Source organism: Eulemur rufifrons, chromosome 24, assembly GCF_041146395.1.
Source record: "Eulemur rufifrons isolate Redbay chromosome 24, OSU_ERuf_1, whole genome shotgun sequence".
NCBI classification, from domain to species: Eukaryota; Metazoa; Chordata; class Mammalia; order Primates; family Lemuridae; genus Eulemur; species Eulemur rufifrons.
This window is the reverse complement of record NC_091006.1, coordinates 24,143,333-24,204,247: the sequence shown is the minus strand read 5'-3', so window position 1 is coordinate 24,204,247 and position 60,915 is coordinate 24,143,333. Positions and strand designations below refer to the sequence as shown.

At 36.2% G+C, this 60,915-nt stretch overlaps 2 protein-coding genes across 2 annotated transcripts; both read right to left on the bottom strand.

Moving 5' to 3' along the window:
- Nucleotides 1-19,944: 19,944 nt before the first annotated feature.
- Nucleotides 19,945-37,699, bottom strand: LOC138374278 (transmembrane protease serine 11B-like protein). Its single transcript, XM_069456987.1, has 11 exons — nucleotides 37,496-37,699; nucleotides 33,310-33,410; nucleotides 29,203-29,321; nucleotides 25,343-25,461; nucleotides 25,176-25,243; nucleotides 23,950-24,110; nucleotides 23,210-23,248; nucleotides 22,556-22,730; nucleotides 21,545-21,804; nucleotides 20,932-21,074; nucleotides 19,945-20,106 (listed from the first exon to the last, which is right to left on the bottom strand). Exons 1-11 carry the CDS (start codon nucleotides 37,697-37,699, stop codon nucleotides 19,945-19,947), a joined length of 1,551 nt encoding a protein of 516 aa, XP_069313088.1.
- Nucleotides 37,700-38,202: 503 nt separating this feature from the next.
- Nucleotides 38,203-60,612, bottom strand: LOC138374277 (transmembrane protease serine 11B-like). Its single transcript, XM_069456986.1, has 15 exons — nucleotides 60,603-60,612; nucleotides 60,215-60,292; nucleotides 59,591-59,668; nucleotides 58,967-59,044; nucleotides 57,981-58,063; nucleotides 57,363-57,415; nucleotides 50,060-50,178; nucleotides 46,019-46,134; nucleotides 45,864-45,931; nucleotides 44,260-44,420; nucleotides 42,450-42,488; nucleotides 41,275-41,452; nucleotides 39,534-39,790; nucleotides 39,039-39,181; nucleotides 38,203-38,364 (listed from the first exon to the last, which is right to left on the bottom strand). The coding sequence occupies exons 1-15, from the start codon at nucleotides 60,610-60,612 to the stop codon at nucleotides 38,203-38,205; spliced, it is 1,623 nt and encodes a 540-aa protein (XP_069313087.1).
- Between the last annotated feature and the right edge of the window lie 303 nt (nucleotides 60,613-60,915).

The window sequence follows — 60,915 nt, the reverse complement described above, 5'->3', positions numbered from 1 at the left end:
CTTCCCCTGCTTCCTCAAGAAGAGACAATACCAGGTGCCTTCTGCTATCAAGAAGAAAGAAAAAAGTCATTTCTGCTATCAATCTGCTACGTGAGAAACAGAAAAAGCCAACACAACAGCTTCACAGCCACTTTTGTTATCAGTCCCCTGAAACAGAGAAGAAAGAAAAGCCATTTCTACCCTTTAAAAGCACCAAATAACTTTCCTCACCGCCTGACATTTCTTTTCTCCCTCTGTGTGTGGTGGCCACACTCTTCCCTCCTTTTTCCCTCCTTCCCTTCTTTTTTCCCTCCTTCCTTTTTTCCCTTCTCAGGAAAATAAACTTTTATATATCCTAATCACTGAGAATTCTTTCTCCTCACCCCACGACCACCCCCCAAAGATGGACTTCACATCCTAACAACTCCCTCCTTAATGAAATCTCTGAGAGTTTAGGATAGCAGTTTAAAGCCTAGTTCCTGAGTAGATGCTGTTTGGACTTGTCATTTTAAATGATTAAAAGATTCAAATCTTTATTCTATCATGAACTTTGTGACCTTGGTTAAATCACCTAATCTTTCTGTGCCTCGATTGCTTCATATGTAAAAGAAAGAAAACAGTAGCACTCGTCTTTTATTAATAGAATAGCAGTGAGTAGCAATTGAAATAATGAATGTAGATGATTTGGAACATTAGCAAAAGTAATTACTTAATAAACATTACATCGTCATCAATAGTTTAGTAGTAGCAGTACATTATTCCGTAAACCTTAGCCTCTCCTCTGGTAGACTCTTCTATCACTTATAACTCATGGCACAAAATTTAGCCTTTTATACTATTCAAGTTTGTGTTATTTTCTATTGTCTTGTATATACTAGTTTTGTCTCTTCAACAACATTTAAAGTCCTAAAGACCAGAAACTGGATCTTTTGTTTCTTAGATATCTTTTAGTGTCTAGCAGGTGGTCAATTAACACTTACTGACAGATTTGTTTTATTCCATTCCAAACTATAATTTTTATATATCCTATTTGTAACTTCTGAAAGTTAGACTGATCTGTTCCCTTTTTTACCTTGATTTTAGAAGTAAAAAATAATTTTCCCTGTATAAAAATTGCATTGTTAGCTCTTTAAAAACACTTCTTCCTCCTTAGCTGCTAAGAAAAAGGAATCTTGTAATAAACTATACTTAAAAGAATATCAGGATGGCCATTTCCTCTAAACGCTTCTCTTGTTTTATTTGTCACTGATTTAGCTTTTTGCAGTGACTTATATAAGGATTCATAATTTGATACAAGACACTGATTCTGGTAGGTAACAACTTGGAACTTCCATTGCTGCTATAAAGCAATGACACACCAAGGTTAGAGTCAGGTGCTATAGAAGCAGTCATTCTGCATGCAGGAAATCAGGGAGTACATTTTATTGAAAGAAATTAAAAACAAAAGGAAAGTGATTAAAGTTGGTGTGGTTAATACTGTCACCTTGCATCAGCTATTCTAAACAACATCATTGATAAAATATTCCTCCCTGACATCCCACTCCTACCCCACCTCCTACATCACTGCTCTAAAGTTATGCTTGTGGGAATTTGATTTTTCCTGGTCAATATTGAGGTTTCTGATACATCTTAGTGCAGCTCTTTTTTTTTTCCCAAAATTTTTACTATGTTCCACAGTAAAAATATATTTTATATCATAGCACAGTACAAATATAAATAAACACACATATGTTTCACAAAAAGAGTCATCTTTACTTTTAAAAAGTCATGACACTAATTTTGAAAACAGTATTGTTCTAATTTGATCCTTAGCCACCCAAATTAGAACTACTAAGAAAGTTTTCTAGAATATATTAGATAGTTTCCTTGCGGTCCTGTAACGAGATGTAATTCAACATTGAAACTAAACTAGACCTCTGATATGAAGGGTGAAAATAGAAATGAAGAAGCTTGTAACGGCAGCTTTTCACTCCAGAGCTCGGTAGTGAAGGAATAAATTACTTGAGAAGCACATAGTGTTTCCAGAGAAGGGGAGAGACCAAAGTCTGAAGGAGAAAATGGCCTTCCCAGCTAAGTTCCTCCCCGTGTTTATTACCAAAGACACCTGCCAAGGGTCAGGATTTGCTAATTTCTTTAACCACATCCATACAGGTCAGCTGTTTTCTGCTGAGCTTTGTACTCAGCAAACAAACAGCTTCAGGCAGGCGTTTTTGCCTGTCCCTTCATTCACCTGCTCATGTTCTTTCCATCCATCCGTCCTTTCTTCTAGGCCCAAGCCCCACAGAAGCTTATTTATTTTCTTTGGCCTCTGATACTAGTAGACATAAACAAGAGATAACAAAACAGCAAAGGCAATACTCAGGCTAAGGGTGTGTACCCAAAGACTTCCCACCTTTGCTTTTCAGAATTTCTATGCCCAAGCATGCCCCTGATCTGAACTCTACATCCCTCAATTTCTCCCCTTCATTTACTCCCCATCTAAAACATAATTATTACTCTCATTGAATTCTGGCCAATTTTGTCTTCAATTCCAAATTCACGTAATGCTGACGTCATCAATCTCCATTCCTTTCTAAATAACGTGGATTGTTTTGTTTCATTCATCTCCAGTGAGTGTAGTAACTCCTTAGTTATCTCTCTCACTATCTGTGCATAATTCAAGTACCTGTCACTGAAGGAGTCACTTTATGCTCATAATTTACGAATGAGACTGGTCATGATGCAATGTTAGCTGGTCAGAATTTCCTTATGAGAGCTATAGTTAGATGCCTAATTAACAAGATAAGAAGTTGATGCTTAATGACACATTTCAAATACTACAAATTATTCTCTCTTATCTACCCTTTGGTTTAGGATAGCGATCAGTTGCAAACGGGGACTTCATTATTATATAATTTTCTAGAAATTTATAGCACACAAGTAAAAATTTATCAAATATCTTAGGTAAAGATTTAAAAGATGATTTATTCTAAGCCATACCTGGATAGCCATACAGTTATTTTATATCAAGTGACAAGATGACCCTAAACCTGTTTCAACAGGGACTATAGGGATTGACTAGAGATTAATATGCATATTTGCTTTCACTAACTAGTGTTAATATAGACTATCATTTCCTCTGAGGCATAGGTGTCTCATTGTTAAAATTAGGGATTTAAACATTATTTAATAGTTAGTTCTCTGTATGCCCATGATAACATAATATGACATGAAATTATACAAAGACATTTAACTATTGAAATCTGGTAGGTAAAAACACTATTTGCAAACAAGGTGATTTTCTACATAGAAATTCCAAGCTAAATAACAGGGAAATGGCAATAAAGTATTTCAAAGTGATTTGCTACAAAACATATGAATAAATATACCAAATTTAATAACTTTACCACTGTTAGCCAACTGTAATAATAAAATCATTTCATCTGCAAGGCGAAAAAGTATACAATATAACTAGTGATAGCCTTTAAAAATGTGCAAAATCCATGTAGAGAAAATCATATGAATTAAAGAGAAACTAAAGTACTGCAAAGATACGCAGAAAAACATTACAAAAGAAAAAACATTTATACAAGACTAAACATGGTTTTTATATGTGAAAACTGGCAATATACAGTTATTTAACAAATGTAACTGTTTTAAATGCAAAAATTCATATTAGGTTTGAGGATGGGAAAGGAGAGGATAGAATAGAGAAGTAGAGGAGTAGAGCAGAGAATAAAAGAAAATCATTGGAAAACAATTTTTAAAAAGAAAGAAAGAAGAGAAACATAGGAAATTCTGGAGATTATAATACTGAACCATTCCTTTAGATATCAACTTCAGAATGTTCTCATATCATGGCTCTTCCAATATTTTTTATCTATAATCTCTCAGAGGCTCCAGGTTAAATGGCAACATTATCTGAATAATCAAAGTAAAATACACACATAAACTCTTTATTTTTTTTTCCCCACAAAACAGGTGTCCTACCAGCAACTAGGGCAGTACAACCTGGAAAATTAAATTAAGGTTCCAAACTTGATTTTCAGCACTGAATTTAATACCTCAAAATATTAACTTAACAAAATTGAACCCTACTTAGAGGGTTCACCTACTCACCTAAAGGAAGTAGGTGAAAGTTCCAAAGATTACTGGTTTAGGTCTGTCCAATTGCTATAACATAGTGATTCAGTATTTTGCACTCAAGGTCAAAGAAATTACACATACCAAAAATTAAAGATCTGTAAAGAATATATAGTAGTATAGTTATAGGAATGTTTGACTAGGAAATCAGATTCCAATTCCAGAATTAGTCACATACTGACCTTGTATGTATTCTATCCTTCTCTGGGCCTCTGTTTCCATCTCTGCCCCAAGAAAATCTGGACTACATCACAGGTGATATCTTTTTCTATTCTAAAATAATTACACTTCCATGATTTTAATCACCTGATCTATGACAAACCTAAGACTATGTTTGTTAGGAGCAAAGTTCTCACCATCAAAAAAGGTGTATACTGTTAGAGATCCTCAGTATGACTGTGGAAATGACTAAAATGTTAAATGCCTGGGGCTAGGAGTTAAGCATTAATTAAAACAAAAAAATACCACCCGGAGGACCAGTATTATACTTTTTAAAGCTTCTAATGTGCATGGTCCTTTAATGTATCATCACTATGTTAAATATGTGATGCAATGAGTTACCGAATGAAAAAGAAACAGATAAAATTTTTTCTAAGCTTACACATTTTTAAGTCTAGCCTTAAGGCTAATAAATTATTGCCCTGTCATTAGACAGTTCTGTTATGGCTGACTTGTGTTTTGTAAAGAATTAAGCCAGAGGTACTCATATGTTTTGGTCTCAGGACCCCTTCATACTCTTAAAAATTATTGGGGACCCAAAGAACTATGATTTATGTGGGGTATACATTGATATTTACCATATTATTTTAAAATTTCTTGTTTTAATTTTTAAACTATTAATTTATTTAAAATAATAAATCATTATATAAATAACATTTTTATTTTTAAAAAACTGCATTCAAAAAAACATGGATCCCATTTTATGTTTATCTGCTTTTGAATTCACTATATTTCAATGTGTTGTTTTGATTGAAGTATTTTAAGAAAATCCTGTCTTAGATGTGTAGTTAGAATGAGGAATATTTGGATATCCTTTTCAAAGAATTATAGATACTCTTTGATTTTACCATAATACTTAAAAAGTATTAATTTCTTAAATGTGAGTTGCAATGTAGAATCTGAAGCCATATCAATGATTTTTTTTTTACTCGGTTATGCTAAAATCCACCAGTTCCACACTTTGAGAAGATCTTTTACCATGTATGATTTTTTAATATCATGTATTAGTTATTTATAAAGTATTGGATCTCAAAAATGTTAACACATTTCATCATACAATACAAAAAAACACATTTTTAACATCATCACCAATCTCATTACAAAAAGTACTTCTTCAAGTACTGGGAAGCCGTCAAATTCATAGAGTATACAAGCTTTTCAACATTCAAATTTTCACTTGACTGTTGGAATTTTATCACTAACAAATCATTAGTTGTTTTCCTTAAAGTAACAGGCTCACTTCATTAGTTTTTAATAAGCTGTCTTACAAAGACCTATATCTAAATAACCATGGTCTATCAGTCTTTCTTCCAAATAAAACCAGTGCTACATGTTAAATACTAGCTATTTCAACTTTCAACTCTAATGCCCAAGAACTTTTCTCAAGACAACGATTGCACTTCAAGATGCAACAGAAGTGTTTATGTAGGTTTTTCATTTTGTTGACCACCATATTAAAAAAGATCTGTACTCAATGGTCAAGATTTAATAAATTAATAATTTGTGCTGCTTCATCAAGAACATTCCTACGTGAACTCAAAATTCTTTTTTTTCTGGAGCGCTTTGAAGTGACAAATATGTCTCCTGGTGCAATTTTGTGTCACTGCCTTGATTCTCACTATAGTACCAGCAGTTTTACTCATCATTGTTTCTGCTACATCAGTACACATGCCAACACAGTGAAAACCACAAGTGATATTTTACTACTATTACGAAAATGATTTGGACTCAACCGCCAATGAGAGTCTCGGGGATCCTCAGGGGGCTGTGGTACACACTTTGAGAAGCACTGAATTAAACCTTTCAAGAAAAACAAATACCGTTATAAACTTCCGGAGATATTTCTAAATTGACTGGAAGTAACATTTCTAAACAATAAATTGAAATGTCCAATCATTAATCTAAGGTTCAAGCAAAGAGAATAAAAATTTGAACAGGATAGAATTTAAATGCAAGCATAAGAAGTGAGCTATGATGACGCCACTGCACTTTATTCGGGGTGACAGAGCGAAAATGTCTCAAAAAAAACAACAAACAAACAAACCCCCCCCATTTTACCAGAAAGGGTGTGTTAATTCCCACCAGCTGTGATAGCACCCATCTCCTCATACCCAGGCCAATGGCGAATTTTACCATTAAGATTTTTTTTTGCTAATTAGTTAGGGAAAAGCTGGTATCTTGCTGTTTTCATTTGCTTTTCTCTTATTACTGGGTGGAATTTTTGTTTACTTTTAAAAATTTAAGTACCTTATATCAAGTCAGAAGTCTGCTTTTCATTAGCATAATTAGACAGCCTTCTTTAAAACTTTGTAAAATTTTCAACTGGCTATAAGAGAAATTATCCTACACCATGACAGGGTCCATTTGGCTATTCTCAGATTATTGCAAAAAAAAAAAAAAGGGTAATGTCTTCAAAACAGGAGTTTCATATAACTTAACCTAATTTTTAAATTATACAATTAAAATTTACAATGAAAATTAAATAAATAAATGTAAGCATAAGAAGTAAAATTAAAAAAAAAATCACATCATAGGAAACTCTAATAGGGCATAAGGAAAGCAATGGATTTTAAAATATGCGTTAATCCCTTTAACAATTGTTTTCTATACCTTGTAGTGGACAGTCTTGAAATTGTTCTGTCTTTAGATAGCATCTACTTCTTTGGCTGGCAGCTTTTGGAGATGGTCCTAAAATGAAAACTTCAGAATCTTTCCAAAATAGATGAAAGACATGCAGAGTCCAGCCCCTTCTCCCAGGACTTACCCTTCCAAGTTGGAGTCAGCCATGAGCCACAGCTTCAAAATGGCTCTTGCCCATCTGAAGCTAATCACATGCCATTTATCCTTAGCCAATCATAGGGCCATGCTCAAAACAACAGCTGGTCAATTGCAGCGTTATCTAACACACCTGTAAGCACCACTATCATTATCCCTGGCTCCCTTCCAAAGCACTCTGAGGACAACACATATCCCATCAGGTCTTACAGTTTCCAAATTATAGAAAGAAAACGTTACCACGCTCACCTTAAACAGGTGTTATAAGTTTGACCAAAGCCTCACAGTAAGTCAGAAGTGAAAACATCGATGAAAGAACTTGGATATGGGATCCTTATTTCAAGAAATATCTTTTTCCTTATTTATATGTCTTTGTGGTGCTGAAGAGACCAAATGGGAAATATTCCCCACAGTAAGAATTTTTAGAGTGTTCTTTGCGAGTACATAAAATGGCTTTGTGATTATTAAATATCTGCTAATGAAACATTACAGCATGAAAATAAAATGTATTCCTACCATTTATTCCTACCAGTTCCTACCATTTCAAGACATGATTTTAGGCACTGAAGATTTGAGGGTTGAGTAGACATTATTATTACTACATAAATTATTTATGGTACCTTTAGTATTTGAGTCAAACATCTAATTCAAAAGGTTGTTAAGCAAATATCCTAAGAAAATAATTTGTAGCTGCATTTTGGCTTTAAATTATTGCTAATTAACAAAGAAGATATGTTCAAACTACCATATACTATCCCATCAGTGCACCTTTGGCACTAGTAGATTGTATCTAATACTTGAAACGTGAATCAACTAAGAGTTATATGACCCTTCAACAACTGCTATCAGTTGTTTAGAGTTGTTCTGAGTCTGTCAGATTCAGAAACTTTTTGCTGAATCCTCTACCTGTTCCTAATTGCTAAATCTCACAAGTTCTCAGGGCTCAGCTGTTATATATGTTCTTTACTAATAATACATCAACTCTCATCCACTTCCTTCACTTCAAATATACTGTATATATGTTTATGATTCCCAAACTTATATTTCCAGTTCTGATCTCTTCTTTGAACTCTAGACTTGAATATGTAAATCTCTACTCAACATATTCACTTGTATTTCAAATAGGCATTTTATAGTTAACATGTCCCAAACATAACTATTAATAATTCTCCCTCATAACTGCTTCTTCTCAGCCTTCTCAATTTCAGTAGTTGCTTATGTATGTATATATTCATTTATCAATTAAATAATAGAATGAAAATGTGGAAATCTCTAGTGCTCACAGCAGCGCTTGACATAAGGTTGTAAATTTTGTTGAAGTAATTAGTCACTCACAAAGACTTTGCACATAAACACTATACATAAAATCTGATCTTTGAGACATTTTTGCTAGGTATACTCAGCCAAGGTTTAAACAATTCTTTGAAAGAATATTCATTGTGTCTTCTAAGGAGTTTTCTTGTGATGAAACTGTATATGACTTATGGCCGCTCTTAGAAATAGCTTTGGACATGCTATTGTTCCTCTCATTCTCTCACAGAACAATTATGTTGGACACATTCAAATCATGAGGAAAGATGAAAGTCACAGATGCAATTCTGTCTTTACTTATGTAAGAAAATATTAACAATTTTAAACCTTGGATTTCCAATTAGGAGAGCATAGCAATCAAGATAAAAACTATTGTGTGTCATATGCCACATTATGTCATCTCTAATCCACACAAGAGCACTGAAAATATTATTATCCTCCTTGGAAATATGAATAAACCAATGCTCAGAAAGGTGAATGAGCAAACTTGAAGTCATATAGCCAGGAAGCAGTAAGGCCAAGATTTTAACTTGCAGAGATTTTATTTTCCCACTACACCATGTCAGCTATTAATCTTGGGAGAGATGTTGATACATGTTGGTCTCTCCTCCGTACTAAAATTTTCTACATACCTCCTTTCAGAATTTAAACAAGGGCTGTGAGATATCAGTGACTGCCAATATCTCTCCCTTCTGTCTCCAATTCCACAAGTGTAAAGATTGTCAAATCCCAGCCAATGAACGTGAGGCCTCTCGGGATCTATGTGGCTGACTTCCTGACACAGTTAACTCATTCTTGGCCTTGCCACCATTTTTTGGAAGGTGATTTTTAAAAATTCAAATGACTCTATTATAAAAAAAGAGGTGATGTCATAGAGACATAGGACTGAGAAAGAGTCAAGGTAGAAACTCAAATGTCAAATATCTCTTAACCAATGTAAAAGGAAATACAACCAAGATAAATAATTTAGACAGCAGGAATAAGATGCAAGACACAATCTCTGATACCCAAATCGGCTGAGCCCTCAGCTGAAAAAGAAACTAATGAAAGTATGAAAGTGGTAAGTAAAGAAGCAAGCATCAAAGGCACGGAGGATTTAACTCTCCAAAAAAAAAAAAAAAATGTCCTTTGTCAGTTTGAGAACTGATACCAGAGCATTTGCCCAAGGACTATCTGTGATTCAACAAAGCAAAGAGAGGACCATGACTCATGAATCACATAGTAATTGGAGAGACCCATCCCAGACATGAGGGGACAAGAAGAACAGGATATGTCACTCTGATTTAAACTATTTTACTTTACTTCCTTAGTGTCATGTTTCAGTTCTGCTTTTTCACTTCCTGCTCTGTTGTCCCCTTTCCCTCAGTCCTTCCTCCCTAGAATTGCATACCCCATAAAGTAAGTGGGGATTTTTGCTCTGTTTTCTAGAAAATCCAGACAGTTTGCCATCCTAAGGTCTGCTACCATTAGCCTCTCCTCCTAGAGTCAAATCATATTCATCTTATTTAAAAGGATTAACAACAGTTTTAAATTGTAGTAAGGGATCTTCTGGGGTTCACTTATAGTTAATTGATTGAGGGACAAAAGAGGAACAGAAGAGAGAACCACATTTACTGGACTCCGAGAAAGTAGAGGAGGTTGTCCCACTTGGAGAACCGTGACAAATTTCCTGACTCCAACTTCTGCACTTTGTACGTAACAGATGGTATGGTGGGTGGAAGTGAGTTGCACATGCAACTATTCAAGCCACTAGCACTGAAAATATACTTCATTTGCAAGAGGTGGAGCTTAGGATTTTTTAGCGATAGACATGTCAGAAATAACTCTGATGTAGCAATAGGAGAATACACAGATAAACAGGTTATTCCATGTGCAATTATTTGTTTGCTTACTACTGGGATTTATATTCATGCATACTATGCATTCTTTATCAGATATCCAGAGCAAATTTGCTAATGTACTATGTTTAGAGAATTACAGCCAGATTTGGGAGAAGAAAAGAACGTAGCATGGCCACTCCTCTCACAGGCAGAAAATAAAGTGAAAACAACCTTATCAAACTTTGGGGAAAGGGAAGTTCAGATGCATAAATTGTTTTAGTGGAGCTATCAACTCTTCCCCTACAATCAGTAGCAATCTAATGGATTTGGGTCTGTATATGTCAGTCAGAGTAAAAGGGCAGGGAACCTAATAAACATAAGGGCTCAAATAACATGACAGTGATAGTAAAAATTCAGATGTCTTCTGATATAATACTATATATTGAGTATTTTGGGTCATATTAATGTTTATCCAATGCTAAATATATCCTTTGATGATCTGATTGATTGACATATTAGAACAGATTTTGTTTCTATTGCACATTTAGGTAATCTCATGGCATATGTTCTTTGTCTTGAGGTTGTTCAAGTTGCAAATGAATTGGTAGTAGATGAGCAGGCATCCAAGTGACAACACACATTACCTAATCTTAAATAATACGCTAGAGGTTTAACTTGTTTGGGGTTAGAGGAAGCTTTGATTAATGTCTTTATCATTTGAGCACTGAAGGGAAGAGATATGTTATGTACTTGTATCTCAAAGCAATGCTCTTTCACGTTTAAGCTGCAGCCTGTTAGGATAAAGCCTTTAATTTTCCTCTTATGTGTCTCATTGCAGCTGGCCCAATTCTTCTGTGACATATCATTTATTAATAAGAAGTCTCATTTCAGGCAAAGAGCCAATGATGACTATAAAGAGGAAGTCAAGACTCTTCTAATGCTATTTTAATTTGAATTATTCACTGAGAAGATGAAAATGGCTGCATCTAACATAATCAATTAATTTGCCTTGAAGTGTGCGTTTGAGACTAGTATTTTGTGACTCTCTTTATCTTTTCAGCAAATATTTCCTGAAGCCCTCCATGTGTAAGCACCGGTCTAATGGCCAGAGTGATGGTAGTGAATACAGCAAGATCCTTGTCTTCATAATAGCTTCTATTCAAAAAGAAGAGACAGGGAGTAACCAAATACATAACAGAACGTCAGGTTGCTTTTCATGCTATGAAGCAAATTGGAACAGAATAAGGGAGAGAGCGTGAAAAAGACATGGGGACTATATTAGGCAGCAGAACCAGAGAAAACCTCTCTGAAGATATAAGATTCCAGTTAAGACCTGAAGAACAGCATCCACTGATAAAAGTTAAAATATCTATTAATTCATTATCTCTTATTTTTAAATAAGTTTGTGTTTCATGAATTGCAGCATGTGTTCATATTCAGAAGTGGAAGGTAATATTAATATATATTCAGTTGAAGGCATTGTTTGGGGCACTGATGGAATTGAGGATTCCTTGTGATAACTCCACATCCCCTGCTTGCCCCAGGGCTCAAAGCTGGGAACTACTTGTTTGGATCCATCCCGTATGCCCTGCCTTATCCCTCCTCCCTTCCATGCGCATTTGCTTCCTAGTACTCCCACCTGTGCCACGCTCATCCCTTTGTTCAAGCCTGGTATACGCCTCATCTGAAATGCCAGCTTTTTCCCAACTCTCTGCCTGTTCAAATTCTCTCTTCCCATCAAGGCCTAGCTTATGTAATAATCACCTTTTTAAAAAAAAATTACTATGTGTTGGCACTATGCTAAATGCTTTGCATTCATTGTGTTTATATACAAGCATCGGTAGTAACTATTAATATTATGATTCCTACTTTGCAGACAAGGACATGGGACTTGTGGCGTTTAAGAAACTTGCTTAAGTTCATACAGCTTGGGAATGTTGGGAACAAACTTCTAATGCAGATCTGTTGACTCCAATGCCCATGCTTTTTCTTTCTGTCTTTTTTTAACGGCAAAAGAATTCTTTTTTTTAATTTCTTCTACCAAAGTGTATATTTGTAGCCATTAAATCAACCTCTCTTTACTTCCCCTCTTCCCAGCCTCTGGTAACCACCAATCTACTCTCTATCTTCACGAGATCCATTCTTTCAGCTCTCACATATAAGTGAGAACATGCAATATTTGTTTTTCTGTGCTTGAAATGCCTACACTTCAAAGCACTATTCTAGTGTGCCTTCCTACATCATCCCAGGCCAGCTATTTCATCTTGATTTGATCTCACCTTAGAATAATTACAGAAAGCACACTTCCCAAATTTTTCCTGCTTTGCTTTGTCCACTAGTGTTTTCGTATTTCATTTTGTTTTGTTTTTTTTTTTTTTGAGACAGAGTCTGACTCTTGCCCGGGCTAGAGTGCCGTGGCATCAGCTTGGCTCACAGCAACCTCAAACTCCTGGGCTCAAGCAATCCTACTGCCTCAGCCTCCCACGTAGCTGGGACTACAGGCATGCGCCACCATGTCTGGCTAATTTTTTCTATATATATTTTTAATTGTCCAGCTAATTTCTTTCTATTTTTAGTAGAGACGGGGTCTTGCTCTTGCTCAGGCTGGTCTCAAACTCCTGACCTCAAGCGATCCTCCCGCCTCAGCCTCCCAGAATGCTAGGATTACAGGCATGAGCCACTGCGCCTGGCCTTGTATTTTTTTGATTTTTTATTTCAGAGTATTACGAGGGCACAAACGGGTTGGTTCCATAAATTGCCTTTACACTGCCCGACAAGCGTACCCATGCATCCATTAGGTGCAGATTTACCCATCCTCTCCACCCCCCTTACCTGCCTGACACTCTACAAATGTTACTTCCCATATAAGCACTGTTGCTGCATATTTGAATTAAAAATGGCAGTCTTAAGTAAAAGCACTTAAGAAATTTTATGATTTGCAAGCTGAGCTTATCATTTTTGCCATGGAACATTTTATTTGAAAAGAACAACTAACAAATTATGGTTGTTTAGAATCAGTACTTGGCAGATATTTTCTTGAAAATGAATAAAGTAAATCTGTCACAAGGAAAACAACTAACAGAACTTATTGCTAACAATAAAATTCAAGATTTATTATGAAAATTAGAATTATAGTAAACTTCTATGTGCCCCTGTGAATATGACAGCCCCGATACTTAAAATACTTTTATGATGTGATCAGTCTTAATATTAATGAATGTGATTTTTATATAATGAAAGGTATCAACATTTGGAATGCTTAACTCAGTGAATCAACATTTTCAAAATGACAGATAAATGCTGTTACGAAATCATGCATGGATAAAAGATCAATTCAAAATGTAAGATATACTAATGGATTTTAATATAACAGAGCACATGAAATTTGTTGCTATGGTTAAATTCCACATTGAAAGAAACTACCACGTGTTGCATTCTGGTGTATTTTCAAAGGAGAAAGTCTACAAATATCTGAAAATGCCATTAGCATGCTCTTCCCTTTTCAATTATTAACCTGTGTAAAACCATATTTTCTTCAATATTAATACTTTAACAAAACAACAGATTAAATGAATAAGCAGATATGAGAATCCAGCCATCTTCTAGTAAGCCAGACACTAAAGACATTAACAAAACTGTAAAACAATGCCATTTTTTTTATTTTGGAAAAATAGTTATTTTTAAATAGAAATTCTATTTATGTTAACAAGTAATGAGTTTATTATTATTTTAAATTCATTAACTACTGTAAATATTTTTTAGTTTTAATTTTTAGTATGGTACTATAACAGATATAACCTATCTAAACAAAAATTCTTTGGAGTTCTCAATAATTTTGAACAGTACAAAGAGATACTAAAAACACAAGTGAGAACAACTGCTATAGAAAATCTAGGATTGAGGATCTGAACTTGGCAAAGCTAGCATAGCAGGCTGGCTGCATGAGTGCGGAGAAAGAGTTTATTGCAGTGATGAGCACCCTCAAATCCACAGACCTCATGGAACTCATTTGTAATAAATCCCTCAATCTCATTTGAGGATAACAGCTGCCTCCAGAGAAAGTAGCAAAGCTCTTACTATTCCAGATTCCCAGGTGCAGGAGAGGTCCCTCAATAGCCTGATTGAACTCCCTACACCTACTCTCCTATGCTAGAGCTCTGGTGCCCTTTACTTCCAGGCTGCCACCCATACCAGAAACTATTAAAAGTGATGGGACAACCCTCCCAACCTGTTTTATCAATAGAGTATTAATAGCAAAGCATTTAGATTTTTAGCTGTAGGAAAATACTAAGAGGCTACTTACTGCTATAAAAAAATCAACTATCCCTTTGAAACTGTGAGGCTTACAATCTGAACAGGCTCATTTATAACAAAAATTACATAGTTTCATGAAATAGCTACTACCCATATAAGAGTGTTGGGGAAAGAAAAACAAGGACAAAAAATAGAATCAATGCCCAGCAGAACATGGGTAAGAATGGAGGGACCCAGCTTCAGCCTTCACAAATACTTTCTTCAGAGGATGCTGAGGGTCCAAGTCCCCTTCTTTGCCAGAAGAGTAGCTTTTCCTAAGAGGAACACATGTCACAAATTCAGATTTTATATTTTTGTTTCCTTTTGTTTTTGTTTTTGACAGGACCCAACACTCTTTGAGAAAATGAGCGAGCCAAAAAGTTCATATATTATTCAAAACAAAGCTTCAGACAGGTGTGGTGGCTCACTTTGGGAGGTTGAGGTGGGAGGATTGCTTGAGTCCAGGTGATCAAGCTGCAGTGAGCTATGATTATGCCACTGCATTCCAGCCTGGGCGACAGAATGAGAACCTGTCTCAAAAAAAAAAAAAAAAAAAATTAAAAAAAAAAAAATCTTCAAAAGATGTCACAGGATCATAAAAGAACAAACCAACAAATCCAGCAAACATTACCAATACAAAGACACATGTAGAAAGTCCTGTGCTGAGAATGAATGAATAAAAGAAAATAAGCAGCTAAAAACCGAAAAGACAAAACTAAAAAAATAAAAACATTCCACTAGGAAAGGAACTGGGAAATGCTCAAGGATATTGGTCTGGGCAATGATTACTTGAATAATACCCCAAAAGTACAAGCAACCAAAACAAGATTAAATAAATGGGATCACATCAAGCTAAAAAGGTTCTGTACTGCAAAGGAAACAACAACTAAGTGAAGAGACAACCCACAGAATGGGAGAAAATATTTGCAAACTACCCACCTGACAAGGGATTAAGAACTAGAATATATCAGGGGCTCAAACAACTCAATAGGAAAATAATCCAATTTAAAAATAGGCAAAAGATCTGAATAGACATTTCTCAAAAGAAGACATTCAAATGGCCAACAGGTATATGAAAAAATGCTCAACATCATTAGGCATCAGAGAAATTCAAATCAAAACTACAATGAGATACCATCTCATTCTAATTAAAATGGCTTTTATCAAAAAGATAGGCAATAATCCTCAGCAAAAAGAACAATACTGGAGGAATCACCTTACCTGACTTCAAATTATACTATAGAGCTATAGTAACTCAAATAGCATGGTACTGGCATAAAAACAGACACATAGACCAATGGAACAGAATAGAGAATCCAGAAATAAATCCACATACCTATAATGAACTTATCTTCAACAAAGGTACCAAGAACATACAGTGGGGAAAGTACAGTCTCTTCAATGAATGGTGCTGGAAAAACTGGATATCCATATGCAGAAGAATAAAACTAGACTCTTATCTCTCCCCATATATAAAATTAAATCAAAATGGATTAAAGACTTAAATCTAAGTCTTGAAGCTATGAAACTACTAAAAGAAAACATTGGGAAGATGCTCCAGGACATTGGTCTCATCAATGACTTTCTGAGTCATACTCGCAAAGCACAGGCAACCAAAACAAAATTGGACAAATGGGATCACATCAAGCTAAAAAACTTCTGCACAGCAAAAAAAGCAATCAACAAAGTGAGGAGACAAGTAACAGAATGGGAGAAAATACTTGCAAACTACTCATCTGACAAGGGATTAGGAACTAGAATATATAAGGAGCCCCAAATACTCAATAGGAAAAAAATCAAATAATCCAATTAAAAAATGGGCAAAGGATCTGAACAGACATTTCTCAAAAGAAGACATACAAATGGCTAACAGGTATATAAAAAAATACTCAACTTCGTTAATCATCAGAGAAATGTAAATCAAAATGACAATGAGGTATTTTCTCACCCCCGTTAAAATGGCTTTTATCAAAAAAACAGGCAATAATGAATGCTGGCGAGGATGTGGAGAAAGAGGAACTCTCGTTCTCTGTTGGTGGAAATGTAAAAACTAAAAATAGAACTACCATATGGCCCAGCAGTCCACTGCTGGGTATGTATTCAAAAGGAGGGGAATATACTCAGCGGGAAGTGGGGGGAGATAAAGTGAGGTTGGTTAATGGGTGCAAAAATAGTTACATAGCTAATAGAATGAACATTATTTGATAGGACAACAAAGTGACTAAAGCCAATAATGAGTTAGAGCATGCTTTAAAATAATTAAAAGAGTGGAATTGGAATTTCCTAACACACAGAAATGATAAATTTTTGAGGTGCTGAATAACCCAATTACCCTGATTTGATTAATTCAACCTCTATGTCTATATCAAAACATCACAAGTACCCTTTAAAGATATATAACTATTATTTAAAAAAAAAAAAAAAAAGACAGGTAATAACAAATGCTGGTGAGGATGTGGAGAAAGGAGAACCCTCATACACTGCTATTGGGAATGTAAATTAATGCAACCACTATGGAGAACAGTATGGAGGTTCCCCAAAAACCTAAAATTAGAAATACCATATGACCCAGTAAATCCACTGGGTAGGTGTATATCCAAAAGAAAGGAAATCAGTATATCAAAAAGATATCTTCACATTCATGTTAATTGCAGTACTATTCACAAGAGCCATGATTTGGAATCAACCCAAATGTCTATCAATAGATGAATGAGAAAAGAAATTATGGTACATATACACAATGAAATATTATTTCACTATAACAAAAACAAAATCCTGTCATTTGCAACAACATGGATGGAAATGGGGGACATTATGTTAAGTGAAATAAGTGCAGAAAGACAAGTCTTTCATGTTCTTACTCATATGTGGGAGCTAAATATTAAAACAATTAATCTTGTGGAGACTGAGAGTAGAATGATGGTTACTGGAGGCTGGGAAGGGTAGTGGGAGAAAGAAGAGGATCAAGTGGGGATGGTTAGTGGGTGTGAAAATACAGTTAGATAGACAGAATGAACAATATTTGATAGCACAACAAGGTGACTATAGTCAACAATAAGTTATGGTATACTTTAAAATAACTAAAAGAGAGGAATTGGAATGTTCCTACCACAATGAGATGGTAAAGATATCAGCAGTGACTAGTCCCTGACAGGCTCAGAGACCAATGAGAAGGCTAGGTGGAGTGGTTACTTTCTCCCTCCATTACATCTCAGACTGTTAGTGGGCTCCCAAGCTTCTGGAGAGAACTTCTGCCCACATGAGCCCAGAGACTGCTACCACTGGTGAGCTGGGAGCTTTTTGCAGACAGAGCATCATGCTCCCAGCCTCCCCTACCCCCAGGACACCTCCCACCCTACAGACCCGAGCCAGATAGCAGGTGCCATATTGCTTCTCTACCCACCCCAGGTGGATACCCATGCGTGCATTTGTCTATGCCAGGGCACTTCAACTCCTCAGGTTATATCTTGCTTGTCCCCGCACAGACATATCACAACTCCAGCCCAGACTGCAGGAGCCACAGGGGTCCAGTGGGTCCTGGGTGATCGGCATGACTCCAGAACCCAGTCATTCTGGGTGGACTACCTCCTGGACAGAGGGTTGGAGATGACCAAAGTGCGGACTTTCCTCCACCCAGACTCTTTTTCTCCCCTTCCTCTCCCCCACCCGCAGCTGCAGAGAGGACAATTGAGCCACCAAACAGAGGCTTCCACAGGGAGCGGGGCTCAGGCCTCTTATTTTGGAGTCCTGCAGCAGACTGAGGGGAGCTCAGACTGTGAGCTCCCTGCCCTCAAGCCCTCCCTGGTGCTGCTTGTTTGGTGGCCCCATCAGAGCAAAGCACGCCCCAAGGCAGAAAGACATTGAACCAGCTTGGGCACCCCATGGGTGACTCAGGGCCTGCATGCTTCTCTCTGGCATGGTCAGGGATTGATGTCCAGGGCCCTGGGAATGGGCCATGGGCCAGAACCCATACCCCCAGGTCTCGATAGTGTTGTCCCAGGACACAGAGGAGATATTTGTGAATTAGTCTTGGGAGGTGCCCTTCGCTGGCACCTTTGGCAAGAGGTGAGAAGCAGACCTTTGATCCTGCATATAATTGCCAGCATTTGTGTAGCTGTAGGACAGGCTAACCCAACACAGGCCTGCCCAGCCTCACTCCCGCACCAGTCTCTTCTGTGGTGGATAATAAGGACTCACCTGGCAGTTCCAGGGCCCCACCCACCACCAGGGCATTAGAGTGCTTCTCCTGAGGAACTAGAGCTGGTCACAGGACCCAAAAACAACATTGCTACTTGTTCCTTCCAAAAAGCGCCACCTACTGACAGGGAAGTCAATTTGCACACCCATTACTGCAATTACTGACTCAATCATACAGGGTGTGGTTGATTCTCACCCACAAGCACCACCTATTGACTCAGAGATTAAACTGGGTGTGTCATTATCTAAATAAAAGAAAATCCAAAAGTAAGAGTCAACAGCTGCTCCAGATGAGAAGGAAGCAGAGAAAGAATTCTGGAAGTAAGAAGATCACAGTGAAAGGACAACTCCAAAATAGAATACCAACTCTTTAGCAAGGGATGCCGACCAAAATCAGAATAGTGAAATGATAGATGAAAAAGTTCCAACTACTAACTCTTATGAAAAAAAAAAAAGAGAAAAATAATTTGTCATTGAACAAAGATAGTCTGCTTTTAAATTTGTTTTAATTAAAATACATTACACATTTTCATGGTTCATAACTACTTTTTCAAAATATGTTACAGATAAGGAATTTCCACAGAAACCTGTGTCAACACTGAAGAATTACTGTACCTGGTGCTGTAAGTCTAAAATGGGTTGTTTTTGCCTAGTTTTGCTGATGGTAAAGGTTTTTCACTGTGATTGCAGCAATTGATCAAGACCCCAGTACAAATAAGAGATTGTAACATTCTGACCAGATTTAGGTCACAACCACATCCCCTTCCACAAAAGCTGAGGCATGAAGGTAGATAGAATGTGTTCCAACCTAACCCTCCTAAGGTGTGTTGCTTCCAATCTCCCACAGTGCTGTCTGCTGATTTGCCATAAGCAAGGATATACTTTTATAATTCTAGAAAGTCTGAATGACAAAAACCCAGAGTTCATGCTGTAGTGAGTAACTCATATCATTAAGCCATGATGTGAGTTAGTGAAATAGAAGACAAAAAGTATCATAATACTGTATTTCTGATGGGAACACTTTTTATTAGGCTTTTCTGGACCCAAAACGAGATTTCTTGTTTTGTCTGCTTGAGTTGGCTTACAATAAAAGTTTGCGAATATTCCCTCAGAACCACATTTCTTTCAAAATAGCCATTGTACATACTATTTTCAAATGCACATTAAATAAGGTTTAGGGATAATGGGCAAAAATGACCTACAATAGTTGCTGCAAGATGCTTTTCTCTTAGATCCCAGTCTTGGAGGCAATCCAGTTGCGGTAGGCAGTCACTCGCACATAGACCCCCGGCTTATTGATTTTACCACACTCATGTCCCCAGCTCACTACTCCAACAAGATACCAGATATTTCGAGAATTGGGATGAACTAGTGGTCCTCCAGAATCACCCTAAATAAAACAAAGCATATTTGTCTTTATGAGAATTTCTTCTTAGATACTTTACTTACACTAAATGATAAGCCCGGCTGAAGTCTGTAAGTGATTAGTGCTTCACAGAGACCACGGGAAGGTGTTACGGTGTAAATCCTTTTCTCACCCTTAACCTCAACTGTGACTGACCAGAACACATTCCCTGAGACTCTGTGGGTTTACCTGAAGTGTGAAGGCGTGATCCCAAAGCTACAAGCTCTAGTTTTATGAAAAAGCTTTGGGAGACATATGATATGAATATACTTGGAGTTCAGAGCTTCATATCTAAGAAAAGTAGCCAGAACTCTGGCCATGAAGAGGTAAGAAGGTGAGAGAAATTCAGAATGGGCTAAAAGTAATTGAAAATTTTCTGAGACTGGTCGTTTATTGAAATACAGTTAAGAGTCCAGCCTGGATTTGTATGGCAATTCTGCCAGTTCCTAGGTGTGTGATGTGCCAGTTACTTTCGTCTGCCTCGATTTCCTCATCTATGAAATGAGAACAATGATAGTACCAAAATCACGAGGTTGTAATGAGGATTAAATGAATTAATATTTGTAGAGGACTTAGAACAGTGCTTGACTCAGAGTAAGTCCAATGTAAGTGTTTTGTTAAATGCTTAAAAACACATATTGCATGTAAGGAAAAATTACTTTAGTGCCAAAGTGGAGAGAGACTTTGAATGGATTGTCAAAGAGCAAATTAATTGAAGCATGGAATTGTCTTCATATTGATGATTTTCATAAAATATAATAATGGCAGTTAATTGTATACTACGTGATCAGTATAAATGTCTAGAATTACCTGGCAGGCATCAATATTTCCTTCCATGTACCCGGCACATAGCATTGTGTCCTGCACCATACCATAATAGGCTTCTTGAGCATTACAAGTATTTGTATCAATAATCTTCACAGGTGCTTTCTGAAGCAACACTGGGTATTCACCTAAAGGAAGTAAACATTTTCAGCAAAAGAGCTGAAACAGAGAAGGATGGAAACTTTGCTTTCTCTGCACATTAGACCTGTATTTGACTGTTGACTGTTTTTAGCATGAAAAAGCTTCCTCAATTCCCTTACTTGAACAGATGAAAAAGAAATGTTCAAAGTTATAATTTGAAATATCTTTCTAATCTTACCTTTCTGTCCTTATCTCTCTTCTTATATCTTTGGATCAGAGATTTCTCAATTAGGTTTTCCAGGTTAGGGAGGTTCTACAACCAAACCCATCTCCTTGGAATGTTTGAAACCAAGGCAATTTGCAAAGTCATAACTCCATATGCACCATTCCCTGACAGATTTCCTGGGAGTCCTGGGCATCTGGAGGTCAATGATGCCTTTGACTCTGTACCTAGATGGCTAAGTTTTCTTGTTGCTTTTGTACTTTACAAGGTATGTTAAATTTTCACTGGACTTACCATCATACGAAAGTGCTCCCCATCCTGTAACAACTACTCCTTCACCTGGTGGAAAAATCTGTGTGGCTTCAGGAAGACAGACTCGGTGTACGTCTTTCTTAAATGAAACTTTTTCAGTGAGCAGTATAATTGCAATATCATCATGTTTTTCACCCTGGATGTAGTCTTCATGAATAATAATTTGTTGAACATAATGTTGCATATAGGGGGGTGTTACTTTAGTGCCAAAGCTGACAGTATAGTTTTTTGGATCTTTTGTCCTACAGAAACATAAATCATGTATTTTGCATTTATTTCAAGATAACAGAAATACATTCTGCATCTACTGTACTCTTTTTATGACATGAATATTTCTGTGCTATATAATCCATTAGCAATGATACAATCTGATATTTTAATTCATTTTAAAATTCTTTTTTGATTCTCTATGACATACCCTACGTAAGGCAATGGGGATATAGAAATGAAAATAAATAGGCCACACTTTCAAGAAGCTTAAATCTAATGAAAGACGAGTATAAACACAGGCAGTTATAATAATCAGTTAAATGGTGGTGTATATAGTTAGTGGGAACATGAAACAGGGGGACTTAAATCTATATGCCTAAGAGAATGAAAGGTTTCTTAGGGAAAGTAGCATTTAGGGCTGAGTCATTTTGCCTCCAAGATGAGGAGAGAGGGACAGACGTGTGCAGAGAGGAAAGGAGGTATGAAACAAGATGATATATTTCAACAACTACAAATAGTTTAGGACTCCTGGAGTATGAATTGAGGAGAGATAAGCATCATGTAAGGAAAAAACTGTAGTGTCAGGAATGAAAGACTCCTCCCATTTTTACTAGTAAGGTAGGAATGTCTTAGACAGGCTTAACATATAATTTATCTTCTAAACCAGCATACTTTTGAGAATGAAAGGAGGGCTACTAATAATTAAACAGGGATAACAGGTGCAAACTGGAAGCACCCCAGGGTCTTTGGTCTCCCTAACCTTGGGCAACATGATGAACTTACTTTTGAAAGCAGTGAGCTGCAGTCACCAGGTATCTTTCGCTGATCAGGGACGCCCCACAGTAGTGTTTCCCATTCTTTTTGAGGCTCGCTTGCCATGGCCATTCTCCTTCCTGAGCAGTAGAGCCTCCCCTGATTCTATCATATGTAGCTGACATCCTTGCTCGTCTCCCACAGCCTGTTAGAAAGGGTCAGTTTTGCTCCATGGAAAGTAGCAAGCTGATGCTTATATTATTACACAGCAGAGAGTAGACTGAGTTGTCCTTGTATGGTTATATCTAACAATATCTTGCACTGATAAGTACAAAATGGAACCTGTAGCCTCCCCTGTATCTCCCGCACACCCAGCATAGTATCTCCAAGACACTTCAGCACTTGGAGAATGTGGAGACAAAGTCATAGTTAAGTCCATGGACTCTGTAACCAGACGCCCTGAGTTTGAATTTGGGGCAATTATTTCACTTCTTTGTGCTTCAGTTTCCCCATCTCTAAAATAGGATCATAATGTGTGATACCTATGTCTAGAATTGTTATTAGGATTAAATGAATTATTGTATGTAAATCACTTACAACTGTGCCTTGCTAATCATTAATAAATCATGACTGTTTATGCTTTAGATCATCTCACACATTTAATTTAAAAGTATCTGAACTTACGGCTGTTGATAATCTTTTCAGCATCGACCTTACTGATCTCTGAAATAGAACAAAAAAATCCATAGTAAATTTAAAACCTAGCACTACTGACCTAGGGTAATGGAGTAAGATGCTAGGTTGAGCAGGGCAGAAGTGTCCATAAATAATTTGGAATTTCAAGATAAAGTGTCAATGGGAAGGAGAGAAATATCGGTTTATTGAAGTTGTTCTTTTATCACATGTGAATATATGATATAGAAGTACTATCTTCATATTAATGGTTCCATGTGAAAGACTTCTTTTTTATTTAATTGGAATTGTATTCTATATTACATAAAGTGAAAAATTGAGAGTCTCTTTCTTTAGAAGAAGAAGTAGTCCCCACAAGTGAACCTAATTTTTGTCAGTATACAAAAATAACTTTTAAAGGGTGATCTGTCTTATACTGATGGCTCCAGTGCTGTTTTTTGAAATTTATAGGCGATCATGAAAAGAATAGCAAGATACATCATTATTTATAAAGACTGTTTATAGTATCGATATCTGCTTTTGGAATGAGCAACAGCTCCCTCCTCCCAGAAACAACTATAAGATGTGTTATCATTGGGATTTGAATGTGTTTTTAATGAGGAAAACAAATAATTGCTCTGATGTAAAACAATGACTTATTCATTTTTAAAAATACTGACAATCAGTTTTGTGCCTGGTGTTAGGGATAAAATAATGAAAGCAACAGTGCTCTCATATAATACATAGCTTACCCACAAGTCTCAGAGAATTAGGATCTGTCGTCAAGGACCCTGAGTGGTTCCCCAGCATCTGACGTAAAATGCTTTCAATTCTTCTTCTTGTATTCTCCTTCGTTGATCTGGGAGCCTTGAATACCAGCCATATCTGTGCTGTCACACTGTTGTTCTCAGGACTGGAAACGACATGAAGTTTTCATATGTTGCTAAAAATAGCATTTCCTTCCTCATTCCCTTATTTTTTTATATCTTAGCTTCTTCTGGTCTTTTACAGGTTTGTGCAGTACCTTCGCTTTAGGTTAAGCATAGAGTCATCCATCTGCCTACTTTTACTTGGTGATAGCATGCATGCAGCTATATTATTCAATTTAGAGGACAAGCAGTTCTACAAATATGAAAAAAACGGGAAGCCTGAGGCACAGGGTAAAGGTATCAACTAAGAACTGGGATCTTTCATTTCATGCATTCCTCAATCATTTGTTGGGCAACTGCTATAGACAAGCAACTGGGCCAGGTGATGCAAGGGTGAGTAAGACACAGTGCCTATCTTCAAGGAATTTCCAGACTTTTAAGAGAGATAAGACACGTATACAAATGATTATAATAAACAAAGCAGAAGCAATAAGATATTTATACTATCTGGAGATATTCATAGGAAGGATGAGTCATTTGTCTAATTCTTATTCTAGGTCTCCCTCTGCCATTCCATGCTACTCCAAACCCACATGCAGGGAACACAACACATCTCTCTTACTTCTTGTTATGGTGACTAGAAGGTTTTCCTTGGTCTCAAATCCTGGATTTACTTGGTGATATGCTCTCTTCTACCCTATATCTAATAAGAATTCCAGGGGCAGTTCCACAACTGCTGATTTGAAAGCAGAAAGACAGGGAAAAACAGGGTCTATATTTATGCTACTGCTAAATAAAAATGTTAGAACGTAAAACCATCTAATGTTTTCTGGACCTAAATAATACTTAGAAAACCAGAAGGATGAGTCATCTGCAATTTGAAGATTAATGCATTCTCAATACATAATGAACTCAACTAGATAGAATCAATCTTTCCTTTGGTTTTATATGGAACAATTATTCTGACACTATGATAATGCTGGATATTAGTAGATTATTGGCTAATGACTGTAACATATGAATAAACACTTTTTACATAGAAACTTGAAGTATAATGGTTATGTATGATGGGTTGATCTCTTTTCTAATAGTTCATTTTAGTTACTTACACCAGTGTGATGACTTGAGAATTGATATATTGTCTGTAAATGCTAGAACTTTGAAATGCATCATCCATCTGTTAAAAGAGAACATAGATTAAAACATCCAATTCCAATAATATTTTTATATTTTAGAGAATTAACAATGAAACAAATAGAGAAAAATACTAACTTACCCTAGTCTCAAGTATTTTGCTAAGGTAGTTATTTTCTGGTGATGTTTCCCTTTCATAATTTCTATTATATGGGATGTCCAGCACGTTAAAGCTACCTTGGTAGTAGTAGGTCCTGTTTTCTTTGAGATAGAAAAAAGATCCAAGAATTATTTACATTTAATAAAATCTTCAAATACAAATATAGATTACATAGAAATACCAACTAGTATTTATTGTGCTTGTATTAGATATTGATAAACCCTTGTGAATTTTTATGATACAGTTGATTAGATAATCTAGGCATTGTAGATATTGTTTATAGGATCAATAATTGAATATATATACACATATTATCAGAGTGAATAGACAATCTTCAGAATGGGAGAAAATATTTGCAAACTATTCATCTGACAGGGGATTAATATATGGAATATACAAGGAATTCAATTCAACAGAAAAAAAACTCCAAATAATTCCATGTAAAAATAGGCAATTGATCTGAATAGACATCTTTCAAAAGAGAACATACAAATGGCCAATAAGTATATGAAGAAATGCTCAACACCACTAATTATCAAGAAAATGCATATCAAAATCACAGTGAAATATCATCTCACCCCAGTTAGAATAGCAATTATCAAAAAGACAAAAATAACAAATTCTGGCAAATATGTGGAGAATAGACACTGTTCATGGGGAATGTAAAGTAATATAGTCACTATGGAAAACATTATGGAAGTTCCTCAAAAAGTTGGAAATAAAACTACCATAGAGTCCAGCAATCCCACTACCGTGTGTGTGGGTGTGTGTGTGTGTGTGTGTATCTCCGAAGAATAAGAAATTAGCATGTCAAAGAAAAATCTCCACTCCCACGTTTATTGAAGCATTATTCACAATAGTCGAGATATGGCATCAACCTAAGTGTCCATCAGTAGATGAATGGATAAAGAAAATATGGCATATATGCACAATGGGATACTATTCTGTCATTTAAAAAATTGAAATCCTGTCATTTTCAGCAACATGGATAAGCCTCAAGAACATTATGTTAGGTAAAATAAGCCAGACACAGAAAGATAAATACCACATGTTCTCACTCATATGTGTAAGCTAAAATAGCTGATTATATCAATGTAGAGAGTAAAATAGTGGCTACTAGAGGCTGAAAATTATAGCTGGGTGGGTGGATAGGAAAAGTCTTGCTAACAGACACAAAATTATAGCTAGATAGGAGGAATAAGTTCTTGTGTTTTTAGCACTGTAGGGTTAGTGTAGTTAAAAATAATTTATTGTGTATTTTCAAATAGCTTGAAGAGAATATTTTGAATGTTCCCAATACACACAACACAAAAAAATGATGAATGTTTGAGGTGTTGGATATGCTAATTACCCTGATTTGATCATTACACATTATATAAATGTATCTAAATATCACAGTTGACCTTACAAATATGTACAATTAGTATGTGTCATGTAAAAAAAAAAATCTCCCTCAGCCTGTAGCCCACTCCCAGGCCCACTTCTTACAGTATGCTTTAGAAAACATTTGGCTCCAATCACAAAGAGTAAATAATAATTACAAAAGATGCAGCAGGGAACTTATATATAGATCTTGGAGGGAAAAAGCCAAAAAAAAAAAAAAAAAAAAAAAAGGAAAGAATATAAACAAAAACCAGAAAAGGAATTAGAAGATAATAGAGGAAGAATTTTAACAGCTAGTTCCCACAGTCTCAAAGATGTGGCAGGAATAAGAGCCCAACAGTTCACTCAAGAAGAAAAGAAAGCTGCAGAATTCAGGAAAAAAATGGAAGAGGAAAATAAGACCATCAAAGCTGAAAGCCACATTGGAAACAACAGATACAGATTAAAAATCTTGTGACATGGAGGACAGGCTTCAGCAAAATAAGTAAAAATAAAATACAAAATAAAAAATTATTGAGGCCGGGCGCGGTGGCTCACGCCTGTAATCCTAGCACTCTGGGAGGCTGAGGTGGGCAGATTGTTTGAGCTCAGGAGTTCAAGACCAGCCTGAGCAAGAGCGAGACCCCATCTCTACTAAAAATAGAAAGAAATTATATGGACAGCTAAAAATATATAGAGAAAAAATTAGCCGGGCATGGTGGTGCATGCCTGTAGTCCCAGCTACTCGGGAGGCTGAGACAGGAGGATCGCTTGAGCTCAGGAGTTTGAGGTTGCTGTGAGCTAGGCTGACGCCATGGCACTCACTCTAGCCTGGGCAACAGAGTGAGACTCTGTCTCAAAAAAAAAAAAAAAAAAAATTATTGAGAGAATGAACAACATGAGAGGCAAAGGGGGTTAACAAATGCATAACTGGTGCTTCTAAAAAAATGAACTAAACAAATAAATTTGAATCTGTAGCTTAAAAGGGCCCATCGTGTTCTAAGAAAAACTGAAGGATAAACACAATACTAAGAAAGACAAGTCTTGCTGAATCCAAAGGATAAAATATCTAATGACTATTTAGGCAAAAAAAAAAAAATAGTTCACATTTATATTTACAAATGGGAAATGGTCAGTATCTTTTCTTTGACAACACTAAATGGACAAAAGACAGGGGAGAAAGCTTACAAATTTCTGAGGAAAAGATAATGTAAACAAGTAAATTTTTTTGCTTATACATTTTTATGCATATTAAATCTTAGGAATTGCAGCATCTAAAAACCTTAAAAGAATGACTTCAAGAAGATATATAGCCAACCTGGAGATTAGTCATAATAAGGAACTCAGGAGTCAAGAATGTTCAGTTAAAGAAGATGAATTTAGTAAATGCATCTAGATACATTTCTTCCCCAAATCCCTGTAAAATGACAAGGAAAGTGTTTGGTTTGGGGTTTCAAAGAAGTTAACCCACAAAGGCAATGATAATGGGGGAGGAGACAACAACAATATTATGGAAGCCGAAGGTAAATCCCAAAATGCCTCCTACATAGCCAGGGTATGAATGCGTACGAAGTCTTCATTCTTCCACAGCAGAAAGTGAATAGATAATGCCAATAACTCAAGAATTATGATACAGTGATATTAAGAATCAACTTAAAGAGGTGAAAGTGGTTGCTCTGAGAAATGAGAAATAGGGGTAGTGAAGGAAGGGCTGCATTTTTCATCAAAAGTTCCGAATAACTGTGAGCCTATCTAGCTTTGGAGGAAAAAAAAGCAACACTCAGGCATAGCAATGCCATAGAGGAAGGATTGATGACAACCAGATCCCCCGTCTAAATATATATTCAAAACTAAACAACGGTAGTCATTTTTATTGCAAATCAAAATAAAATGTTATAAACATTGACAATGTAGTAATAATATCACTAAAAAACTGCTGGGAAGGGTGAGAGGAAAATGAGAAGTATAAATATGTTAATTTTCTTATCTTTCACAGTAGAGTATAAATGATATAGTCTAAAATTAAAATATATAGTTTTAAAAAATGACTCCAACTTTCCTTGTTTTTTCAAAGTCTTTAAAAATCTATGTTAAAGGGATTTTTCTATGTTAGGGTCTTTGCTATAAAGAAACAACTAGTCAAAATTTAATAGTCATTGGTTTCTCTTTACAAGTAGAATAATTATAATATTTTATAACACATGTAGATCATCTTGGTAGAATAACTTTTTCTGCCTATCAATTGTCTATGCATTCCTGTCTCTGCATGGATATCCATTCTTTTACCTGTATATATTCAAAAAGATGTCTGCAATACAACGTTTGGCACATGCTAACAATGCTTATTCCTGCAATCTGTGATGAGTGATGCCATTTTAAAAGGAGATAATTCATTGCTTGCAATTGCTTCTTTATCTTTTGTAGAAATGTAAATAAAGATTACAACACAATAAAATAAATAAAATATATTCTTTACCAACCTACTGCTAGAAAGTGAACCAGGAGACCAATAGCTATTCCAAGGATCGCCAACACGCCAAACACAATAAGGGCGACCATCCACAATGGCACAGATGTGCGGGGGGAGGCTACGACCGGCCTGCAAGTAAAGGATGTGAATATGAAGGATATGTCAGAAAAACCACAGTCATTTTAAAGCTGTATTTCTTTTCTCTTGTTAACCCCTAGAAGCTCCACAATTCAGGCATAGTAGTAGCAAAAGACATTTGAAGGAAGGAAGGAAGGAAGGGAGAGAGGGAAGGAGAGAAGGAGGGACGGAGAGAGGGAGGGAAGGAGAAAAAGACCCAAACCATGTGCTTCCCTTTAAGCTGTTGATTTAACCTCTCTGGATCTGTGTTATGAAATTATTTTTAGGAGTATGACGGTTGGTGACAAGTTATCTATACTTGCATCTAGCTCCCTCCCATGATCAATGGATAGAAATAGAGTAAGTATCAAAAAGGGAAGATCCTTTCAGGTCAGGGGGAGACATAGGGAAGGGAAATGTCTCAGAAGTTCTTCATGCCTAAGCCCATAGTAATTTTTTACACTATGATCATGATCCTATGTTATTTATTATGTCATTATATGCAAAGAACACAAACAAATATGAAGTGCTATATAGGGTTAGAGCAGTGTCCATCTATCTTACTGTTATAGTTTGCTCATTACTGTGGTTCAAAGAAATCTTTGTAGAAAAGCATACTGTAATGAATCTGCAATAAGTCAGGTATTTTCACTGTGTCTTGTTTAGGCAACAGATGCGTATAGAGAGCCTCAACGTAAATTGAGAAAAGGATTCATAGCAGTTTCCCAGACAAAGAAGCATGAGAAGACAGACTGGGTAGAGGGACCAATGTGCAGTGCTCAAAGAACTGCACAACATTCGTGAGCATGTTGTGGTCTGGGACCATATTATTAGTTGCTTTTTAAACCCAGGACACAACATAGTGCCTGGCATTATAGATAACATTTGTTGAATAAGTGAATGAGTAAAAACAAGGAGGATCAAGGATAGCTACATCTGGGAGGGTACACAGAGCAGAGGAATCCAAATTGTGTAAAGCCTTTAGGGGTAGTCAAAAGAGTTCTGATTTTGTCCTGTGGAAATTACTAGCATGAGGACTTGTACTGCTTAGGAAGATATATCTTCTTGCAGTGTGCATGATGCTAGCTGAAAGGAGGGAGAACAAAAGCGGGGAGGACAAATTAGGAAAGAGGCTAATATATTCCGTGGCAATGGAGTGATGGGATTCTGGTGATGGTAGCAAGAATGGAAAGAAAGTGAAGAATTTAAGAAAATTTACAAGGGTAGAATATTTGTCATAATTTGGTAATCAACTAACTATATTGATAAAGGACTGGAATATGTGAAAGATAACACAAGATTTTACCTCAAGAAAGGGAGAGTAACATAAAGTCTAGAATAAATCATTTGAAGAGAAAAAAATGGTAAATTTTTTATACCTTGAATTTGAGGGGTATTTAAATTTCTAGGACACAATTTTAAATGTCAGGCTCTTGGTTAACTGAGGAACCACAGTTGGAGATGTAAACTTAGGAGTTATCTAAAAACAAAGGTTAATCAAGGTTGTGAAACTGGATCAGTGTATCAGAGTGTTTATTTTATTATATGAAATACGGCACAAAATTAGTATTTGTCTTTCCAAGGCAAACATTTGTTCCCATTCTAATGACAACTAATTTATCTCAATTTTTCCATATCCTTTCTGCATTTTACAGTCTTATTGCTTGATGTCTCTCAAAAGCCTTTAAATGATGAGCATTTGTTTCTTAGCTGTCAAATTTAAAATATTGTTGATTTTTTAGTGACAAATTGGCACTTACCTCAACCCACAAGCATTCAACTCTGCCAAAACCACCTTGCTCACCGCTTGGTCTCTGATCTTTACTCCCCAACCTTTCTTTACTTTTCTGTATCCCATGAACTCTTACTAATGACTTTTTCCCCAATCAACTCTTAATTAGGGATACATTTGTTCATTTCTTGCTTTGACTAGGTTTATTTTTAAAGCTTTAACTCAGAGCAGGTGTTTGTACAAAATTGAGGCAATTTTTGTTTTATCTCTACACTTTGTTTGCAGAACTTGTATTCTTAGAAGAACAAAACAAAATCTAAATCTATTAAAGTTTGATCAAATAAAATGTCTTAGAATTAATCCTGACACTATGGTTTGAAAGCAAAAGACTAATGACTTCCTAATTTCCTATTTTATTTCATTAAAATTTCTATAGAATTTACTATTTTCATTCCCTGTTCCCTTTTTCTATTTTGATTATTTCTTGTCACAGCTCAGATGTTTCTCTGGGTTGTAGATATCTTTAACTCATAACATAAAGATCTTACAAATCATGATGTAAGATTAAATAGCTGCTTTAAAATGATCGAGGGACTTTTCAAGCAGAAAAATCACTCAGCTATTAACCAATTTCTGGTAGCCCATACTAGACATTCTTCTAGAAAATCATATAAGGAATTACTACTATGAGAGGATACAGAATTTAAATAATATCTTGCCATAAAAACCTCCTGAACAGGAACTTCACAATGCTCCTTTGGTAAGGATCTAAAACATAGCTTTCTTCTGAATTATTTTCCATTTCATCCTATAGGATTCATTCTAAGAAAAGATTTGAAATTCATAAAATGTAAATTTAAATGATAAATTTTTTTCTTCTACTTCTACTGTTTCCTTTTTCCTCTTAGCCATTAAAAATTCAGGCACCCACAGGCAAGCACAAAGTTCACTAAGGTCTTCTCAAATATGCCTGCAAAATCAACCATGTTTCCAAATCCCTCCAAGCTCTGCTGTATAATCAGAGTAATGCCTCACTCTGAGAAATTAATCCTGGAATTAGGGCCTGAACCTTTCCTAGGTAACAAGGACTTCTTAGAAACAATGGCTTAATCCTTTGAAATCTTTCATGTTAGGACTTCACAAAAGTGTCAAAATGATGAAGGAAAGGGAGGAGGTGCCCCATAAATAAAAAATAACATCCATCCAGCATAAAGGTGATGACTATGTCACAGGCAAAACAAAACAAAGCAATCATGCTGTTTCTTTTCCTCTTTTAAATATGTGTGACCACTTTTTATTGATAGATCAGAGATTTGGCTAATAAAATATCAGCGTTTTGAATAAAATAACATTTTTAATAAAAAAGAAATCACACAACAATAAATGCTTTAGTTCAAATAAATGACCTTAGTATATTCAATCACAGTGAGTATGACCTATCTAATCACATTTTATGTGAATATCTGTACATATATGGCTTAAAGGACTCAACTATTGATTTAAGATATACATTTTAGAGAAATATTTGTGTAAAGTATACAGTTATATTTCACAGTTATCTTAACATTGAATATTCCATATTAGATTCAGTTAATTTTGATATATTTCATATATTTTGATAAAACCTCCTTGCAAGCTGAAAGTATGTCCTTAAAATTTTGCCATTAATGATGACTGTTCATTTAATATGATAATTACCTAGTTAGATACTTTATAAATAGATAGCACATGTCTATACGTAATTATACTATGATGGTTCATGAACATTTAACAGATAAAAATACATGGATTTATATATGGCTCTACAGAAAACATCTATGAAGCAGTGGTATTGTGACATTCAATATAATATTCATGAAAGAGCTATAGAAAGCAAGAGATGTTAAACAAATACAAGAAAGTCATAATCATCACTGCCACCACCAATTTAATATTTGATATATAAGAAAAGAAAACGTTTTCTCTGCTACCTCTTCTCTACTTTACAACAGTCATACTTTCATATTATTTTTCAATCTCAGGGTGTTAAGCTGCATATCACCTTTCTGAAGCACTCCTCAAATCACAACATAAAACTATAGATTCCAGACACAAGTACATGTTCCTGACAAAGTTGTCTCCACACAGAAAATCTAAAATACTGTAGAAAACTACACACTTTCCCCTAAACTCAATTGTTCCACTGCAATCCTTGGGTGGGAGTCCTACTGGGGAGACAGTGCTCATTTTATTTATGTCAGAATTTTAGGCAAACAAATCTCCACTTACCTATACATACTGTGCTGATAACAATGACTGTTGATGTTAATAACGATAAAGGAAACTTCTGCACTCCTTTTGTCCTGATCAGTGGTTCTCAGGTAAATGTGCTAACCACAAGGATAGTTGGGATTTTAAGGGCTGGGTGCAATAGCAGAAAGCAATTAAAAGGAAACTTGTTTAACAAGTGTGTTAAGAGCTATGGGTCTGTGGTTTTAAAGAAGACATGAAAATTTTCTTTGAGTTGGATACTTAGAACAAAAAACAATAGATATTACTTGGATTGGTCATCTGAGAGGTCCACCCAAGAAATACCACCACACACTGGTGAATCAGTGTTCTGACTCAGGTCCTACCCATCCCTTCATGGCATAAAGCTCCTCCCCACTGAAACCAGCTGTCTCTACTGGAGCAATATTTAAGTTGTCTTTTTGGATAAAATTATTCTGCTATAGCATTACTCATCTGAAACATACTTCATCTAAAAATTCTCACTGGGACTCTGTCCACACTTTTGTAGGAATGGATTTATAGCTGGAGGTAGGTTTTGGAGTAAGAAATAGTTCTAGCATGCTAACTCTAACTCATTCATTCATTTAATACATATTTATCATCTGCATCTACACATTATTCCCAGTGGTGGGAACATGACAGTGGATATAATAAAGTCCCTGCCATCATGGACCTTACACTCTAATGGGAAAGACAGACAAACCCTAACAAAATAGTAAATACATAGTTTAACGTAAGTTATTTATACATGCTATGAAGACAATAAAGCAGTGTGATTGGGTAGAAAGCGGTGGGTCGGGTAGGGCTGGCTAGCTATAGGTGATGAGGAATGTCCTTTCTGAGGAAGGGGCTTCCAGCAGAGATCTGAATAATGATATTGATTTGTGTGATTCATCCTCCTAAAACACATATTCATGACATTTCTCTATTTAAAAATCTTTAAAACTCTCACCTGCTTTCAGGATAAAATATATATTTGTTTGGTTGCTTTTCTATGCTCTTCAAAATGCCATCTGTCTTTAACCATGTTGTTCCAGAGCAGTATGGTGCAACAGAAAGGGCATGACCACTCTTCCAATGCCAGGTCCACTGATAAGTAGCTTTTGGACATGAATTTCTCTGAGCTTCAGCTTTCTCTAACAGGACGATACTTGTAAACTTATTGTATCAACTGAGACCCATGTATACCATGGGCTTGGCACGATGCCCAGGAGTGCTCTGTCTTAATAATGACTTTACCAAAAGCTTGATTTTACTTCAGCCATTTCTCACAATCTGCTTTCTTGAATGGCAAGTGCTTTCCTACCTCCATGACCTTATTCATATTGTCTAGTACTGACAAGATTGCCATTTCTATCCATCTTCCACTTCATGCTTCATGGTTGAACCTAATTGCCACTTCTTTCACCAAGCCTTCCCTGTAAAGCATTATCCTCTTCGCTCTCTTTTTTTCTGGTCTCTGATCATTTACTATTATCAATATTCATTTTGGATTTAGTCATCTGCTGTTGGATTGATTTTTATTTGAATCTATACTGTGGGTGGTCTTATCACCCCAAGTATAAGCTGCTTAAACTTGTAGGCAAGGACTATATTTTATATTTCTCCGTTTTTTATATGATCATCACAGTGTTGAGTATCCAGTAGATAGTCAGTAAATAAGTTATATGTTTCAAATATGTCATTAACATCTAAAATACATGTAGATCTCTTAGAAGTGAATAAAATATTTTTAAAACTCATTATTAAGTACATACAGGGTTTTAACAGAGTATTTATAAAAGACAGCCGTTAGTATACAAGGAGGTACTTAATCTCATCCATCAGTATTCATAGAAATATAAATTAAAACAATAATGTGGTGCTACTAAATTAAAAATACTATTTCAAGATTTGGTAAGAGTGTGGGAAAATGGGCTCTCATACGTTGATGATAGAAGTTAGAATTGAGGTAACAACCTCAGAGAGCTGCTTGGTAGCATCTTCTTAATTTTAAGACTGTATCCCCTGTAACCAAGAAGTTTCACTTCTAGGTGTCTATCCCAACTCAAACAGGAATATATGATGATGTTTATTACACAATTAACAATTTCAAAAAAATGAAAACAAATTATTAATCAGTAGGAGAATGGTTAAAGGAACCATGGTATATCAATTTATGGAATGTTATGCAGGTGTTAAAAGGAATGAGGTTATAGTAGATATGGTGGGTTGACTCATTTATCAAGTCAGAGGCCTTCTAAGGCAGAAGTGAGGCTGCTTTTGGATTCTCTAGTAAAATGTCATGGAGACGTGATGTTTTTTTGCAGCAGATTTGAACCCCCATAATAGACTGAAATTAAAAAAGATAAGGATTACTCCAGAGAAAGAAAGAGTCCAGAATTAGAAATGATTAAAGAAACTTTAGCCTGATCTATAATGGATTCATTTTCTTCACAAGGATAATGTGTTCATACTTTTTTTAATGCAATTAAAAAAATTTAAATACACTGTTGAATTGAAATAAAAGCTTATCCTCTATGTGGATCGGAGTAGAGAAGAAAAGGGAGATTTGGCAATAAAATATAGGTTCTTGGGGAGTTAGGGCCAAATCAATATTCACCAAAAATGAACTGTATTTGTTGGCTTTGTAGAACTTTTCAGGATGAGATGGTGTCTTGATGACAATAAGCACAAAATCTTTAAAAATACACTGGATAAAAAAATCTCACAAAAGTATGACCTAATTTTTAAAGCATGGTAGGAGTTTATCAGGAAAAAAAAAATGTCAGAGAAGAGTATTTCAGACAAGGAGTATACCAGTTGGAAAAGTCCAGAATAGCATGTTTTAGAAATCTTGAGTAGTAAAGTGGTTGGAACATAGGTTATATGCAAGGGCATGATGGGACATAATACAGATACATATGTAGCGCCAGATTATGATAGTGCATTTCATTTTTATTCAGTTGGACACAATGACTACCTCCATCGATCCAGCCACAAGTCCAGGAACACAGAGATGAAAGAGAGCCCTCGTGAAGCTCGCAGTCTATTAGAAGACCCAGATGTATAAACAGATAATTTTTATATCTGTGGAAAATGCAGCAACAGGTGCAGACCTGTGGCAATCTAGAGCACCAGTCTGGAGATGTCAGGAAAGGCGACCTGGTAGGAGGTGACTTGTGAACTGTGTCTTGAATAATGAGTAGGAAGAGTGAGTCAAGCTTTTTGTGAATTTGGAAGTCATAATAAGGATTTTAGGTTTAATTCTCCAAGACTGTCAAGATGGGGAGTGAGGGGTGGAGTAGGATTTTACACAGGAGAGAGAGGTGCTCCCAGACTAATTCTCCGTGATTACCGAGATGCTAATCCTCTGAATGATGTCATTATAGTACATTAGGGACAGGTAGAAGGATCAACAATTCAGGTGACAAGCAGCATTTTCTTTAAAAGAAAGCCAGGTTAACTTAGAATATCTTTCTGGCTCTTAAGTTTCCTGCTCTGATCATAGTTTGGTTTTATTTTTCTTAATCCTTTTTCTTTCATCAAAAGACTAGAAAAGATAATGTGGGGATGATCTCTCATTACCTTGGTTAGTGATTTCTGTCTCGTTGTCTTTGGTAGATGTGATAATCTGACTTAAAAAGCACAAACCAAGGTTTATAAAACCCGAGATAGTTATTTAATGGAATTCTTGTATATGTTCCTATTAATATATTTAGTGAAAATAAAGTTTTGTTTATTCAACCATGAGTGCCTACTGTGATAAATTTTAAATGAAGGTAATTAATTTTAAGGCAATAACATAAGAAAGTACGATGGAATTATTTTGTTGTCATAAACAAGCATAATAATTATGCAGAAAAACAACATGTTCTAATAACATATAATTGTTTTTTCTAGAATCCGTTTCCGTCATTTCATACTCTGCTTCCATATGTATATATTGTTTAGCTACCACTGATAAATGAGAACATGTAGTATTTGTCTTTCTGTGTCTGAGTTGTTTCATTAAGATAATCACTCCTAGTTATATCCATGTTGCTGCGAAAGACATGATTTCATTCTTTTTATGGCTGTATAGTATTCCATTATATATATATGAGGTCTGTTCGAAAGTATCCAGCCATGTAATATAAAAAATGGAGACATTTATTGAAGAAGATACAAAATACAAGAAACATTGTATATAGGACAATGATACCTCAGTCCCTTTCAAAGTAGGCACCCTGGGACCTTTGTTGATTGCAGCCCATATACATTCAACATTCTCAGGTGTTCTGCTTGTTGCAAGCCTCCCAGAATGTGGATCACTTTCAACAGATTCTCGACCATCTTTGAAGCGTTCGTGCCACAGTTTTATTTGTGCTGCGCTCATTGCATCATCGCCAAAAGCCTTCTGAATCATCCAAATAGTTTGCGTGGAGGTACGTTCAAGATTAACACAAAATTTGATGCAGATTCGTTGCTCTATTCATTCAGTCCTTATGAGTACAACTGGCACACAGCACACATGCTCACTCAATGGCATCTAGCACCCCCTGACTAGTATAGTGAAATCATCATGCATATATGTTCTTATACTAACAAAATGTGTGTTTTATTTTCTTTCAATTCTGAAAAACAAATTAAGGTCAATTCTAAATATAATGGTAAAATAAACCATAACTGGGCTATTAATAAAAATTATATGTTGGCCTTTTTTATTTCTTTTTTTCCTATCTCCTATATTGGTTAAAAAAAAATGAATGGAGAGTGTCTTAGGTAAAATAAAATATGGATAAAGACATTTATGTTTTTGTATGTAAGAAAATAGTTTGTTTACCAACAATCAAAAGAAAAAGATCCTGAATCAACAGATAAGAATACCCCTCAATTGTCTTTACGTTTTATCCTATAATTACTTTGCTTTCAGAGTCCAGTCTTGGAAGTAATCCAATCGCGGTAAGAAGTCACTCGCGTATAGACACCTGGCTTATTCTTTTTACCGCATCCGTCACCCCAGCTTACTATTCCAACAAGGTGCCAGATATTTCTGGAATCAGGATAAGCCAGTGGTCCACCAGAATCATTCTAAAAGTCGAAGGAAAAAACATGTTTCTTGTCAAAGAATTTCCTTTTACCTCTCCTCTGGAGTTATCAATACCTCCTGGGCGCTGAAATCAATCTGCCATCTTTTGACTTAGAACTCTAACACTCTTGGGTTTTTTCAAAGCCCAGGGCAGTTACGGTCTGAAATACATTGCCTACAGCTGCCAATGTTGGATTGGGAAGATGAGCATTTGCCTTTATAAAGAGTCCAGCCTTGAATATGGAGAAGGTGATTTGGCAGCTGAGGACACTGCACCGAGCTTAAGTGTCCCTGAGGAAGCCTCTGAGGAATGAGTCACAGCAGGACACGCTCAGCCTCTTTCTGCATCTCTGGTTAAGGGGGAGGCAACATTCTAGGTCTGTAGGTTGCCCAGAAAATAGGACCAATACTATCTTGCAAATTTCTAAGTATTATTTCCTGCATGGATTCCCAGCCTGATAACTTCCTGAGGGCAGAATTATGTTAACCATTGCATCCCTAGTATGTAGGCTGATGTCTGGTACATAAATGGGATGAATCAATTTTTAGTGGATTTAAATGAGAAGCTACTAGGTGAAAAATCATTAACAACAACAACAACAAAAATATGTTGATAACAACTTCTGTTTGGTTGGGTCTTTGGGAGAAAATGATTTGGTAATGTAGCTAGACATACCTGACATGCATCAGCTTCTCCTGACATAAATCCAGCACACAGCATTTCATCATTCACCGCACCAGACAATGCATGCGGGGCGTTGCAATTTTTGTTGTCAATAATCTTTAAAAAGGCTTCTTGGAGTATCACTGGAAGGGGACCTAAAGGCAATAAATGCTGCCTATTATGGGGATCTTAGCTTTGTTTGTAGGGTCAAGAATATGCATAAAACAGATTCCTTTAGTCACGAACAGCTAGGCCAGTCCCAGCTAGTTAATCTACTCCAGATATTTGTTACAGTTTACTGCCTAACAAGTAATTCCAATTTTTTCAATTTCTATTCCCAGAGATGGGTTAGAAAGTGGCAACAATGTGGTGCCATGCTTTTTGTCCCTCCACTTAGTTTTCTTTTCAGTATATTTGTGGATTGATTAATCGTGTGAGAGGATGATTGATTGATCAATTAAATAATTATTCCCATGAAGCTATAATGCTTTTATAAAAAAATCTTACCATTCATATAAAGTGTTCCCCATCCTGTAACTACAACACTGTCATTTTCTGAAAGCTCCATTTTGGCTTCAGGAAGACAAATCCTACGAACGTACTTCGTAAAAGAAACTTCTTCAGCAAGCTGCACAAGGGCGATATCGTTATAAGCAAGACTGCTATAATTTTCATGAAAAATAATGTTTTGGACTTTCCGTGTCATATACGGTTTATTTAATATAGTTCCAAAGTTGACAGTCCAATCTTCTGAATTATTTTTCCTAGAGGATGCAACGTAATTAAAACACACTCAGTTTCTGGGTCACAGCAGTGTTACTAGTGGTCTTTACTCATAACTACAAGGCATGAGGTTCCCGGCCAACACTATAAACCGCTTAAACTCTATTTTTAAAAATATCTTTCACCTGGAGATGTTATAAATGTTGCAGTCACATAAAAACAGTGCTAAGAACTCTTAGACCTGTCGACTTTCAGAAGAACCTTTCAAGTAGGGTCACTGATATTTTCTCCTGGTAATTCAGTTCCATCCAGTTTCCTAGCAATGGATTTTGGCAGGAATTATATGACCACCCTCAGTCTCATAAGTGGATTGGGTCCAGAATTAGCCTTATTGCCATATACTCTGGATTCCTAGAGCCTGCGGCAGGCTCTGGGCACCCGTCTATAAGGTATTGCAGTTTGATCTCACCCACTCACCCTATTATGTTGAACTAGTCTACGCATCTTGTCTTCTTATTTAGATTTTCTAACCAGTATCTCCAGTTCCCCACTGAGACTTTTTCTCAGTTTAGGACCTAACATCCTGTTTAAGTATTCTCACCCTTCTTTCAAAATTCCAGATGTTATTTTTTTTTTTTAAGGTTTGAAGACCTGCATGTAACCGTGACACTCTCCTATCCATCGACCATTCTGAAATCTTCAGTGATTCCACAAGATCAACAGCAGCGCTGCTTAAACTTCATTCTCTTAGAATCAACTCAGGCTCTGCCTCCAGAGATGTATATTTAAAAGGCCTAGTGTGATGCTTAAGGATCTACACTTTTAACAAGTCCCGCAGGCTGTGTTGTTCCTTTTCCACACATTTGAAGAAGTGTGGAAACTCATCACATATTATTCTGTCCCATCCACCTGCCCCTATCAATCAAATCTTCCATCTTTTGGGTCTAGATTAAATTATACATCTGATGGATATGCTCTCTTTCTTCTTTAAATTTTCATAGATTTTCATCATGTGATGTTTACTATACTATACTATACTACTTTGTGCTTCTAATATATGACGTTAAAATTTTTTCAACTAGATTGTAAATCTCTGGACGGCAAGACAAGTAAGCACTGGAGTCAGACATACTGGAGTTCACATTCAATTTCTTTTTTCTAAGAGCTGTATGATCTTGGACAAGTTATATCACCTCTCTTAAGCCTTAGTTTCCTCATCTTTAAATATTTTAAATTATACCTTCCATATAGAATTATTGTTGTGATTAAATGAAATAAGTAAAGCACTTAAGGTCACCCAAGGTAGCTATTTGGGAAATGTTAATTACTTCCATTCAATTTTCCTTCCTTTTCCTAATTTAAATGCTTTGCTTGCCCTGCAATTATGCAGTTTATTATAAATTTCCTGTATGATTGTAAATTTCATATGGCATTGATGAACCTTCACACATTTAGGTTAACCCCTACAGGCCGTCCAGAATAGACCTGCACCCAACCTCCTTCATTTAGTCGCTTTCAAACTTACTTAGCAAAGCAGTGAGCTGCAGACAGGAGCCACCTGCTGCTGACCAGCGAGGCCCCGCAGTAGTGCCTCCCTTTCCACTGCATGCTGGCCTGCCACGGCCACGCCCCTGCCAGGGCATTTTTTCCATTTACGATTTTGTTGCCAGCTATGATACTGTTGACCAGTCGTCTTCCACAACCTAGGAAAAGGTTTTATGTACACAAGAGCAGGTATCTTTGATTATGCTGTATTAGAAATATGTCTTAAAATATTACTTAAAACCCTCCGGTGATCGGCATCCCTCAATCAAAGCTATCTCTTTCTTGCAATGTATTCTCACATTGGTCCCCCCACTCCATCTTGGTGTGAGTGACTCTTATGCTCTTTTCCAGTCTCAACCACTGGCTTTTATTGTATCTATTTGTTATCATTCTTGTCTCCGCAGCTAGATTGCAAAATTCTTGAAGGTGGAGATATTGCCACATTAATATTTGCATCTTGCTTAGTACATGTAGTGCTGGCTACAAGGCACCATGTGGACAAGAGATATTCCATAAATATCCATTGAGTGCATGAATGCATGGATGTATATTGTGGCCAACATGATACTCTCGAGAGAATTTATTTAAAAGATGTAGCTAGATGCAGTGGTGTGTTCCTGTAGTCCCAGCTACTTGGGAGGCTGAGGAAAGAGGATAGCTTGAGCCTCGGCGTTCTGGTCTGTAACGTGCTATGATTGCACCTGTGAATAGCCACTGCACTCTAACCTGGGCAACATCGTAAGACCACATCTCTAAAAAATAAAAGTAAACATAAGAATTTTTAAAAAGATGACCTATTTTATCATATAATAAATGTATTTCATATAGCCTAGTTTTATAGTTTGTTCTTATTCTATGTTGTCCTTTTTTCCTGCAGTCTCTTATTTTAACTTGTTTAGATATGATAGTCTTCCCTTGTATTTCATTATTTGAAATAAATTCTCATTTCACCTTTTTGCATAATTCCTTACAAATGTTAAAATTCATAGACCAGTGTTGTTTTTCAAGAGGAAATTCCAAGTAGATATCCAGTATGTCCAGTAATTTTAAAAGAGTACTGTGGATTTCCATATGGTGTGCTTCAAAGATCCTTTTTATAAAAATGATGAAATACTTGTGAATGTATCAAATGTATAATAAATGTTCTTAACTTACAGTTGTTGGTAAGCATTTCGTAATTAGCCTTGCTGATTTCTGAAAGTAAAAAAATAAAATAAAATAAAATAAAATACATAAAATATCACCAACTTTCCTAGCCCAATTACACCCAACATTTAACTATTCAGACCAGTTCATCTATTGATTATAAGCCCCTTGAACTTCTATGTGTTATATTCTGACCATCTCTCCACATCTCAACCAGGTAGTATAGGAAAAGTGAAAGGAAAATAAATAACAAAGATTTCAATTTTATGATAATTGTAGTAAAATATTCAGTAAAATACGAAGCTGACACTCTTATAAATATTTGGATGTCTTTCCCTATGGTAATTATCTGTATTCTGAAATACTGAAAATTATCTGTATTTTTTAAAATCCCAATTAAAACTACATTTCATTCAGCCCATCTTGCTCTTTAATCTCCCTACTAAGACTGAATTATGAAATTGTAGGAACTTAAATTTAAATCTCGTTCCTACTGGAAAGAGACTTTAGAGAGAAAGAGAAGAGGAGGGAACCGAAGGCAGAAACACTAGAACATGCTACGTCCCTGGGCCGTGGAGGGACAGTGATGTAGCACAGCCCTCTCTCCCAGCAACTACCAACAGAGCAGTTTCTTTTTTTTTTTTTTTTTTTGTTTCTTTTTCTTTTTTTTTTTTTTTATTTTTATTTAATTTTACAGAATCAAAGAGTCTAACAGTATATCTTGTTAGATACAGTATGTCCTCATAATGTATACATTATTTCTTGTACAATGATATGAAATAATATGGGAAATGTTCATGATAAATTATTAAGTGAACAGTGCAAGTTAAAAACAATAGTTTCATATTTTTTTCCCCACCCCCCCTTTCCCGAGTCAGCACCAACAGAGCAATTTCATTGCCTCCCTGAGAAGCTCCACCTCACACGCACTTCCTGTGAGTGGCCCATTGGTGACAGAGTCTGTATTCAGAGGCGAAGAAGCTGTCCCTGGTAGCTGGCAGCCTTTCAAACCTTCAAAGACACTAGGATAAACTGTCATCCTGGAAGAACCACAACACTGGGCTCTGGAACCACACAATTAGCACCTCGTAGGCCTTTTAACAATCCAAGTGAGAGTTTCGAGACCTTTTCAGGACCTTCAAGATCTTTACAAACTTCATTTTCTCTATGGGGGCAAAATCCTATCATTTCCTTCCTTTGTCTTCTAGGGAATTATTCCAGGCAACTTTTTTCTTTAAGAGTAGGACAACTCCAATTCTTCCACAAGAATCAATGAGAACTCCCATCCCCAACTTGGTTCTTACTCCTGCAATCTCCCTACTAATGACTGTGAAGACCCTAAATTTGCTCCCTGTCATGAGAGCCTGACAAAAGTAGGGAAGGAATAAGAAGAAAAGCTGCTTCCTTAGGACCCTTCACCCCCTTTCCCAAGCGTAACGGCCGGCCCTTCCAAACTCACATGCATTTCTGCAGTTGAACCCTCATTCCTAGCACTCTTCGGACAATGATTCCATGGGACTGCCGCTTCCATTACCAAGTCGCTGCTAGGAATGATGGAGTTTGGTAAGCATATTTTTTCGCAAATTCCTGAAACACTTAGCTTATATATCCTTAGTTTCAGGATATACAAATATAACACATAGAAGTTCAAGGGGCTGATAGTCAATGCATGAACTGGTCTGAGGTCTGAATAGTTAAATGTTGGGTGTCATTGGACTAGGAAAGTTAGCATTTATGTTCTTATTCATTTCTTTAGTTCTTTTTTCTAATAGTAACCAGAAACCTAAGTGATAGAAAATAACGGAAATAAGTCACATACCTGTAAGTTTAATGGAATCAGGAACTGCATTCCAGGATGCCATGTTCTCTTCCAACATCTTATGTAAGAGATCCTTGATTTTAGTCCTCATGTGATCTCTCTTTGCTGGAGGAAACTTGAATGTCAGCTGTAACTGTACACTGGAACCGTTGGCATAAGGCCTAGAAAAAATGGAGATGTTTTATTGTGCTGCTTCTTGATGTTTTAGATATTTTGTGTACATATTGAATTGCCCACATTTTAATTATCATATTTCCTTTACGTGTATCCGTGAAAAAATATGCAGATACGGTCCCAGTGTGTACAAAGTGCAAGAGTCCCTAAAAGTCTTCTAACTAGTTCAGAGTTGCTGTTTATGGAAGAAGATATGGACCACAAACTATTATAGAAATCAGAATATTTTAAACACATGTGAGAAACCGAGTATCAGCCAACAAATGACTGGCCTAAGATTTTATTATGATACAGTAAAAAGAACCAGTGCTTTCATGCAGAACTTTTTTAATAATTTAATTTTAGAGAGAGAGAGTTAAATATAAAGGCAGAGCAGGGAAGGATTCAAAAGACAACTTCTAGCATACACTGGGAGCCAGCGCTCAGCTTCTTACTGTTGTTTCTTACACATAACCAGTCTGCCCCAATAGATACACACAGTCGGAAAGCTCAGAGACAGCACCCTAGGGCAGGAAGAGCATCTTGATTATATGTTTAGTACATTCTTTTTACTAATCAGAAAAAGAGATTAATTCATTTTGTAAGGCTTTCAAACCAAAAGCCATATTAATCACAATTTGTAAAAAAAATGAATCCACAATTCTATACTCAAATAATTATGATCAGTTGAAGGGTCTTTGAAGGTCTCTAAGTGAGTAGATTGGTTGGTTGGTCAGCTGGATTTTTTGTTTATTTTGTTTTGTGAGTTCAGAATTCTCCAGAATAGATGCCGGCAGTAACCAAATTACAAGTGCACTCTACCTTTATCCCTCTTCCCCCATATACCATACCTTCCTCCTGCACCCATTCCTACTACCACTGCCCTCGGGCACCCTTCAAAGGCATATTTGGACAAATCAAATCTTAAAATATTAACTTTGTTTCACAGCTCTTACAGGAATTCTAATAACTAAAGAAGCCAAAAGAGGATTGTTTTAGGGAAGGCATGGCCAGATAGGTATGAATGGGAGAAGAGGTGCCTAGTATATGGGTAGAAAAACAATCAGGTTGGATTACTTCTTTTCCATAGAGTTACAATTCTCTTGCATCATAGGACTCAGTTAGCACAGAACACCAACAACCTTATAATTCCCCTGCAGGTATAGAGGAGACTACAGGTTTGCATATAATAGTTCTTGCCCTGAACCGAAATTTGCTAAATACAGTGACACTATATATTATGGAGAGCTTGTTCTTTCTTCCTTTCCTTTTCTTTTCTTTTCCTTTCTTTCTCTTTCTTTCTGTCTTTTCTTCCTTCCTTTCTTTCTTTCTTTCTTCTTTCTTTCTACCTCTGTCTTTATGTTTGTTTTATATTATTGTTATCTAAAATCAGGGCTGTGTGATACATTACCTATTCTCCTTCCAAAGATCTTGAATGAATTTGTACTTACAAAAGTTTGATGACCTCAGAGTTGACATATTCTTTATATATACTAGAATTTTGAAATGTATATGACATCTGTCAAGAGAAAAAAAAAGAGCCACCATTATATGTATATTTCAATCAAATTTATAATAAAATTAATAAAAGAAATCTTTGATTTACCTTAGTCTCAATATCTTTGCTTAGATCTGTGCTGTTTTGTGAAGCTGCGTTTGTACAACTTTCATTGTATATGACTCCAGAAATATGAAAATCACCTTGATAATAGTAAATCTTTCCTGTAAAATAAAGAAATACTCAAAGAATTTTAAAACAAGAAGTGGGTTCAAGTCCATTTATATCTCCATTTCAAAACTAATATTCAAGCCAGTGTTAGAAATAACCTAAGGGGGGAAGAAGGGAAGGGGAAGAGAATGGAGGAAAATGGATATCCATTCATTTTACAAATGGCAACTGCCCAGCTTCCATTGAATGACCTGTCTTCTTTCCTTCATGTGATAATAGATATCACTGTCCTGCTAAGTCCAGATATACCCTTAGCATCTTCCTCAAAACAGCAATGTCAGCAGTCACTAACAATCCACCTGAGTATGCACTTAAGATGAAACCTATTTCTCATGTATAATCTAAACTCTTAGCCTAGTGATTACGCAATTGATCTTTCTAAGCAGCTCTGACACAGGAAACATTACCATCATCACCCTTCACTTTCTGGATGAATTTACTTACACTCTCTTGCACCTTTCGTATGTCCGTTGCCTCTCGGCCTGCTTCCCATGCCTGGATGTCATTCCCGAGGACTCTGTGTTGCCCTTCCACCTCCCTAGAGCATGTGGCGGATGGTGGCTGGTGTGCTGCACAGGGACATATAGTGCCCTCTTTTCCTCTCCCCAAATATAAACTGCTTGGCCTGACACCTTAGGCCACCATAATTTAAAATAGGATAAGCCTAGAGGTCATTCCTCCAGGTTATAACTGTACTTCTAAAAATAGGAACTAATACAAAACAGTTACCCTGCTTTGGTTAAGTAATTAGCCATTCCTATATTTTGAGAGCAATTATGTTTTTGATCCACCTTAAAAATACATCACATAGTTTCGAAGAGCCTGAAAAGTATGATTTCCTGTGCTGAAATAATTCATTGTCCTATAAGTCAGAAATAATTTTAGTCTAAAATAAAAACTCATTTCCTATATTTCTATAGATTCCTATATTTTTCCTTATGGTAACCAGTGCATATGAAAGTCAAATGCCAGGTTCTAAGAAGTTACCTGAGGTCATCGGAAAAGAATAATGCACACGAAGTTACAGGAGCTAGTTTCAGCCCTGCCACAGATTGGCTGCCCCGTCTTGGCATATCACTTTAGCCCTCAGGATTTTCTTTATTAATCACAAAGTCTAAATTACAATAGATAAACTCCAAGACCCTCTTCTTCCTAGTGTTTTACGATTTTAATCTGTGAAACATGGCACCAAATGAGCTAGTGTAAATAGCTAAAATCTACTAACTTTGTGTTACATGCAAAATGCTGAACCTGGGTATATATCACGCCCAGCTTAGAGAAACCATGATTTTTAGATTTATGACTTTAGTTATAATTTTACTGGAAAACCATATTGGTTCAAGGTGATATTTTAAAATTAATTTTCCCTTGATTATTGTTGCAGCTGAATTTTGTCCCCTCCCCCCCCAAATTCATATGTTGAAACTCGAAACACCAATGTGACAGTATTTGGAGATGGGACCTTTAAAAAGGGAATTAAAGTTAAATGAGATCATAAGGATGAGGCCCTAATCCAATAGGACTGGTGCCTTCTAAGAGTACCAGATCTCTCTCTCTTTTTATCTCTCTCACTCTACCCCACCGAATAACACACACACAGACACAGAGGACAGGCCATATGACACATACTGAAAAGGTAGCCATTTGCAAACCAGGAGGAGAGGCCTCCCCAGAAACTAAACCCCACTAGCACTTTGGTCTTAGATTTCTAGTCTCCAGAACTGTAAGAAAATAAATGTCTGTTGGTTAAGCCAACCAGTCTGTGGCATTTGGTTATGACAGCTTCAGCTACTACAATTATTTCAATAAATTGATGGGAATATATTCTATACCCTATAATGTGGCCAGTGATTTTCAGTTTTACAGACATAGCAACAGTCTTACCTGGTAGCCTGCCTTGGATCCCAAAGTTTATGATAAAGTCTTTTATCTTAAGATAGACACATATGTTATTACCTCTCTAAAACACTGTCACAGACAAGTAGATTACAACCCTATCTATACAGCACAATCACCACAAAGCTTCCAAAAGGCATACATGGGCCCCAGTCCTATTGAATCAGGTAACCCATGGGTAGGGCCCAGAATGAACACTTCTTTAAAAGAGCTGCACAGGTGATGCTGAGGGGATGCCAGGACTCAGAACTATCACATAAACCATCTGAAGGATTTTGGAATTGCTTATACATGTGTATATAAACTTTTAGAAATAGAGTTAAGTAAACAGTTAAGAAAGAGCTGAACCAAAGTAATTTCTAGAATAATGATTCTTATGAAATATTGATCTCTGAGTTAATTCAGGAGGTGGAAACTCAAGAATGAAAAAATGGCTTGAGGAACAAGAGCTTTAAGGGAAACTAATTTCATACCACTTAAATGAGGGACTACAGTATTTGTCATCCAACTTAAGTTGTTCTCAGTGTTGACAAAGATTGTGCTGGTTCCTAAGCTAGAATCCTAGAGCAAACCCATCTTGCAAACTTCAAACAACCTTTACAACAGAGTTTGAATGTCTATTTTTCTTCCCCAGTTCAACTTATTTAACTTCAAGTAATACAACCAGCTCTAGCCTTGTATCTGAAATATTATGTGGTTGACCATGTAAGGACATTCAAGGGTGAATTCTGGTCCGCGCACTTGCTGCTCAAGCCAGGGTACCGTGGTTCCCCCTCACATCATGCCTTTCCACTGAGGCATTGTTTCCTGAGGAAAAGGGACCTGTTAAGATACAAAGTGTATTTTGGAAGGGTAACTATTAATAATTAAACTGCTGGGCTCCACTAACATATTGATAGAATTTACTCACAGGGGGGTTGATTTTGATGACTTAGAGGATCGTCCTTAAGGACGTTGTGTGAAGAATGTTATTTTTTAATGAGTAGAGTTAAAGAGAGGACAGAAAGATCCATACAATGAAGATTTCATGGATAGATATGGCAGGCAAGAGACTGCAAGCAACAACTACCCTTCTGAAAGACAAGTCCCAAGAATGTTGAGGAGAAACAAAGGAGAAGCCATGTTGAAAGAAAATGTGGAATTATCACTGAATCAGCCAAAACTTCTCTGCACTACATTATTGTATAGGTTAATATATTTCAGAGAAATACAACTCAGAAAAATCATGATAAAGTAGAATAATATACTTAAAATATTAAGTATATTAATAGTAAGCGTTTAAGTGAGCTATACCATTTAAAACCTTGTTATATCAAGCAAGTTACTTGGGTTTTCTGAGCCTCAGTGTACTGCATGTGAAAATAGGGATAACAGTAAAACCTGCCCTCCCTAGCTCAAAAGATTATTGAGGATAAAATGGAATCACGATTGTCAAATTTTTTTAATAATATTAAACAATTGCACAATTTAAAGGCTTCTTTTTCTGAGAGGTAAAAATAGATTGGAAAACCAAGATTTGTGAGTGTACTGTTAATAAAGGTTTTAAAAATAAAATCAAGTTTGTACCAATATTTAGCCATTCAACCATGTTTGACCATTTACTATTAAAAGAGTCATTTGTGGATTATCCATTGCTGCTTACTCATCATGTCTTAATTACCAGTAGCAGAGCTGAGCCAAGAAGAGTAAGGATCTCTACAGTTTAAGATATATTTACTATAGGATATAACAACACAGCACAAGCCCACTACATAAGCTTCTTTGATAACAATGAATGTTGAGCATTTGAGTCTCACCCATTCCGCCATAGCTGGTGATCTAATTTATAAGGAGGCATCTGATTCAAAAAAAGTTATAAACTTTTGTGTCAAAAAATGGAAAATTATAGTGTTGAACTAAAATAATAAATAAATGAGAAAACTTTCAAGAAGAAACTTAATATTCATGTTATTTCTTATCCGTGTTTAAAACTAAAAGGAGATTTAGTAGTAAGGGTGAAAATTGAAAACAGCCAATACTGACCAACTGCCAGAAAATGAACAAGGAGACCAATAGTTACTCCCAAGATTGCTGCCACTCCAAGAAAAATAAGGACCATCTTCCACAGTGGCCAAGATTGTCTTCCAGAAGATGTGCCGTACCTATAAAAGAGGAAAAAATGGCTCAAATCAGATGACAGACATTCTAAATCTACCTGGCTCTCCTTTAACTCATGCTACATGATTTATGATTTGTGTATTAGTTCCTTATGTTTAAACATAGAAACCTCAGACACCTCAAAGAGACTCCAATGCTCATTCACTTAAATCATATTTGAGCACCATGTTAGCTTCTGGGGATACAGCAGTTAGCAAAATAGACATGGTTTCTGTCCTCATGTTGCTGAGGAGAAATTGACTTGGGTTTTTGGGTTTTTTTGTTTTTTTAATCTAAAGCAGGTTCCAAAACATTAGGTTTATTTGTAAACCATAGCCATATCATAAACATGGACATATAAAAGATTTATAGACACAATTAAATATATAATATAACAGCTTTTAATTATAGGTCTAATAAATTTGGAAGGAAACACCATGGTGTCAACTGCAGTAATCCCAGTGTTATGAGATTATGCATGGATTTTTTTTCTTTACTTTTTCCTTAACTATATTTTCTAATTTTTCTACAACAAATGTGGATTATTTATGTATTATAAATTAATAGCTACATTAGTTGTTTTATTGTCAAAACCCATCAATTATATAAAAGAGAATCAGAAAATATGGTGGCTTGGCGTCACACACACAGAACGGTTTAGGGTCACAGTCAGGTTTTATGGCCACACTAAACCTAATCTATATAAGGCTGGGACGCCAGTTATTTTTTGTATCTTAAAAGACATACTACCATGTGATTGCCCATTGGAGAAAGGACTGTAACATGAAAATTTCTCATTTCAAATTTCACAAGAGTGTCAGCTGTTTCTTCGATCTCTGTATTCTGCATCATCCCAAGTAAACCTTGCCAAACAGAAGAGTTTATAACCAGGGGATATGTTTGGTGAATTAGATATTCCCTATAAATATGAAAATATTTTTATTCTCATCCCTTCCAGGACCAATGGACTTTTAGCTACATAAGTTGTTCTTTTTTTTTTCCAAATATGACCTTATCCCACAGCTGTGCAACTCCACCCAGTTTTATTTCCTCTTTACTCTGCTCTCCCTTCTTAATCCTACCACTTTGTCTCTTTTGGTGACTTGCTAATCGGCGTTTCCCAGAACCAACATTATTTATCAAAGCTCTTCAAAGAAACTCCTTATTTCAGACAAGTTCCATACCTGAATGCTGTTGTTTAATCTCAGCCTCAGAGGAAAACAAAGGCTATGCAGGCATAATGTTTTTTACACAATATTTACAAATCTATTAATATTTGATAACATGTGTCTTCTAATGACTATAAAAAGAGCACTGTGAGGTCTCAAATTTGTTTTAGATTAGCCAGTTATAACTTAGTCTGTTAGCTTAGTCTTTTTGAGATATGCATATTAGTCTGAAGGACTCAAACATTATGTAGCCTAAATAATGATTCTAAGTGGTAAGATGATTTCTATACAAATAATCACTACTTTACAGCTTATAAGAGGCTTTTCTCTGAAAATTCCCTTTGGATGCTCTGGAAGTTTCTACAATATGCACATTGTTTACCATAGCTCTGATAAGACTTTTCTCCCCTCACATGGCTTTATGGCAAAAACAACTGCAGAGATTCTTTTATATTTAAAAGATTATAGTAATTTACGATTAATTCAACCCTTCCTCTAGTAAATGTGATATACAGACTCTAGGAATTGATGGAATTATTATTTCTGAATAATATCTGAACTTGTTAAAATAATATTCTAAGTATTTTTAAAAAGATCCATTCATGAAACAATTTACTTTCATTTGCCAAATTAATTTTTGTCCACAGTTTTTTTCAAATGGAGAAATTTGTGTTCCAGGATGAATCCCTCATTTTAGCAAAGAGAATAAGTTAAAAATTAATCTTCAATTAATTTAACCAACTCCATATAATTATCTAAATTATAATTGCCTCATTTTTAGACTGAATCATACTTTAAGACCTCTTTGCTATTGTGACATAATCAACCCTTTGTCTTAATCAACTTACAATAATGATGTTAATAAAAAATGATGCTAATTACATTATTCACAATTTTAAAATATCAGTCTCACTATAATTCTCTCCTCACAGTCCATGCTAGGTATTATTTCTTAGGTTAGATTTCCTTATAACCACATTCTGGCATTGCTCTAGCAGTTAAACAGCAAAGCATTAAAAAAAAATGTAGTTTTCATTTATTAGAACTTCATTTACAAACCATTTGAATTAGATGCACCTGAATTCTGTTACATAATGAAAAGTGTTAGATCAAATTTAGTATAAAATTTTCTGTATTTTTTCCAAGGCTACTTTACATTTAAAAAAATTCTCTGAATTTCATAAAAATAAACCTTTTTTATTTCCATAGAGTTTTAAATCACACTTTTCTCTAGAGAAATGGGCCTGAGGAGTAGGAAAACATAATGATCAAATGGGTTGAATGCCCTCCATCTCTACTGTCTTCTGGAGCTTTGAAAAGAAGAGTCTACAGAAGGGAACCCATGTGAAAATGCAGGAAGTTTTGAGGAACACCTGCAGTTTGTCAACTGCTAATTTAGGGTCTATATTGTAAAGTACCTTATTCCAAAAATCTAGAATGGCATTCAGATTTTTTTTTTCCCACTTCTCCATGGGTTGGATGCATTCAGATTTTTTAATCATTTCTAAGAAAAACTTTTAACACTAGAAAATTTGATTTCAATTACATTACTAGAGAACAAAAATGGTAGCGTTCTTATGGGTGGTTATAAAAGGAATGCTATGCCCCGTTTCCTTAACATTTTAGGTCAATTATATACTTATATTCTTTTTCTTTCCCAGTAAGCAAAATTTTGCTGAATTCTGATTCTTATTTTTAACCCTGAAACTTTCCCAGAGACTTCAAAAGACCTTTAGACCTCAGACAATAGCATGTGTCTTGACAACGTCCAGAAATAAAAACCGAATTATAGAAAGAAATCAATTAACAAGAAACTAGTAGATACTCTATAGCAACTTGTGAAGTTTTACAGACAATCTCCCAAATAAAATCCTATTTACCTGTGCATAATGTTCTGATTGCTGTGGCTGTGTCAGAGATAATGGTGGTGGTGGTGACGATGAAGATGATGATGGTAGTGATGATAGAAATAAGAACCTTCTGGAATAGCTTTTGACTTATGTGCTATGTCCAGTGTTGGCTGGTTGTTTTTTATAGGCTGGGTAAGATGTAAAGAACAAATTAAGATGAAACTTGTCTGACTAGTGTTCATGACAGTCACATTTCTATGGTTTCAAGATAAGAGTCATCCAGAGAATGACAAATGTCCTTGACTTGGTTATTTAGAAAAAAATAATAGCCCAGTTTGAATCAGTTGCCTAAGAGGTACACCCAAGAAATAGCTTTGCGGTAAACAGGGATAATCTCCCAACTCTGTATTTGACAATTCCATTACACTGACTCGTTCTTCCTCAACTGAAACTGGCTACAACCTAGCTACAAACAAGTAGAAGTTTTTGACAAATGTCTTTTCACAGGGAATCAATTTGAATGTAACTAATATTGCCACGATTCTGATACAAATACAATTCTATTAAATTGTGGTTTACATTTGCATTTCCTTAATTATTTATGAGAATGATCATCATTTCACATATTCTGAGGGAATTTGGGTTTCTTCTTCTGAGAATTCTGTTCATAAATTTAGCTTTTCTTTTTTTCTATTAGGTTGTTAATCTTTTTTTCTTATGGATATATATGAGTTCCCCATATATTCTGGATATTAACACATCATTATACTGGATATTAATCAGTTATGTTCACCTATTAATTAATCACCCATTCCCAGGATGCAGCTTGACAATTCGTTACGTAATGGGATCTTTTCATCCGCATGGGTATTTTTAAATTTCTAATGATCTAATTGATCATACTTTTCCTTTATATTTTATGCTATGTACTACACAATCGTAAGAAATCTTTCTCATCTTGATTTCTTCAAAGTATTTTCATCTAAATTTTAAAGTTTTACTTTTTATATTCAGGTCCTCAAAAACGTCAAAAATTAATTTTTGTGACAGTATGAATCAATAATTTTATAGTTTCTTAAATTTTTTTATCATTTTTTCTTATTAATAGTCTGTTTTTCCCAGATATTTTTATTGCAGAGTTCGTCTTTTCTCCACTGATGTGTGATATCTCCAATGTTATATACAAAGGAGCCTCCACGATTCTTAGCAATCTATTCTATTCCATCAGTCTATTTATATTTCCTTCTGTCAATACTGAATAATCTCTTTTTTTTTTTTTTTTCCTGAGACAGAGTCTCGCTCTTTTGCCCTGGCTAGAGTGCTGTGGCATCAGCCTAGCTCACAGCAACCTCAAACTCCTGGGCTCAAGCAATCCTCCTGCCTCAGCCTCCCGAGTAGCTGGGACTACAGGCATGTGCCACCATGCCCGGCTAATTTTTTCTATATATATTTTTAGTTGTCCAGCTAATTTCTTTCCTTTTTTAGTAGAGACGGGGTCTCGTTCTTGCTCAGGCTGGTCTCAAACTCCTGACCTGGAGAGATCCTCCCGCCTCGGCCTTCCAGAGTGCTAGGATTACAGGCGTGAGCCACCGTGCCCGACTGAATAATCTCAATTAATGTAGATCAGGAGTCAGCAAACATTTTATGCAAAGAGCCAGCTAGTAAATGTTTCAGGCTTTGCAGGCCATATGATCTCCATTGCAACTACTCAATTTTGCTGTTGCAGCACAAAAGCAGCCATAAACAATAAGGAAAAAAGAAGAAAGAAAGAAAAAGAAAGAAAGAAAGAAAGAAAGAAAGAAAGAAAGAAAGAAAGAAAGAAAGAAAGATGGGCATGACTGTTTTCCAATAAGTATTTACTTGTTAAAGCAAGGGGTGAGCCGGATTTGGCATATCGGTTGTGGTTTGCCAACCCCTGCTTTAGATACCAAGTCATGGTTTCTGAGAGCATCTGTTTCTCAATCTTATTTTTCTTCAAATTTATATCATTAATTCTTAACCTTCTATTCTGCCATATGTTTTTGAGGATCAGATTACCATTTTAATTCCCAAGAAGATATTTGGAGATTTTGATTGAAATTCTATTTATCTCACAGAATAGTTTGGAAAGATTTAGTCTCTTTATCCTGTTAATTGTTTATCAGCATGGTATATCTTTTCATTTATTCATGCCCTCTGTTAGATCCTTTAATTTCATTTTGTAATTTTACTCATAATGCAATATAAGGCAAATATATTAATTTCTGAGATCAAATTGCACATACCACATCATAACTGTTATATATTATTCTATTTGTGCCATACTTGTTTCCCCAAGTAGATCATAAGCCCCCACTGTGTAGGGTTTATTTTATGTTTCATACCAATTTCCCATACATTCCAGGTTCTCCATAAGCACTCATAGATTTATTGTTTGATTCTTACAACACGGAACAGGAAGAAAAACTCCTGCTTATTTCTACATAGTATTTGGTTCTTATTATCATAGTACTATTTTCTTTTCATTTACAATAACATTTTGAGTTAGCTCAACTGGCAAGCTAACAGAGGTCTTTTTTGCCATCTTTTACTTATTTGTGTAATTTTTAATTTATTTATTATTTTAATAGAGTTTATTTTGTAGAGCAGTTTTAGGCTCATAGCAAAATTAAGCAGAAGGTACAAAGATTTCCCATACATGTCCCCTGCCCTTTCACATGCTTAGCCTCATCCCCTTATCAACATCCCCCACCTGAGTGGTACATTTGTTACAACTGATGAACCTATACTGACACATCATTATGCCCTAGAGTCCATAATTCACATTAAGGTTCGCTCTTGGTGTTGTACAGTCTATGGGTTTGGACAAATTTATAAAGGCATGTATCCACCATTATAGTATCATACAGAGTAATTTCACTGCCTTAAGAATCAACCAAGGCCTTTTTTAAATTACACCATTCCTTGATACACTTCTCTCAACAGAACCTAGTTCTCAAAAATAGCAAAATCAGCAGCTCAGATTTATCAGTACTGTCCATCAGAGCCCAGCTCTAGGGAATTGTTTCATATTTATCAGACTCATGAGATAAATCTCTCTGACCAAGATGCCATTTAGTTATCTTAAAATGGAAACTACCAGATTTCCTGTGTGTAGAATGCATGAGTCCTTAATGAGAAAACTCTCAAGGAACCTGGGTAATCTTGTCAATAGGCCTTCTATTTAATAAGTGATGCATCTGTATCAAATCCAAATATTCTGAAACTTGATTGACCACTTCCTATAAATTTCCTAGGTTAAAACACTATACCCTATGCATTGGTAATTTTTGTCACTGAAAATACAGTTTGATAATATCATCTGTTCCTGCTAAGAAAATTGAGGGAAGATTGATATGCCATGGCAATGAATGTAAACCGAATGAACATTAATAAAAATAACATTAGTAAGAGGACTGTAAGAGACGAAACTGCTGTTCGTGAGTTTGTCTCTCTGTAAAATGAAGACAGACTATTAGTTCATCTCAAGGTACTAACAAACGGGCCCAGCGCGGTGGCTCACGCCTGTAATCCTAGCACTCTGGGAGGCCGAGGTGGGCGGATCGTTTGAGCTCAGGAGTTCGAGACCAGCCTGAGCAAGAGCGAGACCCCATCTCTACTAAAAATAGAAAGAAATTATATGGACAGCTAAAAATATATATAGAAAAAATTAGCCGGGCATGGTGGTGCATGCCTGTAGTCCCAGCTACTCGGGAGGCTGAGACAGGAGGATCACTTGAGCCCAGGAGTTTGAGGTTGCTGTGAGCTAGGCTGACGCCACGGCACTCACTCTAGCCCGGGCAACAGAGTGAGACTCTGTCTCAAAAAAAAAAAAAAAAAAAAAAGGTACTAACAAACGAAATTGCTGAAGTGTTATCCCTAATGTTAATGGAATTTTGATGAATGAGAGGAATACGAGAGTGGAGACAAATAGTTTATGTTTTTTAACCAGTAAAAGTTGGTGCTGAAAATCATTTGGCACTGAGTCTGATACCAATTTGGAGGAAAAAAAATCCTGAACAAATTACTAAAAGTATGACTGGGCAAATCTGAACATTGGAAGCAATTATTACTTTAAGCCTATATTGGTTACTTAAAAAAATAATTATTTTAAAAACAGATATGCTAATTGTGCTCTCAGAATTAACTCACCAGGCAAATTTTCTTTCCTGGCCGAAGCTCGAATTCCAGAGTAGTGCCGCCATCTAGTGGCCGATTTGCATATTGCTCTATGGAAAAAGGTCAAGTTTTAATGGCACATTGAATGGAATGTATACAGTACTGCCTGGATATTTATTTTTAAATACGGGACTACTTTGTATAGGCGATATCATTAATTTAAAAGAATAAAATAAAACAAAACTATTAAACGCATAGGGTATATATGAGCATTAATAATTGCAAAAGAAATCATTCTTTCCCCCATAGTTCTGGTAAGGGTTTGACTGAGATTACCTGGATATTTCCTCCTTGTGTTCCTGTATCCCACCTTCCTTCCTCCCAACCTCCTACTCTCACAGATCCCCCACCACAAATTGCCTTGTGCCATCGGGGCCTATCCCATCCTGCCTTTTTTTCCCTGTCCCCATCACTCACTTTAGGACCCCTAAACTCCCATCTCATAGTTGTCTCATCCTTTAATACGAGTCACTAAATGTATGACTCGGCAAATCTGAACATTGGAAGCAATTATTACTTTAAGCCTATATTGGTTACTTAAAAAAATAATTATTTTAAAAACAGATATGCTAATTGTGCTCTCAGAATTACCTCACCAGGCAAATTTTCTTTCCTGGCCGAAGCTCGGATTTCCAGAGTAGTGTCGCCATCTGGTGGCCGATCTGCATATTGCTCTATGGAAAAAGGTCAAGTTTTAATGGCACATTGAATGGAATGTATACAGTACTGCCTGGATATTTATTTTTAAATATGGGACTACTTTGTATAAGCGATGTCATTAATTTAAAAGAATAAAATAAAACAAAACTATTAAACACATAGGGTATATATGAGCATTAATAATTGCAAAAGAAATCATTCTTTCCCCCATAGTTCTGGTAAGGGTTTGACTGAGATTACCTGGATATTTCCTCCTTGGGTTCCTGTATCCCACCTTCCTTCCTCCCAACCTCCTACTCTCACAGATCCCCCACCACAAATTGCCTTGTGCCATCGGGGCCTATCCCATCCTGCCTTTTTTTCCCTGTCCCCGTCACTCACTTTAGGACCCTTAAACTCCCATCTCATAGTTGTCTCATCCTTTAATACGAGTCACTAAAAGTATGACTGGGCAAGTCTGAACATTGGAAGCAATTATTACTTTAAGCCTATATTGGTTACTTAAAAAAATAATTATTTTAAGGCCGGGCGCGGTGGCTCACGCCTGTAATCCTAGCACTCTGGGAGGCCGAGGCGGGTGGATTGCTCAAGGTCAGGAGTTCGAGACCAGCCTGAGCGAGACCCCGTCTCTACTAAAAAAATAGAACGACATTATATGGACAACTAAAAATCTATATAGAAAAAAATTAGCCGGGCATAGTGGCGCATGCCTGTAGTCCCAGCTACTCGGGAGGCTGAGGCAGTAGGATCGCTTAAGCCGAGGAGTCTGAGGTTGCTGTGAGCTAAGCTGACGCCACGGCACTCACTCTAGCCTGGGCAACAAAGTGAGACTCTGTCTCAACAAAAAAAAAAAAAAAAAAAAAAAAAAACCAAAAAAAAAACCAGATATGCTAATTGTGCTCTCAGAATTAACTCACCAGGCAAATTTTCTTTCCTGGCCGAAGCTCGGATTTCCAGAGTAGTGTCGCCATCTGGTGGCCGATCTGCATATTGCTCTATGGAAAAAGGTCAAGTTTTAATGGCACATTGAATGGAATTTATACAGTACTGCCTGGATATTTATTTTTAAATACGGGACTACTTTGTATAGGCGATATCATTAATTTAAAAGAATAAAATAAAACAAAACTATTAAACACATAGGGTATATATGAGCATTAATAATTGCAAAAGAAATCATTCTTTCCCCCATAGTTCTGGTAAGGGTTTGACTGAGATTACCTGGATATTTCCTCCTTGGGTTCCTGTATCCCACCTTCCTTCCTCCCAACCTCCTACTCTCACAGATCCCCCACCACAAATTGCCTTGTGCCATCGGGGCCTATCCCATGCTGCCTTTTTTTCCCTGTCCCCGTCACTCACTTTAGGACCCTTAAACTCTCATCTCATAGTTGTCTCATCCTTTAATACGAGTAACTAAAAGTATGACTGGGCAAATCTGAACATTGGAAGCAATTATTACTTTAAGCCTATATTGGTTACTTAAAAAAATAATTATTTTAAAAATAGATATGCTAATTGTGCTCTCAGAATTAACTCACCAGGCAAATTTTCTTTCCTGGCCGGAGCTCGGATTTCCAGAGTAGTGTCGCCATCTAGTGGCCGATCTGGATATTGCTCTATGGAAAAAGGTCAAGTTTTAATGGCACATTGAATGGAATTTATACAGTACTGCCTTGATATTTATTTTTAAATACGGGACTACATTGTATAGGCGATATCATTAATTTAAAAGAATAAAATAAAACAAAACTATTAAACGCATAGGGTATATATGAGCATTAATAATTGCAAAAGAAATCATTCTTTCCCCCATAGTTCTGGTAAGGGTTTGACTGAGATTACCTGGATATTTCCTCCTTGGGTTCCTGTATCCCACCTTCCTTCCTCCCAGCCTCCTACTCTCACAGATCCCCCACCACAAATTGCCTTGTGCCATCGGGGCCTATCCCATCCTGCCTTTTTTTCCCTGTCCCCGTCACTCACTTTAGGACCCCTAAACTCCCATCTCATAGTTGTCTCATCCTTTAATACGAGTCACTAAATGTATGACTGGGCAAATCTGAACATTGGAAGCAATTATTACTTTAAGCCTATATTGGTTACTTAAAAAAATAATTACTTTAAAAACAGATATGCTAATTGTGCTCTCAGAATTAACTCACCAGGCAAATTTTCTGTCCTGGCCGAAGCTCGGATTTCCAGGGTAGTGTCGCCATCTAGTGGCCGATCTGCATATTGCTCTATGGAAAAAGGTCAAGTTTTAATGGCACATTGAATGGAATTTATACAGTACTGCCTGGATATTTATTTTTAAATACGGGACTACTTTGTATAGGCGATATCATTAATTTAAAAGAATAAAATAAAACAAAACTATTAAACGCATAGGGTATATATGAGCATTAATAATTGCAAAAGAAATCATTCTTTCCCCCATAGTTCTGGTAAGGGTTTGACTGAGATTACCTGGATATTTCCTCCTTGGGTTCCTGTATCCCACCTTCCTTCCTCCCAACCTCCTACTCTCACAGATCCCCCACCCCAAATTGCCTTGTGCCATCGGGGCCTGTCCCATCCTGCCTTTTTTTCGCTGTCCTCGTCACTCACTTTAGGACCCCTAAACTCCCATCTCATAGTTGTCTCATCCTTTAATATGAGTCCTTCTCACTCCTTTCATCAACTCCCTAAACGCTGCTGGGGTGTTCTCTGAAAGTCACAGCAGGTTTTCGGCAATCTGTCCTCAATCTCTTCTGCAAGCATCCTCCTCATCCTCTTGCTCACACTGGAACCTGGCCTTCCTGCAGTATGCAGATTTCCCTGCCACCATATTATCTGGTGCCTCTTCTTTCCCCACCAAACCTTT

Excerpts from the sequence above, each read along its gene's own strand:
- LOC138374278 (XM_069456987.1), bottom strand. The coding sequence starts at position 37,699 with ATGATTCAGAAGGCTTTTGGCGATGATGCAATGAGCGCAGCACAAATA. Across the intron at positions 24,111-25,175 it reads TCTCAAGTCATCACACTGGT|TCCTGAGAACAACAGTGTGA; the intron begins GTAAGTAACTAA and ends TGTCGTTTCCAG. Across the intron at positions 22,731-23,209 it reads TGAAAAGATTATCAACAGCC|GCTGTGGGAGACGAGCAAGG; the intron begins GTAAGTTCAGAT and ends CCTTTCTAACAG.
- LOC138374277 (XM_069456986.1), bottom strand. Across the intron at positions 59,669-60,214 it reads CAGGACAGAAAATTTGCCTG|AGCAATATCCAGATCGGCCA; the intron begins GTGAGTTAATTC and ends CTTTTTCCATAG. Across the intron at positions 39,182-39,533 it reads GGGAACACTTTATATGAATG|GTCCCCTTCCAGTGATACTC; the intron begins GTAAGATTTTTT and ends TATTGCCTTTAG.